We start from the raw sequence: 72,089 nt of genomic DNA on the forward strand, positions 1-72,089 counted from the left end.
ACGATTATGCAATATTCTTATCTAATAAACAGTCCTTATTCAAATTTTGCCATTTTGTCCCAATAATATTCTTTATAGAAAAATTTATTTTTCTTGTCTTGGACCCAATTCAAGTTCATGTGTCATATTTAGTAGCCATGTCTCTGCTCCTTTAGTCTGGAAGCGTCTGTCAGTCTTACATCTTTCACGACCTTGACTTCTGTGAGTAGTGCAGGCCAGTTATTTTGTAGAATGCCCCTCAATTTGCATTTGTCTTCCTCATGAATAGATTCAGATTATGCCTTTTTGGCAGCAATAGCAACAGTGACACTGTGTCCTTCTCAGTGCGTTCTATCAGGAGGCGCCTGATGTCCCTTTGTCCATTCCTGATGCTATTAACTTTGATCACTTGTTTTAGGTGATGTCTGCCAGGTTTCTCCACTTATTTTTTTCATTTGTAATCAGTAAGAAACTTCTGGGAAGATATTGAGTTCATGTAAATATCTTTTTTTTCGTCAAACTTTGACCCATTAGTTTTAGCATCTCTTGATGATGTTTGCTTGAGTCAATTGTTACTATGATAGTCGGCAAATGAGTTTCTATTTCTATCAATCCTTCCTTGCTTATTAGTTAACATTCTACTGCAGAGCATTTTCTTGTCTTTATTTATTTATTAATATGGATTTATGGGTTCTTATTTTATTCAGTAGGTTATAATCTGTTACTATCATTATTTGTTATGATGTTCATATTGTCCCAGATTTGGCCAGTGATCCCCTTCACGATGGCTTTTGTGTTATTTTGACAAGTTCCCACATTTTTAACTACTTTCTGGCACAAGAAAAGTTGTTCTAGGCTTATTTTCTCTTCTTCCTACCCACGCCTTAGAGTCAGCCATTTCTCTAAACTGCTTCTCTTCTAAGTCCTTTTCGTGGAGAAATTATTTCTGAAGATCTGCATGCAATGTGTGCTCATTGCTATTGGGATGTCATTGTTTCTAGATCCTCTTAATGGACAGAGCTAGGAAATGTATGTGTATACATACACATATGTACATCTAAATTTATTTCTACTTTTATCTATATATAATAAAAAACATGAGTTCACTAGTGCCTTCAATTCCAGTCCAATGCTACAAAGTTTATTTAGCCTTTCTCCTTTCCATATTTGTCAGTCTCGCTTGAAAAACCTTAATCACATTATCTATGATATATCTATTTATTTGTCCAGTGCTAAAATATACAGAAAATAGGTCCAGAATTGCTCATCTATGTTACAGTGAAATACCTGCTAACTGGAATTCAGTTTAGTATTTTGTTTTGATTTTAGTCTGAGGGTGTATAGTCAACATAGTGAGTTAAAAAGTTAACTTGGGGTAACTCTTCAATTTTTTTTTTTTTCTGAGACAGAGTTTTGCTCTTTCACTGGGGCTAGAGAGCAGTGGCATCATCATAGCTCACAGCAACCTCAAACTCCTGGGCTCAGGCAATCCTCTTGCCTCAGCCTCCCAAGTAACTGGCACTGCAGGCCTGTGCCACCCCACTCTGCTAATTTTTCTATTTTTAGTAGAGATGGGGGTCCCACTTTTGCTCAGGCTGCTCTCGAACTCCTGAGAGCAAGTGATCTTCCTGCCTGGGTATATCATAGTACTAGGATTACAGGTGTAAGCTGCAATACCTGGCTTCAATCATTATATTGTATTTTATTTTTTTGATACAGAGTCTTGCTCCATTGCCCCAGCTAGAGTAATGTGGTGTGATCATTGCTCACTGCAGCCTCAAACTTCTGGGCTCAAGCGATCCTCCTGCCTCAGCCTCCTGAGTAGCTGGGACTACAGGTGTGCGCCACCATGCCCAGCTAAAATTTTCTGTCTTTAGGTCTCATTCTTGCTCAGGCTGGTCTCAAACTCCTGGCCTCAAGCGATCCTCCTGCCTTGACCTCCCAGAGTGCTAGGATTACAGGCATGAGCCACCGAGCCCAGCCTCCTTTTTATTGATGAGTAGCATTCCACTGTATGAATGTTCCTCTATTTTTTAAATCTATTCACCAGTTGATGGACATTTGAGTTGTTTTCCATTTTGATGATTATAAATAAAGCTCTAAACATTTATATACAGGTCTTTGTGTGGACATATGTTTTTATTTCTCTTAGATTTTCTGAGATAGTCTTGATTTCAGATATTCATTTACTTTGACAAACATTTATTGAATTGCTTGTATCTGGTGCTGGGGGATATAAAGAGAGTTCTCTGGTCTTTGAGGAACTTACATGCAATCCAGTAGGAGATAGACAGACAGTTTCTGTACCAAAAGGTAAGCACTGACTATGGTGTGTGTAGGTGAGAAAGCCCACCAAGGATGGGCATCCAACCTGAGGTGTGAGTACACACGGATGGGTGTGTTTCAGAAAAGGTTTGTTAGAGAAAACGATACCTGTTTTGAACCAATCACTTTTTCCTTTCTTTTTTGGGGGAAGCACTTTCTTTATTATAGTCACTTTCATTTATTGATCATTGACATATATTTTTGAATTTTTTGGGGGGGGGGGTTTGAAACAAGAAAAGTGTATTGTCTTACAGTTTTTGAGACTAGTCCTCCAAAATCTCTGGAGCCAGGATAAGTTCCCTCTGAAACTTGTAGAGCAATTTTTCCTTTCCTTTTCCTGGCTACTGGTTGTTTGCTGATAATCTTTGGTTTTTCTTTTTTTGATTCAGGATATTACAGGGGTAAAAACATTTTGGTTACATGTAATGGATTTGCCTCACCCAAGCCAGGGCTACAAGCGTGTCCTTCCCCCACACAGTGCGCTCTGCATCTATTAGCTGTGGGTTTACCCCCCGCACCTGACTGGCACCCAGTGAGTATTACTACCATGTGAGCACCTTAGTGTTGATCAGTTAGTACCAATTTGATGGCAAATACACGTGGTGCAATGTTTATCCATCTTTCGAAGGATGGGCTCAAACTCTATCCAGGATAATACAAGAGGTGCTAGATCACCATTGTTTTTTTGGCTGAGTAGAACTCCACGGTATACCTATACCACATTTTATTAATCCACTCATGTATTGATGGGCACTTGGGCTGTTTCCACATATTTGCAATTGTGAATTGTGCTGCTATAAACATTCTAGTGCAGATGTCTTTTTTACAGAATGTCTTTTTTTCCTTTGGGTAGATGCCCAGTAATGGGATTGCTGGATCAAATGGTATTTCTAATTTTAGTTCTTTGCGGTATCTCCAAATTACTTTCCACAGCGGTTGTACTAGTTTGCAGTCCCACCAGCAGTGTAAGAGTGTTCCAATCACTCCACATCCATGCCAGCATTTGTTGTTTTGGGACTTTTTAATAAATGCCATTCTCACTGTACTTTTGATTTGCATTTCCGTAATGATTAGAGATGTTGAGCACTTTTTATATGTTTGCTGGCCATTAGTCTGTCTTCTTTTGAAATGTTTCTGTTCATGTCCTTTGCCCATTTATTGATGGGGTTGTTTGTTTTTTTTCTTGTTGATTTTCTTAAGTTCTATGTAGATTATTGTTATTAGCTCTTTAATGGATGTGTAGAAAGCAAATATTTTCTCCCATTCTGTAGGTTGTCTATTTGCTCTAATGATAGTTTCCTTGGCTGTGCAGAAGCTTTTTAATTTGATCAGTTCCCATTTGTTTATTTTTATGGCTGCTGTGATTGCTTTGGGGATTTTCCTCATAAACTCTTTGCCTAGGCCAGTGTCTAAACGAATCTTCCCAACATTTTCTTCCAGAATTCTTAAGGTTTCATGCCTTAGGTTTAAGTCTGTTATCCATTGTGAGTTGATTTTTGTGAGAGGTGGGGATCCAGTTTTAGTCTTCTGCATGTGGATATCCAGTTATACATGAATAATGGTCAAGCCAAAAATCAAATCAAAGACACAACACCTTTCACAATAGCATCAAAGAAAATTAAATATTTAGGAATATATTTAATGAAGGAGGAGAGAGACATATATAGGGAAAACTATGAAACTCTGACAAAAGAAATTGTATAAGATGTAAACAGATGGAAATCCCTACGATGCTCATGGATTGGTAGAATCAATATTGTTAAAATGTCCATACTACCTAAAGTGTTCTATAGAATTAATGCAATCCCCATCAAAATACCACCATCATTCTTTACAGATTAAAAAAATGATAATTCTATGCTTCAGAGCACCAGAGAAGACATCATATAGCCAAAGCAATCTTAAGCAAAAAGAACAAATTGGGAGGCATCAGTCTGCCAGACTTCAAACTTTACTACAAGGCTGTAGTTATCAAAACAGCATGGTACCGGCACAAGAACAGAGACATAGACCTTTGGAATAGGACAGAGATCCCAGATATAAAACCATCCTCAAATTGTCATCTAATCTTTGACAAAGCAGAGAAAAATATACATTGGGGAAAAGAATCTCTATTCAATAAGTAATATCAAACCTTGCTGCTAATTCATGCATAGGTTGAGATGGATTCACTTCCACTATAGCTTTCAGTCCATCATTATTCACCTTGGTCTTAGGTCACCCTCGTGGCTCACTTAAACTCACCAGAAGGTAACTTCTCAAAATATAGATGTACTGTGTGTTCATTAGCCACATCTTTCCCAAACACTTCATTGATATTTTGAGCTGTCTGTGCTGCATTGGTTCCACAATGGAACTCATTTATAACACGAATTTTTGACTTACCCATGGTTTCACAAAAATTGCTCTAAAAATAAATTTGAAAGATAATCACAAGCCAAGACATGCATTTGAAAGAATGAGGATGTATCTTCACAATAAAATAAAATAAGAAGTGTGAAAGTGAAATGTCAGAGATATCAATTGTCAACCTTAGTACTTAAGGAAATCGGACATTCCATGCTTAATAACTTTAATATAAAAAAGACTTTATTCTATTGCTTACTCATCTTCCATACTACAATACATAATTTGAATTAAAAATACACATTAGGTTTAGATACCAGAAAAGAGTATAGAAGATTTAATAGAGAACTGAAATGATGATGAGTTATATTTGTCCATAAACTATTGCTTTATTATCATATTTGAAAATTTCTTTTTGTATATAAATGACAATTAAAAGATTCTCAGAAGAAAAATCACTAGGCTGAATGGATTAAAAGCTATTCGCTGAGGTGCTTTCCCCATTGGCTTCATTGGATTTTCTGTCAATAAAACAGAACAGGTAAGAGCTCACTTTCATTTCAAGGTGAAGAAATAATTGAATCAACACTAAAATATATTTTGATTGATACATACGGCCAGGTTTAACAAGTTGTGGAGTCCCTAAAACAGAAAAAAAAAAAGGTTACTACTATAAAGTGGAAAGCATTCATTTGCTTTTCTCGCTTTTAGAATAAGATAAGCAACTTAGGAAAAACTGACTTAAGAAAATGGAAGCTTCCTACTCAATCCCATAGAACTTAAAAGTCTTTATGATGCTCCCTCCCAAAATTGTCCTGTCAACAAATATTTCTAGAACACCTCTTGTGTGGAAAGCACAAAAGTCACAAACAGACAAAACTAGGAAGGAGCTAACTTTATTTCTGGCACTCCATCATGCCCAATTCAAGTCCCTGAAAAAATGGAATTTCATGTCAAGTATTGTGTACCCAGAACCCTCTGTTAACAATCTCTTTCATTTCTGTGACCGTCCTTGCTCCAAATACTGCTCCATGTCTTTCCCATGTCAAATTCTTCTCCCCAGTTTACCATGCTGTTAGGATCCTGCACTTCTTTAGGAATCCATTTGCTTTTTAAATTCATTTATGTATTTTTTGAGTTTCAACTACATAATTGAGTATGATTCTAGGCTGTGGATATAATGGTTATCAGGAAAAAATAAAGTTCCTTTCATTATAGGAAAGTCAGGGGAGAAGAATCTATTATCAATTTTTAAATTGAATAAATAAATAAAATGAATAAAAATAATAATTTCAGAGAATAAATGCTATGAAAATATAAACCAGGCTAAATGATAGAAAATAATGAGGAACTTAATTATAATGATAGCTAATATGTATGGAGAATTTACTTTGTTTTAGGCTCAAATAACTTTGCATAATTTATTCTACTTAATCCTTTTATTCACCTCTTCAGTTAAGCCATCTGACTCCCAGACTCATATTTAACCATTATGCTATATCTCCTGTCTCTCAAACAATAGAAATCAGCCAAGCTAAAACTTGTTTTCTTATAAAGACTGATTAACAAAAAAGAGAAAAAGCACAAATCAAAAGCCATAGAACAAAAATGGAATATAACTACAGAGAGAGCACAAATAAAAATATCAGAATTTTTTTAAATGTGCATAAAACAGAAAATTTGCTCTTTCTCCAAAACCTGAATATTCCATAACCATTAAAGAAATTAAGTCAGTAATTAAAATTTATAAACATATAATACATGAGTTATAAAATGAAATGGTTTTATAGAAAATGCCTCCCAAACATTCAAAAATGAAATAATCAGAATTTTATACAAACTATAACCAAAATATTAAAAGAAGTAATATTCACAACTGCCAAGTTTTTTTATGAAGTTACTACAATCTTGATGTCAAAATCATATAAACAGAAATGAAGAAGGAAAATTATAGGTCAGTCATAATTCTAAAATTAAACACAAAAATTGTAAATAAAATGTTCACAAGAATCTATTCATCTACAAAATAAACCTCATGACCAAATTGGATTTATCACAGGAATGAAGGAATAATTTCATATTGGATTACTGGACCATCATTTAACTCTTGGTGCCTTTTGAAATTTTACAGCATAGCTGTGTTGCATCAGAAATCCTTTGATATAGTTTAGAACATTAAGACATTAAAGGAAAAAATTTAGGATCATTTCAAGAGATGCAGGAGAAATACTGTAAAAATTTAACATTCACTCACAGAAACAACTTTTAGCAAAATAAGGAAAAGAGAAAACTGTCATAACCTGGCAATGAGGACCCATTAAAACAATCTAAAATAAATATACACAATGGTGAAACATTGTCTTTAAAGTCAGGAACAATTGAAGGGTGTCCACTATTACAGCTTATGTTCAGCATTGCACTGCAGAATGAACTATTAATATTAGTAAGATAAATAATGTATATAAAGATTAGAAGTAAGAACAAAACTTAGATTTTTTTAACAGAAAACATGGTTGTCAATATAGAAAATCCAAGAGAATCAATACACTAACTATCAGAAATAACAAGAGACTTTGGTAAGATTTCTGAATAATAAACTACTATAAAAAGAATTTATATTTCTATAAACCAGTAAAATCAGTTAGAAAATATAATTTTAAAATATTTATAATAGTAACAAATATATGTCCAATTTGATATGCAAGATCTTTACTGAAAAAAATTTCAAAACGTTACTCAAAGATGTCTAAAAAGACCTAAACAAAGCATTTATTTTAACAGAAATAGTCATTGTTGTAAAGATGTTAATTCTTCCCAAATTTAGGTACAAATTCAATGTTCAGTCATGCACCACATAACAATATTTCAGCCAATGACAGACCACATATACAATAGTGGTGCCATGAAATCATAATGAAGATGAAAAATTCCTGTTGCCTAGTGACATTGCATCACACCACAAAGCATCAGTCACGTGCTTGTGGTGATGCTGGAATAAACAGCCTACTGCACTGCCAGCCATACAAAAGTAAAGCAGGTATGGGTATAGTACATATGGTACATAATACTCGATAATGATAATAAACAACTCTGTTACTGGTGTATGTATTTATGTTTACTGTGCTATACTTTTATCATTATTTTAGAACATGCTCCTTCTACTTATAAAAAAGAGTTAACTCTAAAACAGCCTCAGGCGGGTCCTTCGGAGGACCAGAAGAAGGCACTGTCACCATAGGAGGTCACAGCTCCATGCGTGCCATTGCCCCTGAAGACCTTCCAGAGGGCCAAGACACGGAGTGGAAGACAGTGATACCGATCATCCTGCCCCTGTGGAGGCCTAGGTAACTGAATGTGTTTTTGTCTTAGTTTTTAATGAAAACGTTTAAAAAGAGGAAATAATTGAAAATAGAAAAAAGCTTATAGATGAGGATATAAAGAAACAAAATACTTTTTTACAGCTATACATTGTGTTTGTGTTTTAAGCTAAGTGTTACTACAAAGAGTCAAAAGTTTTTAAAAATTAAAAAGTTTATAAAGATGTTACAGTAAGCTAAGGTTAATTTATTATTGAAGAAAGAAATTTTTAGAAATAAATTAGTGATGCCCAAGCGTGCAGTGTTTATGAAGTCTACAGCAGGGTACAGCTGTGTCCTGGGCCTTCACATTCACTCCCCTCTCACTCACTGACTCCCCAGAGCAACTTCTAATCCTGCAAGCTCAATTCATGGCACATGTCCTAAACAGGTACAGCATTTCTTGTCTTTTATACTGTATTTTCACTGTACCTTTCCTATGTTTACGTATGTTTAGATACACAAATACTTACAATTGTGTTCCAATTACCTAAGGTATTCAGTACAGTAACATGCTGTACTGGGCTGTAGCCTAGGAACAATAGGCCACAGCATACAGCCCAGGTGTGCAGTAGTCTGTACCATGTAGGTTTGTGCAGGTACACTCTATGATGTTCACACCACCACAAAATTGCCTAAGGATACATTTCTCAGAGCATATCCCTGTCCTTAAGCAATGCATGACTGTAATTCCAACCAAAATTTTAACTAGGGCTTCTGTGGAATTAACAAACTTATTCTAAAATTAATTTGTAAGAATGAAGGACCAAGAATAGTCAAATAATTTTAGAATAATTTGGAAAAAGAACATGTTGGTGAAACGCCTCCAAATGGGTATCAAACTTATTGTAGCCTTTGCAGTCTCTCTGGTGCTGTTTTGGAGGCTGTGGACAATGGCTGCTTATGTGTCCTGGATGGAGCAACTTGTGACAGTAAAGGTCTCTCATCAAGAACAACCAGAAAATCCGAATAAAATACAACAAAATATGGTTTAAGAGCATCAGAGATTTGCTAAGGCAACAAAAGCTAGAGGCACCGAGATTGCAGAGCAGATGTGCTCATGTTATGAAAGTGGCTTTTTCCTGGGACCCCCCTGCTGGTCCTGGACTCAGATCTGAGGCTGAAAATCTGGACTTTGCCCAGGTAGAGGCAAATTCTGGAGAAACAGGGAAACCAGTAGAGTTTTTGGTGGCCTTGCAAGGTACAGAGACAACACTGAAGAATGAAGGGGTCAAGATCCAGGTAGAGGAGGCAGGTGGAGAAGTGAGCCTGAGAGTTTCCCATTTTATACTCAAGTTATTAGTATTTGCTTAATTTTGAAACTATGAGGGGCAGGCTGCTTAAAACCTAGGCTCAAAGGCTCTGGAAAGCAAGACAGTTTTCAGCAATTTCAGAGTACTAAAGCAATAAGGATTGGAGTTCAGAACCCACCAGCAAAAGGCCCCAGTGAACATACCAGGCTCTCGCTGGAAACCGTGCACGTCTGCACCTGTGGAGCAGGGGCAGTGAAGGCAGACTAAGCTGACAGTTCTACCCAGCCTCAGCTGCATTGTGTCTGGATAGAGGTGAACAACCCTGACTCTAACCGTTCAGCAGAGGAAAAGGTAGAAACTTCTACATTTTTGTTTTATGTGTGTTGTTAAGTGTTCACTAAACACTAAGGCATACCAAGTGTTTCCATGATCTACTGCTGTAAAGCAAACTTCTCCAAAATGTAATGGCTTAAAACCCAAAGAAGTAGACCTACCATTTGATCCAGCAATCCCTTTATTGGGCATCTACCCAAAAGAACAAAAGACATTCTATAACAAAGACATCTGCACCCGAATGTTTATAGCAGCACGATTCACAATTGCAAAGATGTGGAAACAACCCAAGTGCCCATCAATACATGAGTGGATTAATAAAATGCGGTATATGTATACCATGGAGTATTACTCAGCTATAAGAAATAACGGTGATATAGAATCTCTTATGTTCTCCTGGATAGAGCTGGAACCCATTCTACTAAGTGAAGTATCCCAAGAATGGAAAAATAAGCACCACATGTACTCACCATCAAATTGGTTTCATTGATCATCACCTAAGAGCACATTTAGGAATAACATTAATCGGGTGTCGGGCAGATGGGGGGTGGGAGGGCATGGGTTTCTACATACATAATGAGTGTGATGTGCACCGTCTAGGGGATGGACATGCTTGAAGCTCTGACTCAGAGGGGGGAGGGTGGGCAAGGCCAATATACATAACCTAAACTTCTGTACCCCAATAATATGCTGAAATAAAAAAAACCCCAAACAACATATTAGTATTTCTTACAATTACAGGGATTCCTGGCTGTGCTAGGTAATTCCTCTGCTATATGCAGTGTCACAGGTTCAATGTCATGGCTGCATTTACCTGGAGCTCAATGGAGTTGAGCAGCAAAGTCCCCTCCTTCTCCTTAGCCGTTCTCAAAGTGGCCTTTTCAGCAGGAGAACATGGATTCTTTGTATGTTGGGCAGCTTTTAACAGAGCAAAAGCTACAGCTGTCAGGTCTTCTCAAGGGTAGACCCAGAACTGATACAATATCAAGTCCTTATTCACGGTGGGGGTGGGGCGGGGAACAGTCTTCCCTTCTTGATGGGCGGACTGGCATGTACTGGCAAGGAAGGGTTGGGAGAAACTGTTGGTGGCCATTTGAAGACAATTCACCACACTAAGAAACAGACTATTACCAAAACCAAGAGAAAACAAAAGAAAACAAACTGGAAACTAGAAACGGACCTACAGGTGATCCAGATGTTGAAGTCTTTAGAAGGAGGTTGGAGTATTTGAGGATGGTGACACCAGAGCTCAGGGTGTCCAAGAGAGGATAACAAAAGATATGGTGAGAGAGAGAGACAGCACGAGCCAGGTCATGTTTGACTTGTCAGCCACATGGGATAGAATCTGATTTTTCCTTAATTGGAATAAGAAGCAATTGAGGGATGTAAGAAAAAGAGTGATTTGATCAGACTTTCTTTCTGTAAAACAATTTGGAATACAATACAAGAAGAGAAGTGGGAGAGACTGCACTAGTTCAGACAAGAAGTGTCGGTGGCCTGGATACTGGCAGGAAAGAGAAGTGCAAACAAGGAATGTGTCATTGTTACCTTCACATCCCTTTAACTAGGAAGCATTAGTTTGCCAACAGGAGGTAAACGGTAAATTTATTTTTAAAACTGCTTTGAATTAAATCTGAAATTAGAGAGACCATACTACTAATACATTTTTAATTAAAGTATAATTTGAATAGAGAAAAATCCATGTCTCATAAATGGAAAGATTGATGAATTATTACAAAGTGAGCATACCTAGGTGGCCACAGAATCAGTCAGAAAGTCCTTTCAGTGTCCTCTTCCATTCACTAACTCCTTCCTCTGCAAAGGCACCCACTGTCCTGACTCCACACATGGATTATCTGTGCCTGATTTGGAACGGACTCATTTACTGTGCGTTCCTTAGGTCTGTCTTCTTTCATGGCCCCACACTTTTGTTTCTTTACAATTTCCAAATTGTCTACTCTCTGTGCCCTTTTCACTTCGGGCTCCGCCAAAGGTTTAGATATTTACCCATAAAAAGTATCTTTGTTTTGAGACCCAAGAAGCTGATGATGGAAGAGAACCTGTTAGTTTTAAGTCACAGTTAATTTGGACATTGATTAATGTATTACATGTGAATGAGGCACTATTCTTATCATAACTAGTAAAAGGCAGTGAGTGAAAAAATACAGATAAGAAACATGTCAAGCAATAGTGATTTTGGTGGCTGCAAACGGGATCACAGTTGTACTTCATTCCTTTCTGCTCTTTTGTTTGAGAAGGAAAATAATCAGTGACAAAAACAAGGGATCATCTACGTTCCACTGCAATAATTTATGACAAATGTTTTATATAGCAGCAATCAAATCTTATCCATAAATTATAAACCTGAGAAGATAAATTTGAAAATATAATGAATTTATGGAAACTTTACTGTCCAAATAAAATGTTATGATTATTTTTTTTCCTTTTTGCTTACTGCAGAGCTTCATTACACATTTCTCCTTTTCTGAGCACAGAGAGCAAGATGCTCCTCTTGTGTAAGGGGGCATATTTGCAAAATTTCCTCTGTAAAAGAAAGAAACATTTGTTAGCCAAATGGCTATTCATTTAACTTTTCTAAGTTTGTGCATTCATTTATGCAAGTTGTTTTTGTTGAGTCCAGAGCCGAGAGGGAGACACATGAAGCCTCAGGTGTAGCAAGATGCCATTTATTTTGAACATCTGGGTGCAGATGGGTGGAGGCCAAAAAAAGCGTCCCACAAGGGAGGGGAAACCCTTGAGTTTTACAGAGGGTTTTCTGGGGGGAGTGACTAACACCTGCAGAGACAGGGGAGGGGGTAGCCTCGGTCCTTATGGGGGGGCGAGGAATGCCGGCATCACTGCAGCTGTCTGTGGTCGAAGTCAGCTTTATGACCTTGGACTCTCCACACTCCCACGGCTTTTGTTTCACAGGCTTTATGCTCACTATCTAAGTATTATGTCCTACGCATACTTTTTGTGTTCTCATCCCAAGCCAACTTAACAGCTTTGGTCCTTCACTAAGTCATAAATGTTGAAAAGGAAAAGAACAACTTTTGTCCCAATTTTATGCTCATTTCTCTTATAAAAAGAAACTATCAAAACTGCTCTATACAGGAAGTCCCTAAACCATGTGACAGTTATGTTCTTAAATAGTCCATAGAAGACAAATTAGATGTGAGTTCAATGTAATTATTCATGTGATATCCACAATGTTTTTGTCATAGACACTATAATTATTTCATTTTGTAAATGGCATAAATGAAATTTAAACTGCAAATGAAAACATGCGCTTTATAGTTTAGTTTAAAAATACAAAGAATAGGGTGCAGTGGCTCATGCCTATAATCCCAGCACTTTGGGAGGCCAAGGTGGGAGCATTGCTAAGGCCAAGAGTTCAAGACCAGCCTGGGCAACATAGTGAGACCTCGTCTCTACAAAAATAGAAAAAAGTACAAAGAACAGTCTTTATCTAGTTCTATTTGATGATGTACCAAAAGGCCTACTTTTCAGTAATATAAGCCAATACATATTAGCAAGCTTCATTTTTTAATCTCTGTATCTGTGGAAAACTTAAAAAAGTGTTATCTGCCTTGAGTAAACAAAGAAAAACATAATAACATGGGTAGTATTCCATTGAAGAATGTGCCGCAATTTATTTATCCATTTATCCATTGATGAATATTTGGGTTGTTCAAGTTTTTGGCTGCTACAAATGAAGTTGCTATGAACATTTCAAACATTCGTGTGTAAGGCCTCATGTGGACACAGATCTAAGAGTGTGTGAGAATTCCAGGTCCTCCACACTGGAATGGCCATTCTCTAGCCATTCTGATAGTTGTGTAGTGGTACTTACTGTGGCTGTAACTTGTATTCTTACTGACTAATGATGTCGAGCATTTTTCGTGCGCTTATTTGCCACTCACATGTCTTTGTCAATCTTTTGGCCATTGTTAAGTTGTGTTTTGAGTTTTCTTAATATTGAGTTGTAAGAGTTCTTTCTCAATTCTCAGAAGCCCTTTATTTTGTTTTGCAGACTTTCTTTCACTCTGTTGCTTGTCTTTTCATCCTCTTAACGTGTCCTTGACTCGCAATTATTGTTCATTTTAATGGCATCCAGTTTATCAATTTGTTCTTTTATGTATCATGGCTTTGGTGTAGTAGTTAAAAAATCTTGGCTATCTAAAGGTGACAAAGGTTTTTGTTAATGTTTTCCTGTAAAAATTTTATACTTTTAGGTTTTACATTTAGGTCTATGATCCATTTTGAGTTAATTTTTTATGTTGTATAGATCCAAGTTACTTTTATCCACGTATGGATAACTAATTGTTCTAGCGCCATTTGCTGAAAATGTTATCTTTTCCCACCACATTGCCTCTGTGCATTTGTGAAAAATCAGTGGAACATGTGTGGTCAACCATATGTGGGTTTATTTCTGGACTCTGTATTCTGTTCCACTGGTATATTTGCCTAAATTTTTGCCAATACTACAATGTTGTGATTACACTATAGTTTTAATAATTATTGAAAACAATATTAGCCTTTCAAACTTGTTTTTAGACTCTTCTAAATCTTTGCATTTCTATATGAATTTTCTGATCAGCTTGCTAATTTCTACAATAAAAGTCTGCTGAGATATTTATTGCGACTGTATTTAATTCACAGATCAATTCATCAAAAAAATGACATCTTAATACTCAGTCATAACAATATTGAGTCATGAACAATGTATATCTCTCTAGTTATTTGTGTCTGTTAATGTGGTCAATATTATGTAGTTTTCAGTGTACAGATCTTTCTCCTCTGCTGCCAGATTTATCCCTAGATAATTTGTATTTTTGATGCTGTTATAAAGATATTGTTATTTTAATTCAATTTCTGATTGTTAAAGTGACTGACAATGAGAGTCACACTCAACTGAGGTTTATTAAGCCAAGATTTTAAGGACAACCCTGGAAAAAGCACAACCCACAATGTATCTGTTGTGGACTTGTTATTGAAAGGAATTTTTAATCAGGAGAATGGGAGAAATTGCCCCATATCCATCTCTCCAACTAATGGAGATCATGGACTTTTTAAGGAGGGGCCATGTGCCTTGGGGCAGGTTGTGGGGGATGGTGAGTCTTGGAGGCAGAAAATCTGCCCAGGGGACTTCAGAATCTCAACTCCTTTACCTTGCAGAAAATCCACCACTTCTGGGTAACAACTGAAAAGGTCAAGTATTTAGTTGAGGGAGAAGATTATAAAAATAGATACGGGCCATTGAGATTTGTTCACGGAGCCGGTTACAGGCTCTCCATGGAAGAGGTTGAAAACTTCACATTTAAAGGGGAAAGGGAGTGTACAGGACAAAGCGAGGGGTGAAGGAGGTGAGCAGAGAGGTAGTTGATGGTGAAGTTCTTGTGAAGTTCATTTGGTGCTCAGTAAATCTACGTAGGATAAGATGAACATTCAAAAATCAGGGTAGAGGAAATAGTCAATGTTGTGATCTTCTCAGGGTGGGTAGAAGAGTGATCATATCTCTTCCTTGGTTTGCAACTGTGCAGATAAACTTGTAATTGACATTTCAGAGTTTATTTAGGCTACAGTCCTAAGATTATAATTGACATACACTCATTTTATAGGGGCTGTATATCTTGAAGGATTTTTATGGCACCCTTAGGTCCATTTCTCCAACTCAGGGAATTTACCAACCTCTACCTTAGTTCCCTCTCCATGTGCCATGGCCTGAAAACCCTCTCAAGGTAGCAAGCTGGACCAATTATAGGGCTATTTTTTTTTTTTTTTTCATTTTCTGTTTCTCAGAGATCACAGGCCTTCTTTTATGATAGCCAGTGTCTTAAAATCTGTTGTTTTATATATTTTGTCTGTTTTCTTTTTGCCGTTGTTGTTTCAGGTGGTAGGGTATATCACTCCCCATTACTTGGCCAGGAGTGAATGTAATAATATCCTCTTATGATTTCAGACCCATAAGAAATCTGTTATGTAAATCTGTCAGATTTACCTCTAGATAATTTAATTTATATCTTTGATGCTGTTATAAGTGGTATTGGGAAGTTCATTTGGTGCCCAGCAAATCTACATAATTTGTTCGGACCCCCATACCTGACTTATTCAAGGTAACATGGGGCTTTAACTGTTTTTCTCATCAAATTTTGACCTTAATCCCCCATTATTTGTTTTTCTCTTTCCCTTTTAAATTCAGTGACTAGTCTCCTTAAGAGAAAAGAGGGTAACAAATGTCAGCAGTTCTGCAATTCCTCTGGAATTTATAGAAATTGTACTCTGCCCCAGGAGACAATGGAAGAAAATAGAGATACACATTTCTATCTCTGCATAGTAATGTTTGGCATATCTCAGCTCCTTTTTGCTAGTTCTGTATATTTATTCTTTGTGTTTGTTTTTATCTTTCGTACAATTTTATTTTTAAATTTTTATTTGTTGAAGAGTTGGTTACGAATTGTTTTTATTTTCTTTCTTATACAGATCCACTGGGATTAGAGTTCCAGAAGTGCATTTTTGGTGACTTACATTAGGCTTATGCTATATTTCCAGTTATCAGAAAGGCAAATAAAAATTTTGTTATTCTTTTCTTGGGATAATGCACTTTTACCATCATTCTCCATCACTTTCTCATTCCACTTGTTATATTAGAGACGCATTTGTTGTAACAGAGAAAATGGCCTGAAAAACAGTAAAAATGTTTTCTGTCTCTTCAAAACCCCTCACCCTTTTTGAGAACTAAAACGTACATCCTTGCCTCAGGCCACCGGTCAGGAGGGGAAGGAGAGTGTCCTTTGTTCTTTGTGGCACAGGAGATGGCTCCAGGGAATTGCCTGGGCAGAGGTCATAAGATTGTCTTAGCTGAAGATGGGATGAGTCCGGGTGGAGGTCATGAGGTTGTTTTAGCCAAAGAAGGGATTATGGGAATAATCAGAACCTTCAAAAGCTCTGTACTCCTGCTCAGGGGGAGGACATTGGTACTTTGAGATGGGATTTTGCCAACCTCCTCATTTGCTGGCAAATTAACAAATCTCTCTTTCCTTCTCTTCAAACCACTTGTCCTCATTCTTCAGATGTGGCCTCAAGGACAAATGCCAAGCTTTCAGTAACACTGCCAACCTTTTTATATTCCAGTATTTAGAAATTACTGTGCCAATGTATTTTATATTATCTCTTTTTTACATAACAATATATCTTTCACTCTCAAGTTTAAATATCTTAAGACAGTTATAGGTATTCTTTACACAAGGCACTATTTTATTATCATCTTCTATTTTCACCTATTTCATTGTATTAGCATTGTAGAAGGAGAATTTACTTAACAAAAATATACCTGTCTCTAGTTTAAGATCCTTTTTTTTTTTTGAAACAATTGTTAATATTAATGTCTGTTTAAAATATTCTTTAAGAGCAAAATGACTTACGCAGGTCCATAGTTGCATACAAATATTGCAGTTGAAGGTCCCCCAAGGTTAGGACAAATTGCAACTGCACAACCAACTTTAGAGGATTTGGCCCAAACTACCTATAAGAAAAGCAATTTTAAAATAAAATACATAAAACAATTCTATGTAAACAATGCATTGTGGGAATACATATAATCTTTGTCATGCTATCAAAAAATAATGTACAAAAATATTTATTGGCTATTTTTTATAATTTTCAATATTTAATTTAAAATGATTATTTTGTTAAGGCTGCCTTTGTGAGGGCTACTTAACTAGTTTTTCCTCATTGATAATTCTCATAATTCAAAAGAAGAACATAAAATATAGCCAAAATCATAATATAATATATAGCCAAAATTACAATTTGTTCTGGATGATTTGTGAAATATGTTTTAATTTTCTCCATGAGCATATCATGCAAACAGCATTAACATCCAACTATAAATGAACACAACAACTCAGTTTTATTTGCTTTTCTCAGTAAAATTTTACACATTTTATAATTACATTTTTAGTTTTGTTGTCTTAACCGTATTCTCACTTTTGTCAAGTCACAAGAGACAAGTAGGGATTAAAAATATATTGAGTTAATTGAAAAAATATTCCTCCCATAAAGATGGTGAATCTTTATTTTTATCTAGTTGCAAAGAATAGCAAAGTTATTCAAAAGGAAGAAGATACCTATGGAAAACTGGCCATGGGAGAGAGATAAAAAGGGGAAGAACATTACTAATCCTTTGTGACAATGATAGAATGAAATTTTTCTTAATTTTCCAAGTGAATAAAAAGGCAAATACTGGTTTATTCCATCTGAAAAACAATCCAGGGGTATTTAATACAGAATAGATTTTGATGACAAAAATACATTTTTGAAACTTGTTTATTTTTACAGCTCTGTTAGCAAAATGTAATAACCTATTTCATAAACTGATGTGTTAATCACTTTTTACCATGGTCTTAATTTAGCCAGAGTTAATAGTTTTGTAAAAATATATTTCAATAGCTCTTTGATTGACTGAGATGCAGCAAAGTGCAGTAAAAAGCACACTGGACTGAAAATTAAGAGATGAGCTTTGCTTCCAATCATGTGTGTGGCTTTGGAGAGGGACACATCAATTCTGAGCTAGTTTATCATTTAATAAAATGAGATTAAGCTGGATCATTAAAAGATTCCTTTCCTTTTGAATATTTAAAAATATTAATAAACAATACAACTGCCAAGTATATATATTTTCAAGAAATCATATTTAACCACCCTATGAAATTCTATTTGCTTAATGTAACTAAATTGAGATCCTTCTTTGCCATTGAGACTGGTGAAAATAAATATTGACTATATATAGGCTTAAAATGTACTGCTTTCATTAAAGGAACTAGATGTAACATTAATATGAACATTGGATGTAACTCTAAAGCAAATAGCAGATAGTAAATGCAAGAAAATTTTATCTTATTTTGTTTAGAACATTGAGCAAGATATAACTGTTGAACTTGTAGGAAGAATGCAAGCATTTGTAATTATTTAAGCTTCTGTGTACTTTAGCCAATGAAGAGTAAGCTCCCATTTCTGATATAGCAATGTTAAGGGACAAGGGGCACTTGGGAACAGGTTCCTTTATCCTTACAACAAAAGAGAAGACAAAGGGTATATAAAGGTTCTGACTCAGCCTTGATGCCATATTAGTGATACTGTATTCTGCTTGTTATCAGGGCACCTGACACTTGATTCATTCTCTATTGCTATTCTCAACAATAGCCAAGCCACATTCTCTACCCACAATCTCTGTCCTGATGTCCTGGAGGGTGTTCATACTTAAAGCATCCTGTTGTATTTTCTTTCTCTCTCTCTCTATTTTTTTGTTTTGTTTTGTTTTTTTTGAGACAGAGTCTCACTCTGTCACCCAGGCTAGAGTGCCATGGTATCAGCCTAGCTCACAGCAACCTCAAAACTCTTGGGCTCAAGCGATCCTCCTGCCTCAGCCTCCCAAGTAGCTGGGAGTATAGGCATGTGCCACCACACCTGGCTAACTTTTTATATAGAGATTTTTAGTTGTTCAGCTACTTTCTTTCTATTTTAGTAGAGATGGGGTCTCTCTCTTGGTCAGGCTGGTCTCGAACTCCTGACCTCAAATGATCCTCCCACCTCGGCCTCCCAGAGTGCCAGGATTACAGGCGTGAGCGCCCAGCCAGCATCCTGTTGTAGAACAAAGAGTGAACAGAAGGGAACATGGAAGCTGCTACTCTTTGTTCACTGTACCTCTGATAAAAGTGATTCATTTTAAGACACTATATTTTAATTCAACTCATACAAATGGGTAAGTTTGGAGAAGTGAGCTCTTTCTGTTGCTTAAACAGGCCTTCCTAGGAGCTCAGTGCCATGTGTAGGATTAAATCTTGGCTAAAAAGGGAATTCTACTTTTCACTAAAAAGAAGTAGCAGGGACACATTTTACGTCTCTCTGAAACAAGGAATTGGGAAAAATTATAGGAAATAATGGTTTTCAGGGTACTGGACATTAGGCAACAAAAGATCATGTCCCTGAGAGATAAGGAAAAAAGATGTAAGCTGTGTAATTGTTCCAGCTTATTGCTCTCAGAGAGTTTCCAGATTATGGCTCAGGGAGTGGAAAACTAGAAGCTTGATGGACTCAAGGTAGTCAAGAGGGTTTGAACTGAGAGTCTGGGGGGACCAAGAAGGCAGAATTTAGAAGGCACAGTGCTGAAGAGGTGAGAATTGTGTGCGGCACAGCTGTGGAGGTCTGCAGAGGGTTCTCGTCTATTCAGAAGAGAACTAATCAGAACACGTATGTGAAGAAACTACTCTAGGACTGGAAAAGAACCACCTGTAAGAACTAGAGCAAACAATACTGAGGCTTACACAAAGCCAGGAGCAGGAACTGGAAAATGTCCCAATTCTCATGGTATTGGGTAGAGCATGCAGAAGAATCTTGCCTCAGTAAAGAGTGATAATTAGCTCTAGACCAAACACTGCTTTCATTCCACCTATTTTAAAGGGAGGAACCAAAAGGATCAAATTTCAGGTAACTTAGCTATGCCCCCAGAAGACAAATCAAGAATATTTATAGGTATACATAAATCCAGCACCCAACAAGGCAACATTTACAATGTTGGGAATATAATAAAACTTACTCAACATGATAGGAAGCAGAAAAATTTGATTAATAATGAAGAGAAAAATCAATCCATTGAAATAAACACAAGCTAACACAGACGCTAAAATTAGCAGGAAAAACATTAAAATCATTATTATAACTGTATTCCATATGCTTAAAAAGCTAGATGAAAGATTAAACACACGAGATATATACATTGAAGATACTTAACACAAATTAAACTTCTAGTGATGTAAACTTTAAAGGTAAACTAAATAGGACTAACAGTAAACATTACAGAAGAAAAGTTTAGTGAACTTAAAGATATGGCAATAAAACTATCTGAAATTAAATAGAGAAAAATTTCAAGAAAAAAAGAGACAGAGGTATCAGCAGTGGTTCAACTTTAAGTGGCATTCTGCATGGGTAACTGGACTCTGGGATGAAAGACAAGAGAGTAAGACAAAGAAATATTTCAAGAAACAATGGCCAACATTTTTCTAAATTTGATTTAACTATGGACTCACAGCTCCAAGAAACTCAGTGAACTGCAGCACAATATGAAAAAAAATTGTAGTAAATTACTGTTAAATTGCTCAAGACCTATGATAAAGGACAAAATTTAAAGGCAGCCAAAGAAAAAAGACATTACATACAAATGAATAACTAAGAGGGTTACAGTAGTTTCTTGTCGGAAGCAATGCAAGTAAGATGATAATGGAGTAAGCTTTCTATAGTTCAGAGAAAACAAACTCACTATGCAAAATCCTATTCTCAATAAAAATATCTTCCAATGAAGGTGAATTTTCTAGAAACTCAAAAGAAACTCAGAAGAAAATACTAAAAAAATTTTTCCTTCAGTTTAAATGTGCACAAATAAGACCTAACTAATGAGATGTCAAGTACTTACCTGTGTATAGTGGCCACAAACTTTGGAACATGATAGAGTATCAAAATCATAAAATTCAGTTTCGTTATACCAAGAAGTGATGGCAGCTTTTGGTGTAAATATCCTCATTCCACCTAACCAAATATTTTCTCCAACATATTCAAAAGCTGCATAGCATTCATATGATTTATCCAAACAGCTGTTATGTTCAAATTTGCACTTGTTTGCCCATGCTTTAGCCATCTTTGCTAAACCTGCATCCCAACTCTGAAAGATAAAAATAATTTAAATTTAATTGTGCATATTTGTTTGTATTAAAATTATTCCAGTAATGATAACCAATTAAATTTTGTTTAAATATATCATTTTAATAAAATAGTTTCTCCTTGGTATTTTTCACGTTCACAGTTAGTCATTTCCTTTTAGTTCTGCTTCAAAAACACTTAATACTCACTCTGTGACAGTTCATTATTATATTTCCAGTAACTAGCAGATGGCTTGTCACATTGGATATGCTCAAGAAATAAATCTTAATGCAGTTAAAATAAGTCAGAATTCAAAGTCCAGTAAATCAGAGGACCATGCAAATCAATCATAAGTAAAGGATGAATATTCACTGATAATTGAAAAGAAAAACCAGTAGGAATAGAAAGAATTTATTTAATTTGATCAAGAGTATCTACAAAAAAATACAACTCTCTATATAAAAATTAAACAGTAAAAGTATTCCCTCAAGGCTGGCAATGAAACAAGATGTCTGTTCTCATTATTTCTATTTAATAATGTATAAGAGGTTAGATGTATAATAAAATATAAGAGCTATTAATATACCTGACAAAATATATAAAATATATAAAGATTGAAATTATTCATTATCAACAGATGGCATAAGTGGATACATTAAAAATTCAAATGAATACATAAGCAAAACTATTAGAAATGAGTTAAATTATCAGAGTTCCCAGATGTAAGGAAAATATACTAAAGTAAATTGCATTTCCGTATATACCTTAAAAATGAATAGCATCAAAAATATCAAATATGTATAAACAAATCTAGTAAATGATATAAAAGAGGGCAACATTGAAAACTATACAACATCACTGAAAGAAATTTTAAAAGACCTAAACAAATGGAGAAGTATAAAATGTTCATGGATCAGAAGATAAAACATTGCAAAGAATGTTATCTTGATACTTATTTCTAACAAGAATCCAAGTAGCTGTTTTGGTGAAAATTGGCTATAAAATTTACATAGAAATGCACAGGACAAAGTATAATTAAGATACTTTTCTAAAAGTGGAAAACTGGAAACTTTCTCTACCAGATATTGAGATTTATCATAAAGCTACATTAAGATATTGTGATATTCACTGCTTCTATTCAACATAGTGCTGGAAATCCTGGCCAGGGCAATCAGACAAGAGAAAGAAATCTAGGGCATCCAAATGGAGGCAGAAGAGGTCAAGCTATCACTCTTTGCTAATGATATGATCTTATATCTAGAAAACCCCAAAGATTCTGCCATGAGACTACTGGAATTGACAAATAAATTAAGCAAAGTCTCAGGTTACAAAATCAATGTACAGAAATCAGTAGCATGCGTATACACCAACAACAGTCAAACTGAGAACCAAATAAAAGACTCAATACCCTTCATAATAGCAACAAACAAAGTAACATACCTAGGAATATATTAAACAAAGGAGTTAAAGGCCTCTGCAGGGAGAACTATAAAACACTGAGGAAGGAAATAGCTGAGAACGTAAACAGGTGGAAAACCATACCATACTCACGGGTCAGCAGAATCAACATTGTACAGATTCAATGCAATCCCTATTAAATTACCAACACCATTTTTCACAGATCTAGAAAAAATAATTCTATGCTTCATATGGAAACAAAGAAGACCCTGTATAAAAAAAGCAATCTTAAGCAAAAAGAACAAATTGGGAGGCATCAATTTACCAGACTTCAAGCTATACTACAAGGCTGTAGTAACTAAAACAGCCTGGTCCTGGCACAAGAACAGAAACATAGACCAATGGAACAGAACTGAGAACCCACATACAAAATCATCGTTATATACCCATCTAATCTTTGACAAAGCAGACAAAAACATACACTGGGGAAAATAATTCTTATTTAATAAATGGTGCTGGGAAAACTGGATAGCCACATGTAGAACACTGAAACAGGATCCAGACCTCTCACCTCTCACAAAAATCAACTCATGACAGATAACAGACTTAAATCTAAGGTGTGAAACTATAAGAATTTTAGAAGAAAATGTTGGAAAAACTCTTATAGACATTGGCCTAGGCAAAGAATTTATGAACAAGACCCCAAAGGCAATCACAGCAACAATAAAAATAAATAAATGGGACCTGATCAAATTTAAAAGCTTCTGCACAGCCAAGGAAACTGTCACAAGAGCAAACACACAACCTACAGAATGGGAGAAAATATTCACATGTTACACATCTGATAAAGGGCTGATAACTAGAATCTATGTAGAACTCAGGAAAATCAGCAAGAAAAACTCAAACAACCCTATCAAAAAGTGCGCTAAGGACATGAACACAAACTTTTCAAAAGAAGATAGCCAACAAACATATGAAAAAATGCTCAACATCTCTAATCATCAGGGAAATGCAAATCAAAACTGCAATGAGATATCACTTGTCCCCAGTGAGAATGGACTTTATCAAAAAGTCCCAAAACAATAAATGTTGGTGTGGATGTGGAGAGATAGGAACACTCATACACTCCTGGTGGGACTGCAAGTTAGTACAACCTCTGTGGCAAGCAATGTGGAGATTCTGCAAAGAGATACAAGTAGAAGTACCATTTGATTCAGTAATCCCATTACTGGCCATCTACCCAAAAGAACAAAAGACATTCTATAAAAATGACATCTGCACTAGAATGTTTATAGCAGCACAATTCACAATTGCAAAGATGTGGAAACAACCCAAGTGCCCATCAATATATGAGTCAATTAATAAAATGTGCTCTACGTATACCATGGAGTTCTATTCAGCCACAAAATACAATGGTGATCTAGCACCTCTTGTATTATCCTGGATAGAGCTGGAACACATTCTACTAAGTGAAGTATTCCAAGAATGGAGAAACAAGCACCACATGTACTCACCATCAAATTGGTCTTAACCGATCAACACCTAAGTGTACATATAGTAATAACATTCATTGGGTGTCGGGCATGTCGGGGAGTGGGGAGGAGGGAATGGGTATATACGCACCTAATGGGTGCGGTGTGCACTGTCTCGGGGTGGACACACTTGGAGCTCTGACTCAGGTAGGGCAAGGGCAATATATGTGATCTAAACATTTGTATGCCCGTACTATGCTGAAATAAAAAAATAAAAAAAGATATTGTGATATTAACACAAACATGGGCAAATACCCAATGGAACAGAATAGAGTCCAAAAACGATTTATGACAAAAGTGACAGTCTCAATGTAGTTGTTATTGTCAAGATTATTTTTAAAAATCTTTTTATTTTGAACTAATTAAAACTTCACAAGAAGTTATAAAAATAGTGCAGGAAGGTCTTGTGCAAACTTCTCCCAGTTTCCTCCATGGTAAAGTCTTCTATAACTACAGCGTAATATCAAAATCAAAAAATTGACACAGTACAATCCACAGACATTTTTAAAGATTTCAACGGTTTTACACACATTCATTTGTGTGTGTGTGCAGTTATTATGCAATTTTTTCACATGTATAAATTAATCACCACACGATCAAGATTAGAGCTGTTCCATCATCACAGTGATCTTTCATGCTAACCCTTTAAAGTCACATTCACTCACACTACCTGCTGTATCCCTAACCCTGGCAATCACTAAAGTGGTCTCCATTTCTATAATGTTGTTATTCAAGAATGTTATATAAATAGAATCTTACAGTATGCAACTATTTTAAGATTTGGCTTTTATTTGCTCAACATAAAGCTTGAGATCTATCCACATTGTTTCATGGATTGATAGTTTATTCCTTTTTATTGCTGAGTAGTATTCCATGGTATGGATGTACCACATTTGTTAAACTTTCAGCTATTGATGGAAATTTGGAGGTTTACAAATTTGGAGCATTACAAATAAAGCTACTGTGAACACTTATGAACAGTTTTTTTGTGAAACACTGAGTGTTTCTTTTTCTAGGAAAACAAGGAAAAGGAAAAATCACCCAGGATTGCAACTGCTGAGTCATAGGGTAAGTGTATGTTTAGTTTTTTTAAAGAAACTGCCAAGCCATTTTCTGGAGTGGCTGTACAATTTTGATTCCCACCACAAAAGTATGACAAATCCATTTTCTTTATATCTTCACCAGTATTTGGTATTGTCACTATTTTTATTTTAGTTTTTCTAATTGATATGTAGTGATATCTCATTGTGGTTTTAATTTGCATTTCCCTAACAGCTAATTTTGTGGAACGTATGTTCATATGTTTATTTTCCATCTTTATATCCATGTCATAAAATGTCAGTTAGCCTTTTCTTCATTTTTTTATTATATGAATTTTTTGTTTGTTTTTACTATTGAGTTTTGAGAATTCTTTATATATCCTAGACAGGAGCTCTTTCTCAGATATACGGTTTGCATATATTTTCTTCTAGTCTGTAGCTTGTCTTCTCATATTCTTAACAGAATATTTTAAAGGAGCAGAGGTTTTTAATTTTGATGAGGTTCAATTTATTGACTTTTCTCTTATATAGCTCCTAGTTTTAGTGTCATTTCTAATCAAGTAATCTGTCATGTTAAGAAGCCTAGCTCTGTCTCCTGAGGATTTTCTGTTCTTTTACTTACAAAAGTTATATAGTTGTATACTTTGAATTTTAATCCATGATTCATTTTGTGTTAATTTTTGCATACAGTATAAATCTTAGGTCACAGGTTATTTTTCCTTTCGTATGATGCCAGATGGTATAGCAACACCATTTCTCGAATAGAATATCCTTTCTACACTGATTTACTTTTGCATCTTTGTCAAATATAAGTTGTACAATTTTTGTTCGTCTAGTTTTGGGTTCTTTATCCTGTTTCATTGATCTTTGTGTGTCTGCCAATATCACATTGTCTTCTTTTTTCTTCTTCTTTTTAAAATTTTTTTAATAGAGATGATGTATTGCCCAGGCTGGACTTGAAAATTTAGGCTCAAGCCATACTCCTGCCTCAGTCTCCCATGTAACCAGGACTAATGCCACCACACTTGGCTTCACACCATCTTGATTACTGTAGCTATGTAGTAGTTCTTAAATTTGGATACAGTGATTTCTCAAACTTTATTCTTTTTTTCCAAAATTTGATTAGCTATTCTCATTCCTTTGTATTTCCTTATAAATTTTAGAACAAACTTCTCTACATCTACAGAAAATATTACTGGAATTTTGGTAAAAATTGCATTGAACCCTTAGGTAAGCTTGTGGAGAAATAATCTTTACTTAGTTAAGTCTTCTAATCCATTAACACAGTACATCTTTTTTTTTTTTTTTAACAGTTAACTTTTTTTTTTTTTTATTTCATCTTGTTATGGGGGATACAGAATTGCAGGTTACATACGTTGCCCCCTGTACCACCTTTCCCCCCAAGTCAGAGCTCCAGGCGTGTCTGTTCCCCAGGTAGTGCGCGTTGCACCCATCATGTAGGTATATATCCCTCCCCTCCCCACCCCCCCTTCCCGAGTCAGCACCTTCAAGCATTACCATTTAACACAGTACATCTTTTCATTTATTTAAACATTTGATTCCTTTTATTAGCTTTTTATAATTCTCAGAATACAAATTCTGTACATATTTTGTTAAATTTCTACCTGAGAATTTCTTTTTTGAATGATTTGAAATGATACTGTGATTTTAATTTTTCATTTTAAGGTTTCCTTCCATAAGTTCATTACAAGTATACAGAAATATGTGTGGTTTCTGTATGTTGATCTTGTATCCTGTGAATTTGCTGAATTCAATGGTTCTATAAGGTTTTTGCATATATTCCTCGGAGTTTTCTACGTGTACCATCATGTGCAATGGGAACTGCTTTATTTCTTCCTTTCCCGCCTGCACACTTCTTACTGCTTTCTCTTTTTTCCTTGTTGTGTTGGCTGAGACTCACAGTACCATGTGGAATAAGGTGGCAAGAGTATGCATCCTAGCCTTCTTCCCTTTCTTAAAGAGAAAGGATGCGTCATACACCATTAACTATGATTTTACTGTAGGTTTTTTGTGGATGTTCTTTATCAAGTTGACAAAGTGTCTCCATTAAGAGATTTTATTGACCAGGTATCAAATTTTGTCAAATGTTTTTTCTCTATCAATTTCTGTTCTTATCTTCATGATACAATCATGCAGATTTTTCTTCTTTAGCTTGCTAATATAGTTGATTTCATTAATTGATTTTCTAATGTTGTAGTTGTACCAACCTCACATCCTGGATAAACCCCACTTGATCATGGCATATCAACTTTTTAAGATATTGTTAGACTTGATTTGCTAAATATTCTCTGGAGCATTTTTGCATCTACCTTCATGATAGATATTAGTCTGTAGTTGTCCATTCTTTCACTCTATTTATCTGGGTTTGGTATCGGTAATACTGGCCTCATAAAATGTGTTAGGCAATATTCCTTCCTCTTCTATTTTTTGGAAAAGATTATGTACATTTATCAATTATTCTTTGAATATTTGCTAGAAGTATACAGTGAAGCCAGCTGGGCCTAGAGATTGCTATGAATTAAATTTCTTTAATAGTTACAGGACTACTCAAATTATCTATTCATATTTTGTATGCTTTACTAGTATGTACTTTTCTAGGAATTACTCCATTTCAACTAACTTGGCTAATCTGTGTGTGTGCATAGTTATTCATAGTATCTCTCTATTATTATTTAAATGTCTGGAGGGTCTGTAATAATATTTCCATTTTTTTCCTGATATTGGTAATTTATGCCTTCATTTTATTTTTCTTTGTCAGTCTAGCTAGAAGTTGTTCATTTCCTTGATCTTTTCAAACAATGGGCTTTTTTTTCCTCTAATTTTATTATCTTTTCTGTTCTTTTACATTATTTTATTTTTTAATAAGAGAAAAGCCATACAAATTTATTTCAATGTGTGTACACTGGAAGCCTCAGAAAGGAAGATTCAGCTGCTCAATGAGGTACAGAGGTTTTTAAAGAATGGGGGCTTTTGTTCCTTTATTTCAGAATACTGTGGGGGTATAAACATTTTAGTTACATGCATTACTTTTGTACAGCTTGAGTCAAAGTTGTAAGAGTAACCATCCTGCAGACAGTGTGCATTGTACCTATTAGATGTGAATGTACCCATCCCTTCCTCTCCTCTCCCACCTGCTTGATTTCCATTGAATTTTACTACCATATGTACACATGAGTGTTGATCATTTAGTTCCAACTTAAAAGAAAGTCCACGTGGGGGTTATTTTTCCATTCTTGTGATAATTCACTCAGGAGGATGGTCTCCATTTCCATCCAGGTTGTTACAAAAGGTATTAGTTCACCATTTTTTTATGGCTGAGTGACTAATTTTATTCTGTCAGTTTTTCTGTTTGCAACCTCACTGATTTATCTTCATTATTATGATCTTCATTATTATCTTCATTATTTTCTTCCTTCTGCATGTTTATTTGTTTTTTGTTTATTGGTTGTTTAGGTGGAACTTAGATTATCCATTCAAGATATTTTCTCTTTTCTAATGTAACCATTTAGTGCTATGCATTTCTCTTTCCTCACTTCCTTAGTTGCATGATACAGGTTTTGATATATTGTATCACACCTACATTTTTTAAAATTTTTTTTGAGACTTCCTCTTTGATTAAGGGATTATTCAGAAGTGTGTTTAATTTGTAAGTATTAGAAGAGTTTCTTGTTATCTTTTTCTATAGATTGCTAGTTTGATTCCACTGTGTTTTAAGAACACACTCTATATATTCATTTCTCCTAAATGTGTTGAGTTTTCATTCTGTGGTACAGGATATTGTCAATCTTGGTGAAAGCACAATAGGTGCTTGAAAAAATGTATATTTTGTAGCTGGTGGATGGAGTGTTCTTTAAATGTTAATTAGATCCTAGGTGGTTCATGGTATTGATCAGTTATTGTATAACCTTGCTGATTTCCTGTGTGGTTTTTAAGAGAAGAGTATTGAAATCATCAACTATAATTGAGGAGTTCTCTATTTCTTCTTTCAGTTATATCAATTTTTTGTCATATATTTTGAAGGTATCGTTGTTGTTTCAGGCATGCAATTTTTTTTATTACAATGTCTCTACTATAGTTTGACCTTTTTTCTTGTTATGTACTGACATTATCTGTCTCTAGTAATTTTCTTTGCTCTGAAGTCTCCTTTATTTGATATTGATAAAGCCACTCTTGTTTTCTTTGATTAATGCTTGCATGATACATCTTTATCCATCTTTTTGCTTTTTACTATATTATTATATTTGAAGTGAGTTTCCTGATTGTAGTAGATTATTGACTTGTGTTTTATTTAATCCATTCTGCCAATCCCTGTGTTTCAACTGATGTATTTAAACCATTTGCATTTAATGTACTTATCATATATTAGGGCATAAGTCTCTCATTTTATTGTTTTGTTTTTGCTCCCTCTATTTTTTCATTTCTTTTTTTATTTCAGCATATTATGGGGGTACAAATGTTTACAAATATTTCCCTTGCCCCACCTGAGTCAGAGCTGCAAGTGTGTCCATCCCCCAGACAGTGCACATGGGACCCTTTAGGTGTGTATACACCCATCCCCTACTCTCCCCTCCCATCTGCCTGACACCCAATGAATGTTATTACTATATGTACACTTAGGTGACCGGTTAAAACCAATTTGATGGTGAGTACTTGTGGTGCTTGTTTCTGCATTCTTGGAATACTTCACTTAGTAGAATGCATTCCAGCTCTATCCAGGATAATACAAGAGGTGCTAGATCACCATTGTATTTTGTGGCTGAGTAGAACTCCATGGTATACATATACCACATTTTATTAATTGACTCATGTATTGATGGGCACTTGGGCTGTTTCCACATCTTTGCAATTGTGAATTGTGCTGCTATAAACATTCTAGTGCAGATGTCATTTTTATAGAATGTCTTTTGTTCTTTTGTGTAGATTCCCAATAATGGGATTGCTGGATCAAATGGTAGTTCTACTTGTAGCTCTTTGAGATATCTCCACATTACTTTTCACAGAGGTTGCACTAGTTTGCAGTCCCACCAGAAGTGTATGAGTGCTCCTATCTCTCTGCATCCATACCAACATTTATTTTTTTGGGACTTTTTGATAAAGGCCATTCTCATTGGGGATAAGTGATATCTCATTGTGGTTTTGATTTGCATTTCCCTGATGATTAGAGATGTTGAGCATTTTTTCATATGTTTGTTGGCTATTAGTCTATCTTTTTTGAAAAGTTTCTGTTCATGCCCTTTGCACAATTTTTGATAGGGTTGTTTGATTTTTTTTTTTTCTTGCTGGTTTTCTTGAGTTCTGCATAGATTCCAGTTATCAGCCCTTTATCGGATGTGTAACGTGAATATTTTCCCCCATTCTGTGGGTTGTCTGTTTGCTCTTGTGATAGTTTCCTTGGCTGTGCAGAAGCTTTTTAATTTGATCAGGTTCCATTTATTTATTTTTATTGTTGCTGTGATTGCCTTTGTGGTCTTCTCCATAAATTCTTTGCCTAGGCCAATGTCTGTAAGACCATACCATGCCCATGATTCGAAAGAATCAACATTGTTAAAATGTCTATGCTACTCAAAGTGATCTACAGATTCAATGCAATCTCTATCAAAATACCAACATCATTTTTCATAGATCTAGAAAAAATAATTCTATGCTTCATATGGAAACAGAGAAGACCCTGTATAAAAAAAGCAATCTTAAGCAAAAATAACAAAGTGGGAGGCATCAATTTACCAGACTTCAAGCTATACTACAAGGCTATAGTAACTAAAACAGCATGGTAGTGGCACAAGAACAGAGACATAGACCAATGGAACAGAACTGAGAACCCAAATATAAAACCATCCTCATATAGCCATCTAATCTTTGACAAAGCAGACAAAAACATACACTGTGGAAAAGAATCCTTATTCAATAAATGGTGCTGGGAAAACTGGATGACCACATGTAGAAGACTGAAACAGGCTCCTCACCTCTCACCTCTCACAAAAATCAACTCATGGTGGATAACAGACTTAAACCTAAGGTGTGAAACTGTAAGAATTTTAGAAGAAAATGTTGGAAAAACTCTTATAGCTCCCTCTATTTTTTAATTCCTGTTTTTATTATTCCTGCCTTATTGTGAATGTTATTTAGAATTCTGTTCTGATTTGCCTATAGTGTTTTCAGTATATGCCTTTATATAAACGTATTAGTGGCTGCTATGGATATTATGCAATATATTTGATTAATTATAAGCTACTGGTGTCAGCATTTTACCAATTTGAGTGAAATATAGAAACTTTACTTCCATTTAGATCCCTTTACCACCCACTCCACCAATTACATAATTGTCTTAAGTATTTCTTCTACATATATTAAGGACCACATCAGATGATGCTATAATTTTTGTTTCAATTGCCAAACATAATTTATGAAAACATAAGAAAAACCCAGCTTACTACATTTACATATATTTTTACTCTTTGCCTTCTTCTTTATTCATTCCTGATGTTCCAGATGTCCTTGTTTTATTATTATTTTACTGTTGGAAGAAGTTTTCATAGCTATTCTTTTAGAGTAGGTCTGCTCATGGCAAATTATCTTAGCTCTTCTGAATCTGAGAATATTTTGATTTTATCTTCATTCTTGGAATATGTTTTCTCTGGGTAGAATTCTTAGTTGACTACTTTTTGAAATTGAAATTGAAATTGAAAATGTTGTGTTACTTTCTTTTGGCCTCCATCAATTTGGATGAGAATTATTTTTATCATTGAAATTGTTATTCCCCCATACAGTTGTTTCTCTCTAGCTGTTTTTAAGGGTTTTTTTTTTTTTTTTGTCTTAAGTTTTGTGAAGTTTGATTATGATGTATCTTGGCATGGATTTATTTGGTTTCATCATCATATTTGGGCTTCACTCAGATTCATTGTTTATATCTTTATCCAGATTTTAGAAGTTCACAGCCACCATTGCTTAGAATACTTTTTGTGCCCTTCCCCTTGCTTCTCTACTCCTTCTGAAACTCCAATGACACAAATTCTAGGTATTTTACTATTGTCCTTTACATCCATGAAGTTCTGTTCATTATATTTTTTTGATACATTTTTTCTCTGTTGTTCAGATTTGGTCATTTCTATTCTTCTATTTTCATGTTTACTGATACTTTCCTTTGTCATTCTTCTATTCATTTTTTATTCATTCTGCTATTGATTCCATCCAGTGAGTTATTAATTTTGTTTTTTTTTTCAGTTGTAAAATTCGCATAGGAATCTCCTTTATAGCTTCTATTTCCTTGCTGAGACTTTATATATTTTCATTTGTTTTGAGCATTTTTGCAATTGCTCTTTATTTTTATGATGACTATTATACCTTAAACTTTTTATCAGATAACTCTAACATCTGTGTCACCTAAGTGTTTGCATCTTTTGATTGCCTTTTTCCCATTTCTGTTGTGATTTTCCTGGTTCTTGGTATGATGAGTTTGGCTCAAGAATTTTGGCATGGCAGAAAGCTTAAGTAGCTAAAAATTAAAAAAAAAAAAATCACAGCCTTGAACATACACCAAGATTTCAGAGGGGCTAGTAGGATGGTAGACTAGGAAGCTACGATATCTGACTTGGGTTCTACCAACCTTCACCAAGATCTCTGTGCCATAGGACTGGCACTAGAGAAGTGGCATGTCCAAACCTGTAGGGAGAGTGTCAATGGTATCACAGTGGTAAATAGCCACTTTTTAGTCCATGTGAGGACTAAAAAATTAGATTGAAGTTGATTTAATGAAAATAAATAAATGCCATCTTATTTCCATTTTGACATTGTAGATTTAAATTTATTCTGTTAACTAATTTAATTTGTTTATTTCCTCAATTCTTTTTTGACATTTTTGTGGAATAATAGCCATGTCAGACTGGGAAGGGTAGGAGAGTAGGAGAGGGGGAAGAAACTACTTAATGAGCACAATGTACATTTTTTGGGTGATGGTTACATTAAAGGCCAAGACTTCACCACTATGCAGTATATCCATGTGACAAAACTGCACTTATACTCCTTAAATTTATACAAATAAAAAATAAATACTCATTTTCCTTTGAACTACAAGAATAGTTGTATTCAAAAAATTTGTTTACATTTCTCTGATGATTAGGGATGTTGAGCATTTTTTCATATGTCTGTTAGCCATTCTTATATCCTCTTTCGAGAAGTTTCTATTCATGTCATTTGCCCACTTTTTGATAGGGTTGCTTGATTTTTTCTTGCTGATTTTCCTGAGTTCTAAATAGATTCTTGTTATCAGTCCTTTATCTGATGTGTAGTATGCAAAAATTTTTTCCCATTCTATAGGTGGTCTGTTTATTCTCGTGACTGTTTCTTTGGCTGTGCAGAAGCTTTTTAATTTAATCAGGTCCCATTCATTTATTTTTGTTGCTGCTGTGATGGCCCTAGGGGTCTTCTTCATAAATTCTTTGCCTAGGCCAATGTCTGTAAGAGTCTTTCCTACATTTTCTTCTAGAATTCTGATTGTATCACGCCTAAGGTTTAAGTCTGTTATCCACTGTGATTTGATATTTGTGAGAGGTGAAAGCTGTGGGTCCTGTTTCAGTCTTCTACAAGTGGCTAACCAATTCTCCCAGCACCATTTATTGAATAGGGATTCTTGTCCCCAGAGTATATTCTTTCCCGCTTTGTCAAAAATTAGGTGACTATATGAGGATGGTTCTATATTTGGATTTTCTGTTGTGTTCCACTGGTCTGTGTCCCTGAACTTGTGCCAATACCAGGCTGTTTTAAGAACCACAGCCTTGTAGTATAGTTTGAGGTCTGGCAAATTAATACCTCCCATTTTGTTTTTGTTGCTTAAAATTGCTTTTGCTATACGGGGTCTTCTTTGATTCCATACAAAGTGTATAATTATTTTCTCTATATCTGTAAAGAATGATGTTGGCAATTTAATAGGGATTGCATTGAATCTGTAGATCACTTTGGGTAGTATAGACATTTTAACAATGTTGATTCTTTCGATCCACGAGCATGGTATATTTTTCCATCTATTTGCAAGTTCTGCTATTTCTTTCCTCAGTGTTTCATAGTTTTCCTTATAGAGGTCCTTTACCTCTTTAGAAAATAAAATATTTTCTTTGTTGTTATTTTGAAGGGTATTGAGTCTTTAATTTGGTTTTCTGATTGACTGTTATTGGCATATATAAATGCCTCTGATTTGTGTATATTAATTTGGTAGCCTGAGACTTTGCTATATTCGTTAATCAATTCCAGGAGTCTCATGGTTGAATCCTGGGGGTTTTCCAGATATAACATCATATCATCAGCAAAAAGTGAGAGTTTGATCTCTTCCTTCCCTATTTGGACTCCCTTGATTCTGCTCTCTTGCCTGATAGCTCTCGCAAGGACTTCCAATACTATGTTGAAAAGTAATGGAGACAGTGGGCAGCCCTGTCTGGTTCCAGTTCTAAGTGGGAGTGCTTTCAGTTTTTCCCCATTCAGAATGATGCTGGCTGTGGGTTTGTCATATATGGCTTGTATCATTTTTAGGTAGGTTCCATCAATGCCTATCAAAACCACAATGAGATATCACTTAACCCCAATGAGAATGGCCTTTATCAAAAAAACCCAAAACAACACATGTTGGTGTGGGTGTGGAGAGACAGAAACACTAATACACTGCTGGTGGGACTGCAAACTAGTGCAACCCCTGTGGAAAGCATTATGGAGGTATCTTAAACAGATTCAAGTAGACCTGCCATTTGACCCAGCAATCCCATTACTGGGCATATACCCAAAGGAAAAAAGGTCATTCTGTAACAAAGACACATGTACCCGAATGTTTATAGCAGCACAATTCACAATCGCAAAGATGTGGAAACAACCCAAATGCCCATCAATACATGATTGGATTAGTAAGCGGTGGTATGTGTATACCATGGAATATTACTCAGCTATAAGGAATAATGAAGATACGACATCTCTATGGTTCTCCTGGAGAGAGTTGGAACCCATTATATTAAGTGAAGTATTCCAAGAATGGAAAAACAAGCCTCACATGTACTCACCAGAAAATTGGTTTCCCTGAACATCACCTAAATACACATCTAGGAACGACACAAATCGGATATCAGACTGAGATGGGGGGGGAGGGGATGGGGGTATGCCTACACAATGAGTGCATTGCACACCATTTGGGGAATGGTAACACTTGAAGGTGCTGACTTGGGAAGGGGGGGTGGGGGGGAGGGACATATACCTACATGATGGGTGCAACGCGCACTACCTGGGGAACAGACACGCCTGGAGCTCTGACTTGGGGGAAAGGCGGTACATGGGCAACGTATGTAACCTGCAATTCTGTATCCCCCATAACAATAAGATGAAATAAAAAAAATTATGTAAAAAAAAAAAATTTGTTTACATGAGCAAAGAGAGCCTTCAGCAGCTCCCAGAGGATTATTCATAATTGACTCTTCTAAAAAAAATTCACTGAATGATGAGTTTCCTTGTACCAAAATTGAATATACTTGAAACAGGTAAAAAAAACCATGAAGACAGAAACTTTATTTTATTCACAGTTACCATGAGGCAGATACATTTCCAGAACTAAACTAACAGGAAGTCAACAATAGCAAATAAATATTTTCAAGTCAGTACTTTTCACCTAATATATTCTTAACTATAATTTTTATGCAATTCATTCTTTCCTCCAAGATATCTCAATTTAGGTATAGAATCCAGAAAACTTTACCTTCCCTTAAGCCTAGAAGAGTCCTGGTCTTTTGCTTGAATCATTGGGAGATTTCCCTACTTTATTTTTTTTATTATTTTTTTCTTTGATTATTGTTTCTCTTGATCTTTTCATTTTTGTGTTTTATTATTTTCCTTTCCTGCAACAAAGGAAAATAATAAAACACAAAAAGTGAAAAAAAGTAGCTTAAATCCAATATATATTTTAAAAGAAAAAATGTTAATGTTAATTAAAACATAGTTCCGACATAGAAGAACTTGTGTCAAGTCATCCCTTATCCAAAGTATGAATCAAGAGAAAATTATTCTATCATTTGAATTAAGACCTAGTCATAATATATAAATAGTAAACTCTATTACCTGGAAAGAGCAGAAATTAGTATCTGAGGAGTAAGGAATTATATGCATTCCAAATATGTATTTCAAGTCAGTTTGAATGCACAATATGTACAAATTATAATTATCTAAATATGTATATTCCTAAAGGCATCTGTTTACATTGTAGAATTCTCAAGTACATCATAATTAAAGTCTTTTTCCCCAATTTAACAATGTAATTGCAAATCTTTCTAGGGAAAATATTTTGAAGACCCCTTAGAGCTGGCAATACTTTCACCTAAAACTTAATTGCTATTAAGTCTCTGGTCCTAGGAAACAAAATTATTTAGCAATATTCTGCTTTAACTCATAAATAGACAAATTTGATATAATGATAGCCATAACTTTGAAAAACTAAATCACCTGCCCTATGTTTACATAAACTCTAGGACACTATAGAATCTCTTTTAATCACAAGCCCTAATATTATTATTATATCTATATATTATAACTGAAGATATTCTACACTAGGAGGAAGAACATCCACTAAGAATTTTTCAATATATAAATCAAAACAAAGATAATTATAATAGTTTCATCTGATGGAGAGTTCCCACACTATTTTTTAAGAGTATGCTCATATAATCATGAGGTTTCTGCTTATGCTTTGGCAAGAAACATTATATTATGCATAGAGTTGAGGGCAGAAGGGTGTTGGGATGTGTTAGTGTGCTGCTGAAGAAATTAGACTACACATGGGTGGTACAAAAAGTATGATGTTGAGCAGTAAAAACAGTATAGTAATCAATATTCAAAAATTCCTGAGAGAACTATAAAAATAATATAAAATAAAAGTGATATTTTAATAAAGTGCTTTATTGAGGTATATATAAAGAATTGCACACATTTAATATGTACAAGTTGATGAGTTCGGAAGTAAGCAAACGCCTGTAATACCATCACCACAATCACAGATTTTGAAGTGTATAATAGCATATTGTTAACTGCAGGCATTATGTTGTACAGGAGACATCTAGAACCTATTTCTCTATGTCTGTAACTTTATACCCTTTGAATAACAACTCCCCAATTCTCTCTGTCTCCTTGGCAAACATTGTTCTATTCTCTCCGTCTGTGAGTTTGAACACATCAGATACCTCATGTGTGAACCCGATAGTGTTTGTCTTTCTGTGACTGGCATGTTTCACTTAGCATTATATCCTCCAGATTCATCCATGTTATTCCAAATGGCAAAATTTCTATCTTTTTAAAGGCTAAATAATATTCCATTGTATTTATGTACCACATTTTCCTTATCCATTCATCTTTAATGGGCAACTAGTTTGTTTCCAAATCTTGGTTTTTGTGAAGAAAGATGCAGTGAACATGAGGGTGTAGATGTCTCTTTGAGGTCCTGATGTCAGTTATTTTGGTTATATACCCAGAAATGGACTTGATGAACATCTATGGTAGGTCTAGTTTTAGCTTTTTGAGGAATCTCCATACTGTTTCCCGTAGCTGCTATAATACTTTACGTTCCCACCATCAGTGTTACAAGGGTTCTAATTTCTCCCCAGCCTTGCCAGCACTTGCAGTCTTAAAATTTATTTGCATTATTATGAGTCATCTCCAACAAAACAAACAAGAAGAACAACAATCTGAATATAAAAGTTATATCAATTCAACAAAAAATGGGTAATAAATGAGAAGTGAAAGAATATTAAAGCTTTTAATTTAAAATAGCAAGACATTCCTTAGATACTGTTTTATTCTTCATATTGGTAAAGAAATTATCCAATCAGTGACTTTGGAAGCCCTTGTTATATTCTCTGTTTGTCAGCTGGGGTTGGGGGCTCCCTTTTCTCCCAACAAGAGAGGTTGAATCCTAACTCACTCTCTCTACAACATTTTGTGAGTTAAGAAATTAAGCTTTGTCTTGTTAAACCACTGAGATTTCAGGGTTTATTTCATTCCACAGCCTAGCCTAGCCTCTTATAAAATTTATTCCTGAATGTAGAGTACAGTCATAATAAAAATCTAAACTCCTAACATCCTGAGACCTAGGTAGGAAGGATTCTTGCTCTAGTCTCAGACTTTATGGGATACCACATATTACACACACACACACACACACACACACACACACTTTATTATAAAACAAAACATTATCCCCATTTTAAACCTTAGCACTGGTATAGCTTGACCTATAACACTAAATGTCTGTATCTTTGCCACTCTTTTTAAAACAAAAGTGTCTATGTTTAAATGATATAATACATCGGTTTGTGAATATTACCACTGATGATATTGGAGATAGACATTGCTTTAGAGTCCAAGGAGGATTTGAAATTTGGAAGCTCTTAGGTAAGAGAAAATATTAACTTGTTAAATCTTTTATTTTTGTATGAAAGCAGTAGATTCTTCCATAATATAATATTATTTACCAGTATTATTGAAAGTCCATTTCCTTACTTTTATTCATGTTCCCATTTGGGTGGGTGAGGGTATATTTTGCAATGCTAACAATTTCAATTTTTGTTAAGTAGGGATAAATGTAGATCTGTATATTACCTAAGTGACAATTCTTTTTGGCCACTAGATGGACAAGAACACTAGAATGGTGAATAATTCTATATCTATAAAATCATATAAGACAATTAAATTTTCTAAAAAATTAAAAATATTTAAAATACTAAAAATGTATAATTATTTTCTCTATATCTGTGAAAAATGATGTTGGTAATTTAATAGGGATTGCATTGAATCTGTAGATCACTTTGGGTAGTATAGACATTTTAACAATGTTGATTCTTCCGATCCACGAGCATGGTATGGTTTTCCACCTATTTACAAGTTCTGCTATTTCCTTCCTCAGTGTTTCATAGTTTTCCCTATAGAGGTCCTTTACCTCTTTAGTTAAATATATTCCTAGATATTTTATTTTCTTTGTTGCTATTTTGAAGGGTATTGAGTCTTTAATTTGGTTCTCCGATTGACTGTTATTGGCATATATGAATGCCTCTGATTTGTGTATATTGATTTTGTAACCTGAGACTTTGCTGTATTCGTTAATCAATTCGAAGAGTCTCGGTTGAATCCTTGGGGTTTTCCAGATATAACGTCATATCATCAGCAAAGAGTGTGAGTTTGATCTCTTCTTTCCCTATTTGGACTCCCTTGATTCTGCTCTCTTGCCTGATAGTTCTCGCAAGGACTTCCAATACTATGTTGAAAAGTAATGGGGACAGTGGGCAGCCTTGGCTGGTTCCAGTTCTAAGTGGGAATGCTTTCACTTTTTTCCCATTCAGTATGATGTTGGCTGTGGGTTTGTCATATATGGCTTGTATCATTTTTAGGTAGGTTCCATCTATGCCTGTTTTGTTAAGCGTTCTTATCATAAAAGGGTGTTGAATTTTGAAAAATGCTTTTTCTGCATCTATTGAGAGGATCATATGGTTTTTATTTTTGCTTCTATTTATGTGGTGAGTTACATTTATAGATTTACGTATGTTGAACCACCCCTGCATCTCTGGGATGAAGCCCACTTGGTCATGATGGATTATTTTTTTGATGAGCACTTGGATTCGATTTGCTAAAATTTTACTGAGAATTTTTGCACTTTGTATGCAATCAGAGAAGACCCCCGTATAGCAAAAGCAATTTTAAGCAATAAAAACAAAATGGGAGGTATTAATTTGCCAGACTTCAAACTATAGTACAAGGCTGTGGTTCTTTTTTTTTTTTTTTTTTTTTGAGACAGAGTCTCACTCTGTTGCCCAGGCTAGAGTGAGTGCCGTGGCGTCAGCCTAGCTCACAGCAACCTCAAACTCCTGAGCTCAAGGGATCCTCCTGTCTCAGCCTCCCGAGTAGCTGGGACTACAGGCATGCACCACCATGCCCGGCTAATTTTTTTTTTCTACATATATTTTTAGCTGTCCATATAATTTCTTTCTATTTTTAGTAGAGATGGGGTCTCGCTCTTGCTCAGGCTGGTCTCGAACTCCTGAGCTCAAACAATCCGCCCACCTCGGCCTCCCAGAGTGCTAGGATTACAGGCGTGAGCCACCACGCCCGGCCAAGGCTGTGGTTCTTAAAACTGACACAGACCAGTGGAACAGAACAGAAAATCCAAATATAAAACCATCCTTATATAGACATCTAATCTTTGACAAAGCAGACAAAAACATACTCTGGGGACAAGAATCCCTATTCAATAAATGGTGCTGGGAAAACTGGATAGCCACATGTAGAAGACTGAAAAAGGACCCACAGCTTTCACCTCTCACAAAAATCAAATCACAGTGGATAACAGACTTAAACCTTAGATGTGAAATGATTAGAATTCTAGAAGAAAATGTAAGAAAGACTCTTACAGACATTGGCCTAGGCAAAGAATTTATGAAGAAGACCCCTAAGGCAACCACAGCAACAACAAAAATAAATGAATGGGACATGATTAAATTAAAAAGCTTCTGCACAGCCAAAGAAACAGTCACGAGAATAAACAGACCACCTACAGAATGGGAAAAAATTTTTGCATACTACACATCAGATAAAGGACTGACAAGAAGAATCTATTTAGAATTCAGGAAAATCAGCAAGAAAAAATCAAACAACCCTATCAAAAAGTGGGCAAACGACATGAATAGAAATTTTTCAAAAGAAGATACAAGAATGGCTAACAAACATATGAAAAAATGTTCAACATCCCTAATCATCAGAGAAATGCAAATCAAAACCACAATGAGATATCACTTAACCCCAGTGAGAATGGCCTTTATCAAAAAGTCCCAAAACAACACATGTTGGTGTGGATGCGGAGAGACAGGAACACTCATACACTGCTGGTGGGACTGCAAACTAGTGCAACCCCTGTGGAAAGCATTATGGAGATACCTTAAACAGATTCAAATAGACCTACCATTTGATCCAGCAATCCCATTATTGGGCATCTACCCAAAAGAACATAAGTCATTCTATGACAAAGACACCTGTACCCGAATGTTTATAGCATCACAATTCACAATTGCAAAGATGTGGAAACAACCCAAATGCCCATCAATCCATGATTGGATTAGTAAATTATGGTATATGTGTACCATGGAGTATTACTCAGCTCTAAGAAATAACAGTGATACGACATCTCTTTGGTTCTCCTGGAGAGAGTTGGAACCCATTATATTAAGTGAAGTATCCCAAGAATGGAAAAACAAGCAACACATGTACTCACCAGAAAATTGATTTCCCTGATCATCACCTAAATTCACATCTGGGAATGATATCAATTGGATATCAGACTGAAGTGGGGGGTGGGGGGAGGCGATGGGTGTATGCCTACATGATGGGTGCAACGCGCACTGTCTGGGGAATGGACACGCCTGGAGCTCTGACTTGAGGGGATAGGCAGTACATGGGCGACGTATGTAACCTGAACTTTTGTACCCCCCATAATAAGCTGAAATAAAAAAGAAATAAAATAAAATAAAATACTAAAAATGATATTAATTAATTATAATTTTGCCCTTTAATTTTAATAGATAGTTTTGGTTATTTCAGAAAAAATGAAAATTTAGTATTTGATAACATCAATGAAAATGAACAAAAATATTATAATCAAACCCAAACCTAAAGGGGTCAGATGAAATCCCTAAAACCTCATATTCTTTACTAAATAAAGATTTAATTACTGAGCAAACAATGAAACTGTATGTCAGATTCCATTTTATTTTTCCTCTAGCCCAAAAATGCTGGTAGCAAGATTGCAGAGATGGGGTCTCAAACTCCTGGCCTAAATGATCCTCCAGCCTCAAGCAATCCTCCCACCCCAGCCTCCCAAAGTGCTAAGATTATAGGCGTGAGCCACAGCTCCCAGCCTCCCCTTTTATTTCTGGTAATACTCCTTCTCTTAAAATCTACTTTGTCAGATATAAATATAGCTACTTTACCTTAATTATACATAAAGTTTGCATAATATATTTTTCCATTCCTTTACTTTGATTCTGTCTGTGACCTGTTTGTGTATAAAAACAATTAATCCAATTATGTAATCTCTACTTTTCATTGAAGTGTTTAGTCATTTGTGTTTAATATAATTCTAAACCAGTTAAGTTTTAGTCTGCCATTTTCTATTTATCCCCATGTTCTTTGTTCCTTTATTCCTTTTTCCTGATTTTTTCTTAAAAATTAATCAAGAACTTTATAGTATTCTATTTATTGGATTTTTAGGTCTACCTCTGTATTTTTTAGTGGTTACTCTAGATATTAAAATGTTCATACTTAACTTCTCCTGGTCCACCTGGAACTATTATAACTCCTAACAAACAATGTAAGAAACTTTCAACAGAATAATTCTATTTCTGCCCCCCACCCCCACTTCATTCTTTCTGCTTTGGTTGTAATGTATTTTGCTTCTACTTCATTATAAACCCCACAATACATTGCATTACATTTTCTTTAAGTAGTCAGTGCTATTAAAGAAATATGAAGATTATTATATTTAACCTCACATTTACTTTTAAATCATACAGTATGCAATAAAATTCTTTCAAAATACATCACCAATATCGTTACTAATATTAGCAATTCTGAATTCAGTTTAAGACTTATTTCTAATTCTTTCATGCCCTGGACTCCCCACCCCAACTTGTTGAAAAGATTAAGGTAAACATTATATATTAAAATATTTTAATACTTCTTCATTTAAGAGGTAAGTTCATTTTTGTTTTATTTTTAGAGCCTATATGAAACTACCTTTTCCCTCAAAATATCATTTTCCAATACAGTAAAATAGTGCTGTTCTAAACTTATTTTAGTGCCTGAGTTGTAATTTTATAATTACTTCCATTTTATTTTCTGTTGGATAGAAAGGAAGACAGCTGGAATAGATACGAGTTACAATGTATCTACATTTGCATAGTACATAAAATAGACTAATACTATCAACATTTATGTTCATAATGATATATTTAGGAGCAAGAAAAAGTTATAATGCAAGGGAAATTTCCAGTAATACAATTCACAGTCAAGAATTTGTTAAAAATTTTGAAAATCCTATGGATTATTTTAATAACCCAAGGCTCTTTATGCTTATTCTTACTAGAATACTTTCTTTTGCCTTATTGTCTATATGATGGAAGTCTACGAAAGACACAAGCAGTTCAATGATTTTGGAATTAAATTTCACATAGTTATTATGTTTCATGAAAATGACCATCTGATATTGTTCAAGTGCTGATTTCATTATTCACATGTTTGTAGAGGATTTTTTTTTTTTTTCAAATAAACAGTACACATGAAGTGTTGTTTTAACTGGGTTCATATTATATAAAAATAGGTAAGAAAACGAAAGAATCTCTACCGCTGTGCTATTTCTTTTATATCTATAATAGTATCTTGGTTGTGCGGGATGGGAAGTGCCTAGCCAAAAAGTGGGGGGAAAAATCAGCAAACCAAAAAAGCCTGTGCAAAGTGCGTATACACCTTACTGATGAAAACCAAGCAACTTCCCAACACCCTCTCCCTCCCTCTCCCTCCTCACGCCCCTCCCGCAACTAAGTCCTTGTGTTCCTTTCTCCTCCACTCCTGTCATTACCTTGGAGGAGACAGCCCATCCAAAGCGTGATTTATTTTTTTTAACTGCACGCAGAGAGTCCAGACTGAATTAGTACAAATAAGACCATTCACTATTTCTCCCGGATTCCTTAGGAGGAAGCCGCGATCTAAGAGCCCAGCCCGGGTTCCTTCTCACCATGTATTTCATGTCGCCTGCAGGCGGCCTGACCTTGCCGCGCCATTCGTTGTGGGCCCTGACACACCCGTCTATGAAGTCTGGGTCTGTGATGGACGGGGCAGTGGAAGATTCACTGGCTACGAGACACAGGCCTAAGGTCCACAAGCAGCTCAGTTTCCTCTTCAGCGCCATGGAAGAACGCGGAGGATACCCCGACTGCAGGGACCGGTAACGGCTCGGGCGCTCCGATTCCTCCGGCCCCTGGGACCCCGCTGGCCGCTGGCTCCATCCTCCTGCACAGGCTCGAGCCGGCGCGGGAATGTCCAGCGGGCCGGACCCGTGGGCGGTGTCACCATGCGGGCGCGACGCGCAGCAGCGTTCGCTGCCACCAAGCCGGGGCTACAGGAGAAAACCCGGGCCGCTCTCTGGTGCCGGAGTTTGAACCAAGTGCTTTGCGCGGATCCGACCCGCAGCCACCGCAGGGGGCGTCCGGGCGGGAATCCGGATTGTGACAGGCAGGCGGCGCAGCCCTGGGGAAAGAACAGGTGTGGGGCGCTGCCAGGGGCCAGGCCTGGGCCAAGCTCTCCACGCTGGTTTCACAGGCAGCTTCCGCGCGTGTCGCTCGTATTACGCCTTTCCCCCTAGCCTGGGAATAAAATAAGGATAGGCTATTTGTATACTCGGTGACACAGCGTGATCCTAAATCATGATCTTGTCAAACATTTAATAATTTGCTTGTGTTTGCTCATCTGAAGAGACGGACTGCCTAGACAGATAAAAATAGATGCATGGAAAAGTGTAGCCCAGCCCTTCCTCTTGACAAAATCTTCCCTTGTTGACAGTTTGGAATAGACTTGCCCTTTGGTGACTACTACACTCCAGAGGGCTGCTTTAATTGCTAGGCTAAAGACTAGGACGGACAGAGTACATTGGATTGCTTATTTTACCCATATTGCAGTATAAATGAACTTCATTTGGTGTGATGTTTTAAATCCTTTGTATCAGTTGTCGATCATAAACCAGTATCTTTCCTATGACATTACATGACATTTTTCTGTGTTTCAAATAAATATCTTTATTCAATGATTTAAGGTTGTCAACAATGTCATTTAATTCAAATGAACACATATTTACATATACTGAATGTTCTGCCATAGTCAATTAACCTTCACACTAAAAAGAAAATAAAACAAAAAACCCATTTTGATGAAACTGATATCATTTTTTAGTAAGAAGGGAAAAATTGGATTATAAAATGCAAGGACCCTAATGGAAATTCCACTGGGCAATAGACTATCTCTGGTCTCCTACCAGCTAATGGAGAATTGCTATGTACGCTACTTTAGTATCACATTCATGGTCTAAACTGAGCTGCTGATATCCCACACCCCAGTACACATAGATATAGACATACATGTGTATATATATATGTGTGCGTGTGTGTATAGGTATACAGATAGAGTATAGGTATGTCTACACACATATACATGTATATATACATATGTCTATATAGATATATACATGTATATAGCTATATATACATTTCTCTATATACACTTACATATACACATATATCCATATGTGTACATATGTATATAGATATATAAAAAGAAATATATTCTATATAGAGAGAGATCAGTAGAGATTTTAAGGAATTGGCTCACATGATTGAGGATTGGCAAGCCTGAAATCCATAAGGGAAGCCAGCAGTCTAGAGATTCAGGCAAGAATTGATGTTGCAGTCTCGAATCCAAAGATGGAAACTCAGGCAGAGTTTGTTACACTCTGGAGGCAGAATTCCGTTTTCTTTGGGAAACTTCAATCTTTGCCTGCAACTGATTGGGTGAGGCCCATCCACGTTCAGGAGGGTAATCTGCTAGACTCAAAGTATATTGATTTAACATTGATTATATCTAAAAACTATCTTCATGCAACAGCTAAACTGGCTTTTAACCAATCAACTGGTCCCCATAATATAGCTAAGGTGACACATAAAATTAACCATCATACCCTCTTAATCCCCCAAACATTTCATGTGTATGTCTTATTACTTTATTCTTCTTTTCCCCTCACACACTGCATTCAATCTTTGAGTTATAAGTCCTGTTGGCGCTACTTAAAATACATCCTGAATCCAAACACTTCTTTCCATTCTATGGACAGCCAACAACCTGGTCTAAACCTTCCAATGACTTCCCATCACACTTAATATAAAATCTGAAGTCGTACTCACGGCCTACAAGGCACTACATCATCTGATGGTGGCAGCTCTCTGGCCTCTTTCCTACGTTCTCTCCTGGCTCACTCCACTTCAGCCACATCCACCAGCTTGACAAGGATACAAGGATGTTCTCTCTTCAGCCTCTTTGCACTTGCTTTTCCTTCTGCCGGCAACACTCTTTGGAAAGCTCCCCACAGTGAAATCTTTCCTAATCACTCCAAATTCCCTACGTGGTGCTGTCTATCCATTTAAACTGTTATATTTTTCTTCATTGCATTCATTGTCACCTGAATGTATGTTATTTATTTCTTTAACATCTGTCTCCTCTATTAGATTGTAACTTCACCAGTGACTTTGTTTTCTTCACTGCTGTACCTCTAGCATCTTGAACAGGTCCTGAACCTTTAGGCCCTCAATAAAAATGTGTTGAATTAATAAAAGAAGAAATAAGTACTCTTTAACTTTCTAATAATATTGTACATAATTGTAAGCTTCTTGAGAGCAGAAATTATGTCTTGTTTTACACATATACATATATATAAAATAAATATTTTTGACTCAATAATTTAAAAGGCATTACTGGCTAGGCCAACATATTTTACTTTTCCTACCATTGGGTGTGTTGGCAGACAGTAGGTGCTCTGTGGATGTTTGTTGAATACATGAATCACTGAATGAACGAGTAAACGGAAATTTGAAATAGAAGTTTAGCTTCAAATGCAAACTATTTTGGATATGCAAAATAATAACGGTTAACATACAGCTAACTTAGTTTCATTTTGTATATAAATTAACTGGCTACAGCAAGAACAGAAATTTCACAGACTAATGAATTTGAAAATTGACAAAAAAGTACAATATGTATGGCCAGAATCCAAGATTATTGCTCTTATAACAGATGTTTTAACAAAATGTCCAAATTGTGTAATAAAACAATTTAAGTATACAGGCTTAAGCACCAAGGATGGCCAAGGGTGTGTCCTAATATTATTTTCTTGAATATCTATTTGTGGAATGGCCAAGGTTAGTTGAGCACCAGAATTTTTTAAAGGTCTTTGATAACTTTTTAAGAATCATTTTTTGTTTCATTTTTATGCCTTTTTTCAGTTTATTTTTGCTTTGCTTTCTATGTGGGGTAATGGATGGATGAATTTCATGGAGTACGGGAGAGAAATAGAGTGATTACTTTATAATCATTGACTTCACCATTTTTATTTTTTTATGCTTTAAAAATGTATTTTTATTCCCTAACTGGCTCCAGTCTGCACATTTAGACATGTGCATTTTGAGGGGTGCTAATTTTGAGAAGATACTGCAGATTAGAAAAACAACATTATTATGTGAGAACAGAACTGGATTGAGCTTCATAAAATCTGCCTTCTAATTTGGGTGACTCTTGCCTGTGTAATTTAGGAAAGTTAGTGCATATTAGAGTGGACTAGAACCTTAGAAATATCTCAAACCAGCCCTTTCCCTTTATGGATGAGGAGTTGATGCCCAAAGACATTGTGCACAGAGAAAATACAAAAAATTTTGGCAAAGTAAAGAATAAAATGGAGGTTTCCTGATTTCCAGGCCTGTTCCCTTTTCATTATAAATTGTAATTATATATGTATACACACACACACACACACATACACCCATATATATATATGTGTGTGTGTGTGTGTGTGTGTGTGTGTTTGCAATATATGCAATTATATATGCAATCCTCTACATGTATATCTATGCACACATATTGAAGGTACTATCTTGCTGGGAGTTAGTTACACTCCCAGCAAAACAGGTCCCAGGCAGAATTGTTGCAAGAGATTTGGAAATAATAGAGACAGAGACAAAGTATAGTGTAAAGTGATGGGGGAGTCAGGGGTCCTCCAGGATTCCCGTGAGCTGTGAGGCCCTGAGTGAAGTCCTGCATTAGTATTTATTGGTGCAGCAATTAGCTGCCACTGGTTATAGATTTATGTGTACAGGTTATTCATTTAAGTTTCAAGGCTCCCCAAAAGTGTCTAGAGATCCCTTAATTAATTCTGTCTACGTGAGCAAATGGTTACAAAATTTTTCTAAGATAAACTTGTAAGCCCTAAGTTAAGAATAGACCTAGCTGAGTATATAAGTTAAAGATAAAACTGTCAATTAGCAAAAAAGCTAAACAGAAATATAGGGGCTGTATTTTTTTTTTTATCTAGTTTTTCATTAACTGAGACATGTAGTCAGGAGTGAAGCAGGAACTGTCCTTGAGGCTAATTGGTTTCAGCTGCAGGTGACTGCTGGGCTGGCATTCTTTGATCAGTCCTTAACCTGTTGACCCCATGCTGAGATCTGTCTCATACAAGCATCAGGCGCTGGCCTGCAGGTCTCGAGACAGACGTCGCCTTGCACACACCTCTGACCAGTGAGATGCCCCCCTGTTGCTAGGCAGCTTCTGGTCTGTGAACTAACATGCTCACAGATTCCTTCAAGGCAAAGCCCTGCAAAAGTCCTGAAACCTTACATGCCTCTGAGTCCTATATTCCAACAATATCTATGTCTAATATCTAGATATCTCTCTATATAATATACTTCAGTCTTTTTAAAAATATGTTCAAGCATCTTGAGAGCGGTTATTACAGCATATGCTTAAAATTTTTTCCCCTCAAAGTGTCAGTATGGGCACTGGGCATAGAATAGGCTCTCTGTGGAATACACCCAACAGAATTCAATTAGGCCAAGATTGCACAGCAGCCGCAGTGGATCCCGGTGGGGCTCTGGGCCCCTCCCAGTGAGGGCACAGCTTGGTGAGAGTCTGCTCCAGGTCCCCATTGGGCTTTTTGGGCGCCAGTTCCCTCCAAGACCATAGGGGCTGAGGCTGAGATTCCCCGGCTTTGGGCTTTCCGGGTGAGCAGGTCAATGAGTGCACGGGGTCTTGGGCAAGGTGGGCCGGTAGCAGGAGGAAGGGAGGTGCATACTGGGTGGTAGTAAATGGCAAGAAAGGAGCAAGGCTGATGACCCCATTTTCCCTGGAATTGAGAGAGGGCAGGTAGAGCTCCTGTCTGGAGGCACCTGTTGCTGGGCAACCTGCAGACACTGCCTGGACTGTACCGACCCTTCCAGGGAACTGTCCCTTCCAGCCTGGCCCATCTGAAGCCATCTGAAGATGGTTCTTGGTGGAATCGCCCTAGTTTATACATTTTCCAGCAGCCCTCCTACTCTGGGCCTGTTCATTACGGAGTTTGTCAGGTCAAGTCATGTTAGCTGTTCCTTGTGTCCCTGGTCTGTCGAGGAATCCCAGATAGGGGAATCCCTTTGGGTACACTGTGGGTCCTCTGAAGTCTAATTTAATTTCAGGGGAGTGATGTGGGGGCAAGGAGGATTACTCTGCCTTGTTTGAAATTAGTAAAGACAGGTTGGATTCAGATGCCTGTGTCTGTCATCACCTGGCATCTAAGATAGACTTGGTCCCTGCCCTCATGGAGCTCAAATACAAAATAATATTCACAAAACTCTTTCCTTCTTGTTTATGTGTTGGATTAGATCAGTTTATTCTTGGCTTTCCATTATGTTTTGGTTTGGTATAAGCAACATAATAGTCACGAACATCACCAACCATGAGTTGAAAATGGAAATAGTCATCCTTTAAAAAGGAGGGAAGTGGGCAATGGGCTCAATTCATTTTAGTAGCACTAAGATATGCACCAGCAATACTTACTACATGTTAGCAATGACATCTCATGACTGCTACCCCTAGCCCCAGCACATCCCAACTGGATATTCAGTGCTTTAGGACAAGGACAGCCCTTGGCATCTCTTCCAAAGATTGGCTCACAGCTATTCATTTGCAATTCTGATTCTGGTGCCACTAAGTTTAGGTTTCTGGCGTTCTTTAGGCCCTGCAGTTAATTCCCCTCTGATTCTTCTATTACCTGTACCAGCAATGGTCAAGTACTGGAAAGGGGTCTAAAAACTGCTCAGGCTCTGCAATAAGTGGCAAACAATTTAGCAAAGTAAAATCCACTTTTCTGGATCTCAGCTTGAAAATCAGAAGGTTGGGCCATTTTTTATCTCTGAAACCCTGTCCAAATCTTAAGATTCTCTACGTAGGGTGTCAGTGGCCTAGCTGATCTAATTGTGTACATCCTGGAGATCTATATTTATTGAGCGCAGGAGATACCAAGCTTCATGGTCTTGACAGTTTATTAGGAAAATGAAAACGGTTAATTACAATAAAGAGTGATGACTGTCATGACTAGGGAAGTACAGGGACTAGGAGGATCTGGACATTGAAGGTTTAAATATTGCTGTTTTTTATTATTTGCAAATGAATTAGAGTGATCTAAAATGACCTCTGGGGATTTGAAATGGCTACAGTCATTGCTAAGATTAAATCACCAAGAGGCTGACGTGTGGGGAGATTTGCTTTGCTGGGTGCTCAGTGTCCCTGTCTCAGCTTGGGCTCGTTACCAGTAATCACAGCAAATCTGACAACCAGCCAAACCCTGGCCTCTAAACAAACAAAAAGGAAAACAAATGAATAGCAGCTCTAAAATGTTGCTTCTTTGTGAAAAATGGCTTTGAAAAGAAAACCGTCCGTAGTGCTATAGGAGTATTTTCCAATCTGATGATTTGTGATATTTTATTTTCAGAATATGTCTAATGTTGGTCTGTAAGTCTTCTTGATTGTACTCTTAGAGTAGAATTCTATGCTTAAGGAAAGGGCTTTTTAAGGGAGGGAGCCCTTGGGATGGGGTGAAGGGAATCATGTAGATTAATTAGTAAGGAACTGGGATATCTTTCAGGTGAGAAGATTTCATTGGGCATGAAATAAAAGTACATTTTAATAATAATGACAGTTACCATTTATTGAATGTTACATTATTCCAGCAGGATGAGAAAAGTGCTAATATTAAATTCATTTTACTCATTAGAAACATAGACTGAGAGAGATTAAGTTCTTACTTAAGGTTTAATTATGGGAAAGTGGCAAAAATCAGGGTTAAAACATAAGTTTATCTAACCCTATCTTTCCTTTATAAAACAGAAATAATTTATTATTAAATAAATCCAATTCTAATTGTAGAAAAAGAAAATATGAATCACTGAACAAAAATTTATCCTTTGTAATATAAGGGTGAAGCATATAATAAAATATGCAAAGTTTTGATGACAGACATATTCATCTGAGTTTTATTCTATACATAATGGAAAGTTGATTATTTTCAACATTCCTTTGCAAGCATTTCTACCAATCACCACATAATTACTAATTGGACTATTCACTCTCTTATTCTTTGTAGTAAAGAATACTATTTGCTAAACATATTTCCTTCAGCATACCCTGGCTAAACCCAAACTCACAAGTTGTGGGAAATGAGTCAAGAAAATAAATGTGTACCTTAGTGTGGTAGAGAAGAGGGATGCTCATTAGTTTCTAATTGCTGGTGAAGAAATTATCATAAACTTATTAGTGTAAGAAAACATAAATTAATTCTTTTCACAGTTCTGGAGATCAGAAGGAATCTTAAGGGCCACCACTCAGCTGTCAGCAGGGCTGGTTCCTTCTGGAGGCTCCAGGAGAGAATGCATCCGTGCCTCTTCTGCCTCTGGAGGCTGCTCCCAGCCTTTCCCTGTGTCTGCAGAGCCATTTGTAGAGTGTTTTTGCTCCTCTCTGACCTTGCATCCATCCTTCTGTCTGTGTGTCACTCTGATCTTCCTGCCTCCCTCTTCTAAGGACCCTGGGGGTTACTTTGAGCCCATCAGATAATCCACGCTAATCTCCCCATCTCAAAGTTCTTAATCACATTTGAAAAGTCCTTTTTTAAATTTTATTTTTATTTATTAATTTTTTTTTTTTTTTTTTTTTTTTTTTTTTTTTTTTTTTTTGAGACAGAGTAGGTTAGAGGGCAGTGGCATCATCATAGCTCACAGCAACCTCAAACTCCTGGACTCAATAGATCCTTCTGCCGCAGCCTCCCAAGCAGCTGGGACTGCAGGTGTGCACCACCATGCCCGGCTAATTTTTCTATTTTAGTAGAGACAAGGGGCTTACTCCTGCTCAGGCTGGTCTCAAACTCAGCTCAAGGGATTCTCCTGCCTCTGAAAAGTCCTTTTTGCTATATAAAGTAACATGTCTACAGAGTCTGGGGATCAAGACGTGGACCTCTTTGGGGGCATGTTATTCATACTAGCACAGGGCATAATGTAACTGTCCTCCAAAAAGTTGATTTTGGTGAAGGAAGTAAAAGTTATTAACCATATGATTTCTTTCCTTGTAGCATTATTATGTAATTTGTATGGTTTCTTTAAAATCAGAGTAAGATATATCATTTTATGTTTATTTTAACTTTTTCAAAGTATACTGCATTATTACTACATGAACGTGAATGGATTTAGAAGTTGAAGGAGTTGTTTCTTCTTCTAAGAGCCAAATGAAGCTGTTCTCTAGAAGCAGCTGCTACAAGGATGTAAGCTGTGCAATTTTCCTCTTGTGGCATCATTAAATAATTTTCTGACCTTTTATTCATGTTTTTACTACTACTTGTACTCAAACATTTAGGATAAATATTTCCTAGATTTGAAGAATGGAGCCATGAAGATTGAAGATATTCATTACTTCAAAATTTGGCACTGCTTGAGTTAGTTTTATTTTTTTTAATTAAGCTTATTATTTTATTATTGTCATTTGAAAAATTATCTATGTCTACAGAAGATATAAAAAAGATGCAGAGTCCCGGCTGAGAGCGCGCTGAGACGCGGAGCGGCCGGTTCCCGCGGGGCCGCGGGGCCTGCAGCTGCGGGTGAGCTGGGACCCCCGGGACGCGACACCCGGAGCCCCGCGACACCCGGAGCCCCGGCTGTGGCTGCCCCCGGCCAGGCCCAGGCCTAGACGCAGCGCGACCGTCTCTGCCAACCCCACCTCGGGGCCTGATGACGGCGGTGGCCTCCCGGTGTGGCGGGCGAGAGAAGGCGGCCGCCCAAACGCCGCGAGGGACTGAGAAGGCCGGGCTGGGGACGCGAGCTCGGGCACCTCGTGGGCCGTGGAGCGGCGCAGACCCTGGCCTTGCTGTGACCGCGCGGTCCCAGCTGGGCGAGCCCTGCTTGGTCCTGACGACGACGGGCAAAGGCCTTAACGGGCCTGGAAGGGGCGCGGAGCCCGGGATGACGCGGGTGGAACGGTTAGCGGCCATCGGGCGGCTGGTCTTCGTTCTGCCACCAGACAGAAGAAAAACACATGCCACATTTGGAAATGCCCACCACCCTTTGGGAAGATCTGCTGGCCGATTATAGAAGGCCTGTGTATATATATGAAAAAGCTGCTCTCAACTTCCGCCCCCCATCTTTCAAAAGAAAACGTTTGCTACATCTAACCCTTCTAGATGTAAAGAGGTTGCCGACGTATGATAGAGTAGAATTAGAAAATAACACATCTTGTAAATGCCCATTTGTTAAAAAAAAAAAATCATAGAAAACAAATGTCTTCTGGAAATGACTTTTGAAGTGGAATTGTTAGACCACCTCTGGAAGCGACGCTTGTCCACGTTTGTTCAGCGGGTTAGAGGACATGTAGGGAAGACCCTGAGAAGGAAGAGAAGATTCTGTGCCAGACTGGTCATATTTAGAGGACATTTTCATATTATAAGCATTGTTTTGTGTGTGCATTTTATTCCTCATTACTGTATATATAGTTCACAAACTAAGTACTTTTTTGAAATATCCAGTCTTTCTAGATGTTCTGAAGTGGCTGATACATGTTAAGAGTAGAAGTAGTAATACCCTTTGTGAACACCTTTTTGTTAAAGTTCATGTGAATTTTTTGGGGGCAATGGCCAACCGCCCCTTGGGTAGCACACATGGTGTTTGCGCGGGGCTGGGGGGGGGGGGGGAGGAGCTCTAGGCCAGGCGCCTACAGTGAGGCACGATTACCCATAGTGCCCGGTCTGCCTATTGTGTCTTACCTGTGTATATCGTGTACGTAAAGGACAAACAGGTCCTAATTTACATCTAGTCTTTCTCGATGTTAAAAGAGGTTGCCAGTGTATGACAAAAGTAGAATTAGTGAACTAATATATTTTGTACATTTTTGTTTTTAAATCCGTAGGGAAGATTGTCTTCTGCAAATTTGAGCATCATAGCCCACTGGGTTGGTGGAGGAGGGAAAGGTTCTAGGCCAGCATGTTCAATTTCGAAGACACTTTCAAATTATAACTGTTACATGTGTGCAGTTTATTCAGAACTGCTGTATATAGAGTAGACAAATTAAATCCTTACCCGAAACTTCTAGTCTACCTGGATGTTTAGAAGTGCCCGATGTATGTTAAATGTAGAGATAGTAAAATATCACTTTGTAAATATCTTTTTGGTAAAATTCACAGGAAATACTGTCATTTGAAAATAGAATTGTTAAACCATCTCTGTGAGCAGTATAGTACCATCTATACTCGTTCAATGGTTTGGAGGAGGTGGGAGGGAAGGAACTGCAAACGGTAATATGCTAGTGTGTTCATACTTGGACATTATCAGATATCAGTTTTCTTATGTTTTGTGCATTTTGTTTTGCTGTGTGTATATAATGTATATAATGGACAAGTGAGTCCTAATTTTGCAATATCTAGTCCCTAGATGTTAAAGAGATTGCTAGTGTATGACAAAGTACTTAGTAAAATTAGCACATTTTGTACACTTTGTGTTGAAATTCATAGGAAAGCTTGTCCTCTGTAAATGACTTTTGGATATGAATTTGGATATGAATTTGTTCAACTGTTTCTAAGCATCACACATGCCTGTACTTGTCCACTGGATATAAGGCAGAGAGAAGGAAATGAGGAGGCAATGGCTCAAGGCCAAAATGGTCATATTTAGATGATACTTCAGATTATAACCATTGCTATGTGTGTGCAATTTTATTTAACAGCTGTGTACATAGTGGACAAGTTCTTATATGAAATATCTAGTCTTTCTAGATATTTAGAAGTGCTTGATGTATTTAAAAGTAGAAGTAGTAAAATAGCACTTTGTAAATAGCTTTTAAAAACTGATGGGAAATACTGTGTTTGGAAGTGGAATTGTTAAACCACCTCTGTGAACAGTATACTCTCTGCACTTGTTCACTAGGTTGAGGGAGGTGGGAGGGAAGAAATTGCAAAAAGCGTTTTGCTTGTGCATACTAGAGAATTTCAGCTTATCCGTTGCCCTGTATGTTATGTGCATTTCATTTAACTTTGCTGTATTGTGTATATTGTATATATAATGGACAAATGAGTCCCAATTTTATAATATCTAGTCGCCAGATATTTAAGAGGTATGACAAAAGTAGAGTTAGTAAGATAACATTTTGTACACTTTGTGTTAAAATTCATAGAAAGGCTGTCTTCTGAAAAGGACTTCTAGAAGTGAAATGATAGCATCACATCTGAGTGGCACATGTGCCTGTATCCATTGGGTTGTTGGTGAAAAGGGGTTGGCCAGTGAGGCCTGGCAGGAGTGGGCTTGGCTCTGAGCAGCCAGATGGCCTTTCCGCTCAAACAGAAACTCCACCAACCACCGGGAGCCCAGGCTCCTGTCTCTCCTGTGTGTTGTGGCCGAGAGAAGGGAGCACAGTGGCTTGGGGAGAGGAGGGAGAGTTGGGGAGAGAGAAAGCAAGCAGCCAAGCACGTTCTCAACAGCTCTTCAGCCGGCCCGTGTGGCTCGTGACGGCCCTCTCACGGCCTCTCTTGTGGTAAGTCCTGTAACCTCAGCGAACCCCGGTGTCCTCACTGGTTCAGTGTGACACGAATACCTACACTGGCAGGTTGTTGTGAGGATTAGAGATACTGCATCTTAGGCACTCAGCAGAGTCCTCAACAAATGATAGATATTGCTGTCGCTGCTTATGGTGTTAACTTACACCAACGGCACAACCTTGCCCTCTCCACCCTCACCAAGTTTTTTGTCCATGTGGTACGTTGTGAAGCCCGGTCCCCCCATCTAGACTCATGGGAAAGGGATCATTGTGCTATTCTTGCATTACTGTTCTCTGGCCACCCCATCTAAAGTCACAGCCCAGTTACCTCCTAGCACATCACCATGTCCTAATGATTTCTGTTGCACTCATCACCATTTTGTTTTTTGGTGGCCTATTTATTTATTTGATTACTTATTTCCCATCCGTCTCCACTCGAACGCCAGCTTCATCATGGAAAGCTGCAAACATTCTGTCTTCTCTCCCACCTTCTCTCCCACACGTACACCATGGCCCAGCACACGGCAGGGTTGCAGTCAGCGTTCTGGGGGTGAGTGGCTTGTATTTAATGAGTGGTAAGGAGCCACTTTCTGGGTTATTGTTGAGTCATTTTTCTAACCTTTAGTTTCTTCTGAGATAAAGTGGGAACAACGGAGCCCAAAGACAGGCACAGCGTGAGCTCGGGCATCTCCAGCCAGGCCTCAGGAGACTCCTTAAGGGATAAGATTTTGGCAAATTCACCATGGTATGGCCTTCAGGCTTCAAGATGAAATCTTCTTAGGATCTGAGAATTAGCTGGACTGAGGGGGTGATACGTACCTACCAGTCTCACAAGAGACTGTATGTAAGCCAGGCATGATAACTTACTAATTGTTGCTATGAAAAATAGAATTATTAGGAAAAAAACAATGTTCAAATTGGTTTGATCAGTTTGCTGGAAGCCAAATTATATCGAGAAGGCTGCCAGGGCATTATGGAATGAGAAGTAGGGACGTGAGTTAACTGATGTAAATACTTGCCATTTCTGGCACTTGGCTTGGAGAGTTTTGTGCTCACTTCCACAGTGGAGGGAGATCAGACGGGTTGGGTCCATAGGCTGAGGTGTCCTCGTCCTTGAGGGGCCAATGGGTGATGCCCTCTGACACTCTAAACTTTACCTTTGGGTTCTCACACCTCATCATCATCCCCTTATGACCAATAGAGCCCGCCTTGGACTGTGCTAGCTTTAGCTTTGTCTCCTGAACCCACTTTCCACCCCTCTTGTGGTTTGCTAGGGATTCTCTTCCTGAGTCCAGGTGGCTCTGAGAGAGTTGCCAGTTACATATGTTACCCTGTTCCTTGCCCTCTCCCCTGCCTGCTACTTCTGGGCTGAGCACATGGCCAGGCTGGCCAACCAGAGCAACTAACCCTCCCAGGCCCCTGCGATGGGCTCAGGGACACCCACAGGACCTGAGCAAGGCCACTCTGAGTCTGCATGAGGTTGAAATCGGGATGTCGGGGTGGTAGGCTGTTTGCAAAGCTGGCCGCAGGAACTCCTGTCATCTGAATGCCCCTTTGCAATGTGACTTAAGTGCCTCTCAGCAAGAGCTGAGTCTATTCTCCCCCTTGAATTTGGACTGGCCCCACAACGTGCTTGGACCAACTGAAGAGATGGGGGAGTTCTGAGCCTCAGCCTTGGGAGGCCTTGCAGATTCTGCGGTTCTGTTCTTGCCCTCTTAGAACATCACTGCCTGGCGAGCAAGCCAGGCTGGGGCCTCTTGGACATGAAAACACTTCATGAAGAGAGAGAACATGGGGCAGGGAGGGAGAGACTATCCCAGTGCTTCTAGCCATCCCAGCTGAAGCCCCTGACATGGGACTGAAGCCATTTGAGGCCAGTCACTCCCAGCCGACACCAAAACCACAAATGTCTGGTGGAATCCAGGCGACACCACATGGATCCAAAGAATGGCCCTGTTGTTCTTTGTCTCATCCAAATTGCTGATCCACAGAGTTGTGAGGGAAAAGATGGTTGCTTTTTCCAAGCCACTAAGTTTTGGGGGTATTTTGTTCCTCAGCAATACATGACTAATACATTGGGAAAGAGAAGTTTTTCCCCACTGAGGTGGCCACGGTGAGAAGATGTGGGCCAGGCCATTGGAGGCTGCCATCTTGAGAGACCATCTGAAGCGTGAAACCAAGTGGTGACAAGGACGAGCAGAGGGTAGGAGAGACAGGCTGGAACTCTGCACAACGTTGTTTGAAGCCCTCACTCCAGCCAAGACACGAGCTCTCTAGATATCACCCTTACTAGACTTCCTAGTTAAGCTAATGAAAAACTTCCTTCTTTTATTTTTTAAGCCACTGCGAGTCAAGATTTGTCATGGGCTACTGAAAGAGTCCTAAGTGATAAACACTTAACTTGGCTGGATGTGTTATTATGTGCAATTTGGTTTCAGCCAAATTTTCCTGGTCTGGTGACTTCCAGTATCTTTAAAGTTAGTACTTATATCACTCAACAATCCCTGATTTCTAATTATCTTATTCACAAATTAGTGTATTCATTCAGCAGCACTTCATTTAGCACTCACTGTGTGCAAGGAGCTGTGGTCACTGCTGGAGGCTTAGGGAGTATGACACGTCCAGTGTCCCCATCCTCCACTCCAAGTTATTTAATTAGAATTGTGTTAAGTTCCAAGAAGGAAAGGAAATGGGCATTATGAGAATGTGCACATCCCCGCAGTCTGTTTGTGAAAACCGAAGGGAGCCATAGGTGTGAACATAGTTAACGTAGTTCCAGCACAAACATGTCTGTTTTTCTTTTCATTCATGGTTTGAAACTATAATCCCCTTTCTGAAGTACCTGCTCCCAACATTAAAAATATCTTTCTTTAGATGTCCTTTCTGCATCTAGATCTTACATAGAATGCAATGTTCCCAATTTTCCGAATGAGGTGAGTAGCTGAGAAGTGCCGCATTGTTAAGACTGCTCTAAATCCAAGGGGCACATAGTCTGGAAGGTTCGGGCTGCCACACACTTCTGAAATACTGCCTCTGTCCTTGCCACCCACACTTCCTGCTGAGAACCCAAGTTCTTTTTTTCTTTTTTCTTTTTTTTTTTTTTTTTTGTTGTTGTTGTTGAGACAGAGTCTCACTTTGTTGCCCAGGCTAGAGTGAGTGCCGTGGCGTCAGCTTAGCTCACAGCAACCTCAGACTCCTCGGCTTAAGCGATCCTACTGCCTCAGCCTCCCGAGTAGCTGGGACTACAGGCATGCGCCACTATGCCCGGCTAATTTTTTCTATATAGATTTTTAGGTGTCCATATAATGTCTTTCTATTTTTAGTAGAGACGGGGTCTCGCTCAGGCTGGTCTTGAACTCCTGACCTTGAGCAATCCACCCGCCTCGGCCTCCCAGAGTGCTAGGATTACAGGCGTGAGCCACCGCGCCCGGCCTCAAGTTCTTTTTTTCTTCCTTTGCCTGTATTACTTCCAAGCTGTAGTTCTTGGCTGAGATAAACCTCAGTCCCCAAATGTTGTGATTTAATGAGAGGAAATTTACTGGGCTTAATGTACAAATTTGCCAGGGGACGTGATTTTGATGAGGATAATTACATCCACATCTTAGTGTAAATTACAGCAAATGTCTGAAACTGTGAGCAGCTGCTGGGTCCCTGTCACTCAATGTGCGCTCTGTTCTTTGGGGTTCATAAGCAGCTGGTGACTGTCCAGGGGAGGCACGGTGAGAAGAGGGCTGACAGCCCGGAGTTCCACCGTCTACTCAGGTAATCAGCAGTATCAGAACTGGGTGTTCTCTGCCCAGACCTATGTTCATCCGTAGATGGAAGATGTAGGGCTGGCTTGGTCCCAGGAAGTTTTAGGAAGCGGTGTTGGTGCGACACTCATGGTTTTTCAGAGTCTGGACCCAAACCATCCACCAGCCTCATCCCCGACCCTTACCCTCACAGCCGCCAAGCTTGTCCACACCAAGTTTGCTGTTCTCTGAATATGCCACTTACTCGCACATTCCCGTGTCTTCAGCCCTTCACCTTGAGTTCCTCCTCCCCTCTTCTCAGTTTGACGGAATCCTCATATGAGACGCAGCCCACACGCTGCCACTCAGAAACGCCTGTCCTGACCAGCCCAGGCCACGCTCGCTCCTTTCTCAGGCTCCCATCACACGCTCTTCGCTTGCTCGGTGGATGTGGAGTGGGCACCACCGAGGTGCTGGGAGCGTGCCGTCCTGAGACCACTCCCGTGCAGCGAAGGCTCTCAGAGTCCAGCGGGGGGAATGGGACAGTGGGAAAATTCACAACGACCCTAAAGCAATGATAAATCCATCCACAAAGGTTTTGTGGAAGTCGAAAGGAAAGAACTATCTCAGCCTGGGGTGTCACCAAAGAGTCCCAGCAGCAGGAGTGCCAGAGCATGGTCCTCAGGGATGGAGAGAAGCTGTCCAAATGAAGAGGAAGAGAAGGGCATTCTATACAGAGGGGACACTAGGCTTGTGCTGGTGATTAGTGGTTTGTCGTCACCATTTTCTCAATCTCTTGAAGGTAGATATTTGTTTCAGGTATTTTTGTATTCCTATGACAGGCATGTAGTAGGTGCTCAACAAATGTTTGGGGGAGATGCATGCACGGACCATTAATCCAGAGCGTGTTAATTCCACTGCTGTTTGGAGTCTGGACTCGAAGCAGACTAGACAGGTGACTGTAGTTAACAATGCTGCCTTGTGTACTTGAAATCTGCTAAAAGGGTAGATTATCAGATCATAAAAAGAAAAGGTTAATATGTGGGTATGTCAATTAGCTTGACTGTGGGGATCATTTCATAATGTATAACTTATATCAAAATATCAAGTTGTACACCTTCAATGAATACAATTTTTATTTTTCAATTACAATTTAATTACTTCAATGTAGTTGAAAAAATTGCAAAATCTGGATGATTTTTGTCCTTTTTTTTATAAGTTTTCTATAAGTATGAAGTATTTCAAAATAAAAAGGTAAAAACAATTTAAAAAACAGTGATACATACACACATTTTAGTGGCTTACAACAACACAAATTTATCATCTTCCAGTTCTGGAGGTCAGAAATCCTAAACTCAAGGTGCTGTCTGGGCCGCACTTCTTTTGGAGTCTTTAGGGGTGAATAAGTTTCCTTTCCCTTTCCAGCTTCTAGAGGAAGCCTGCAATCCTAGTCTCATGACCCCTTCCCCGTCTCCAAGGTCAGCAGTATGATATCTTCAAATCTCTCTCTCACCTCCCCACCCCCACCATAAGGATGCTCATGATTACACCGAGTTTGCTCAGAGAATACATTTTAGTTTCCTCAAGTAAATATCCTTAACTTGACCCCATCAGCAACGTCCCATTTGCCACGTAAGTTACATACTCACAGGTTTGGGGGGTTAGGCCCTGGATGTCTCTAGGGAGCCCTTATTCCGCCTACCATACCACCCATTCATGCATCTATTCGTGCAGACAATACTTATTGTACACCTTCTATGCGCTGGGAACTGTGTTGGCTGCATACAGTGGAGAGTCAGACAGAACCCCTGCCCCCTTCATTTTTCTAGATAAGCACCAGCTGATCCTGCCCAGAGCTAGTGAACATCTGCAATGACATGAGTGGAATGTTTCATACACCACACACACATTCAGTCACTTACATAATCACATTTGCACAAGTGTCCTTGTCACTGTAAATGTTTAGGGTAGAATATCCACCTTGTGTCCTTTTTCTAAATGAGTGAGCCTTCATTATAAGGAAACACTCCTAACTCTCAGTGTCATTAAACAATAAGAAGTAGGGAGATTTTTGTCCCACCAAATCTCTGCTTCTTGATAATCTCAGCTCTGCGGCCTCCCTGGAAGCCATGGGTGACTGGGTGACTCCAGTCTGCATTGCAGTCAATCCCTGCTGCCAGAAGCCAAGCCCGGCCAGTCGCTGACTTCGCCACTCCCTCCCTGCTTGCTGGTGCTTGGCGGGGCAGTTGTATCATTTTCTTGCATTGACCAGTGAGCACCTGGGTGGGCTCTATTGTGAGTGACTGTCTTCCAGTGCTTTGTTACTTGCAAACTTTCCCAAACTGTAGGGCCAGCTGAGGTTGAGGATTATAGGTTCACTTGTCACCTCATTGTCAGAGGCTCAGTGTCTTGAGTTCCCTTTATTGTCTGCACTGCAGAGATGGATGCGGGACCATGGGTGATGCTGGTTGGACTGAGCAGGTGGCCTCTGCAAGACTTGCATTGCCACTTGACACTGTGTGTGGGGCCAGCAGTTATCTGGCCTTCTTTTATCTCTCCCTGGGGCAAGGGACTTCCTCCACCCTTCCTACTCACTCCGCCCCCAAAGGGGGAAGGACTAATTTCCTGGCTCAAGTTCTTTGATTGGGTAAAGTATATGGGTTTAAAGTTATGAGTATTGTCAAAGAAAAATTGCTCTGGAAAGATAAACAGGCAAGGAAAACTTTATTTAAAGCTATACCAAGGGTGGGGGGCTTCTCACTAACCTGGCTTAGCAGGATTCTTGCTATAACCGGGGTTGGCAGGCCAAGGCCTAGCGCAGAAGATGTTCAGAGGAGCCCCACCAGAGTGTGGTCAAGGAGGGAGTCCTTGTCACTGTCATTGTTTCCTCTTTGTCCTAGGAACTGGCTTGCCACAGGATCTAGATCCCCTCTGTTCCTGCATCCAGGGTTGGCCTGGCCCCTGTGTTTGGGGGTGTGGGGCGTGGAGGCAGGTGAAAGCCTGCAGGTGTAGGTGGATACATTCAGCTCAGGGGTTCAATGTTAGGAAATATGCCTAAGATGTTTTTTCCAGTGTGGCTTCAGTAGGTGAGAGAGATGACATTTTGATCACTGCCCCAGAGGCTGTTGCTGTTTTTCATTCCCACCAGCCGCCTATGGGAGTTCCCATTCTTCCATATCCTTGCCAGCCTTGGTATTGCAAGGATTTTCTATTTTAGCCACTACAATAGGTTTGTTGGGGTTATCTCATTGTGATTTTAATTTTCACTTCCCAATCGACTAATCACGAATCAACCTTTCTACATGCTTATTCGCCATTTCTGTGTATTCTTGGGTGAAGTGCCTGTTCATAGCTTTTGCTCAGTTTTTGAGTTGTGGGGGTGTTTACATATTTATAATTTAAGAGATGGGGTCTACACTCTTGCCCAAGCGGGAGTGTAGTGGCATGGTCATAATTCACTGCAGCCTAGCAGCCTTTAGCTCTTGGGCTCAAGTGATCTCTCACTTCAGCCTCCTGAGTAGCTGATATTACAGGTGCGAGCCACATGCCCAGCTGAGTTGTTTGTTTTCTTATTGTTGAGTTTTGAATGTTCTTTATGTATTTTGGTTACAGGTTCTTTGTTGGGTATGTGATGTGAACATATCACATATGGTTCTCCCAGCCTGTAGCCTGTCTTTTCATTCTTTTCATAGTATCTTTCAAAGGGCAAGGTTTTAAATTTTGATGACATACAATTTATCAAATTTTCTTTTATGGATAGTGTTTTGGTATTGTATCTAAAAATTCCTTGTCTAAACTAACAAGATTTTCTCCTAAGTTTTTTCAAAAAGTTTTATAATTTTATGTATTATATTTAGATCTATGATCCATTTTGAATTCATTTTTAAGGAGTGAGATATATTTGGAGTTTATTTGCTTGCACCATTTATTTCAGCAACATCGTAGAAAATATTATGCCTTTGCATTTTGTCAAAATTCAATTCATCTTTTTTGCATGAGTCTATTTCTGGGCTTTCTGTTTTGTTCCATTGATCTATGTGTCTAGACATTCACCAATACCACAGTGTCCTGATTACTATGGCATTATAGTATATCTTAAAATTAGGTATTTATAGTATTAGTTCTCTTTGTTTAAAAAATTATTTTGGCTATTCTAGTTCCTTTGCCATTCCATGTATATTTTAGAATCAGCTTGTTGATTTCTACAAAATTTCTTCTGGGATTTTGATTGAGATTGTGTTAAATTTATACATAAATTTAAAGAGATTGACCTTTTAACAATAAAGTCATTCATTCAATGAACACAGTAAACTTCTCCATTTATTGGTATTCTTTGACTTATTTCATCAGTGTTTTGCAGTTTTTAGCAGACAACTAAAGAACATGTATATGTTTTGTTAGCTATTTAATGAAGTATTTCTTATTTTTGAAACAATTGTAAATAGCAAAGTTTTTTATGTTTCAGTTTGGAGTTGTTCATTGATACTGCAGAAAAATACAATGACTGTCTCTGTGTTATCTTGTATACTGTGACCTTGTCAAGTTAACCTTTTGGTTCTAGGAGCTTTTTTGTAGATTCTTTGGGATTTTGTATGTAGACAATAGTGTTGTCTGGGCATAGAGGCAGTTTTATGTTTTCCTTTTCAATCTGTGTATCTTTTATTTATTTTTCTTGTCTTTTTGCATTGGCTTGAACTTCCAGTATGATGATGGATAGAGGTGGTGAGAGAAAATATCCTTATTTTGTTCCTGATCTTAGGGAAAAAGCATTTAGTCTTGTACCACTAAGTATGATGTTAGCTATATATGTTTTAGATGTTCTTTTTCAGGTTAAGAAAGTTTCTTTATATTCCTAGTTTGGTGAGGGTTTTTAACATATGTGGATTTTGTATGTTTCCCCCATATCTAATGATATGATAATATGTTTTTTTTTTCCCTTTAGACAGTTAATATGAGGAATTAGATTGATTGGCTTTGGCATGTTGAATCAGCCTTGCATTTTTACACTTGGTTGTGGTGTATTATCCTTTTTATATTGTTGATTTAATTTGCTAATATTTTGATGAGAAATTTTGTGCCTGTGTTCATGAAGGATATTGGTCTGCAGCTTTATTTTCTTGTATTGTTTTTGTCTAATTTTGTTTTCAGGTTTCATAAAATGAGTTAGGAAGTGTTTCCTCCTTTTGTATTTTCTGGAAGAGATTGTGTAGAATTAGTATGATTTTTTTTCCTTCAGTGTTCGGTAGAATTTTCCAGTGAAACAATTTGGACCTTGAATTTCCTTTGTTGGAAAGTTTTAGCCATGAATTCAGTTTATTTAAATGTATATGGGACTATTTAGGTTATCTATTTTTTTCTTGAGTGACTTTTAGTAGTGTCTTTAAAAAATGTGTCCATTTCATTTAAGTTAATGAATTTATGGGAAGAGTTATTAATAGTATTTTCTTATTACCCTTCTAAGGTGTGTAGGGTCTGTAGAAATATCACCTCTTTCATTACTGTTCTTGGTAATTTGTGTCCTTTCTCTTTCTCCCTCCCTCCCTTCCTCTCCCTTTCTCTCTCTCTTACTCTCTTCCTCTTCCTCACTCCAACTCTTCTTTTTCTCTCCTTCCTCTTTTGGTTAGCCTAGATAGAGGTTTATCAATTTTATTGATCTTTTCAAAGAACAACGTTTGGTTTTATTGATTTTCTTATTGTTTTCTGTATTTTATTTCATTTATTTCTTTTCTTATCTTTATTATTTTCTTTCTTGTGCTTGTTTGCTTTTTGTTTAGTTTGCTCTTCTTTTTCTAGTTTCTTAAGGTCAAAGCTTAGATTGTTTATTTGAGAGCTTTCTAGCATTTGGAGCATGTAACGCTATAAAATTTCCAGTAAGCACTGCTTTCCCTGCATCCACAAAATTTGGTCTATTGTATTTTCATTCAGTTTCAAAGTATTTTATTATTTCCTCTGAGATGTCCTTTTTGGTTCTTGGGTCATTTAGAAGTATGTTTTAAATTTCCAAAATTTGGCAATTTTCCAGATATGTTTCTGTCATTGATTTCTTTTTTTTTCTTTTAATTTCAGAATATTATAGAGGTACAAACATTTTGGTTACCTATGATGCCTTTGCCTTCCCCAAGCCAGGGCTGCAAGCATGCCCTTCCCCCATATAGGACGCACAGAATCCGTTAGTTGTGAGTTTACCCACCCACACCAACCCCCTCCCACATGACTGGCACCCAGTGAATATTACTTCCATGTGAGCATCTTAGTGTTGGTCAATTAGTACCAATTTGATGGCGAGTACACATGGTTCTTGTTTTTCCATTCTTGTGATACCTCACTCCAAAGGATGGGCTCAAGCTCTATCCAGGATGATATAAGAGGTGCTGGATCACCATTGTTTTTTTGTAGTTGAATAGAACTCCATGGTATTCTTATACCACATTTTATTAATCCACTCATGCATTGATGGGCACTTGGGTTGTTTCCACATCTTTGCAATTGTGAATTGTGCTGCCATAAACATTTGAGTGCATATATCTTTATTATAGAATGTCTTTTTTCTCTGGGTAGATGCCCAGTAGTGGGATTGCTGGATCAAATGGTATTTCTATTTTTAGCTCTTTGAGGTATCTCCAAATTACTTTCCACAGGGGTTGAACTAATTTGCAGTCCCACCAGCAGTGTAAAAGTGTTCCTATCTCTCCACATTCACGCCAGCATTTATTGTTTTGGGACTTTTTGATAATGACCATTCTCACTGGAGTTAGGCGATATCTCACTGTGGTTTTCATTTGCATTTCCCTAATGATTAGAGATGTTGAGCACTTTTTTATGTCTGCTGGTCATTATACTGTTTTCTTTGAAAAGTTTTTATTCATGTCCTTTGCCCATTTATTGATGGGGTTGTTTGATTTTTTCTTGTTATTTTTCTTAAATTCTATGTAGATTCTTGTTATCAGCCCTTTATCGGATGTGTAGAAAGCAAATATCTTCTCCCATTCTGTAGGTTGTCTATTCGCTCTAAAAAATGATAATTTCCTTGTCTGTTCAGAAGCTTTTTGATTTGATCAGGTCCTACTTATTTATTTTTATTGCTGCTATGATTGCTTTGGGGGTCTTCTTCATAAATCCTTTGCCTAGGCCGATGTCTATAAGAGTTTTCCCAACTTTTTTTTCTAGAATTCTTAAGGTTTCACATCTTAGGTTTAGGTCTGTTATCCATCATGAGTTGATTTCTGTGAGAGGTGAGAGGTGGGGATCCAGTTTCAATCTTCTGCATGTGGTTATCCAGTTTTCCCAGCACCATTTATTGGAAAGGGATTCTTTTCCCCAGTGTATATTTTTTGTCTGCTTTGCCAACGATTAGATGACAATATGAGGAGTTCAAGTTTTACTACAAGGCTATAGTAACCAAAACAGCATGATACTGGCACAAGAACAGAGGTATAGACCTTTGGAAGAGGACTGAGAACCCAGATATAAAACCATCCTCATATTGTCATCTGTCATTGTTTCTGTATGGTCACAGAAAATACTTTTTATAGTTTCCATCCACTTAAATTTGTTGAGGTATGTTTCAAGCAGCATATGATCTATTTTGTTGAATGTTCCAAATGTGCTTAAAAAGAATATATATTTTCCTGTTGATTCATGAAATGTTCTACAGATGTCAACTAGGGCAAATTATTTGATAGTATTTTTTGGCTCTTCTATATTTTTGCTATTTTTTACTTGTTCTATTGATTACTAAGAAAGGAACATTGAAGTGTCCAAGTATAATTGTGGACTCATCTAGTTTTCCCTTCTGTTCTATCTGCTTTAGCGTCATGTATTTTGAAACTTGCTTTGAGTTATATGCACATTTAGAATTTTTATGTATTTTTGGTGAATCAGCCCATTTATAACTACATAATTTCCTTCTTTTTCATGGGTAATTCCTCTTGGTCTAAAGTCTACTTTTTCTACTATTAATGTAGCCATGCCAGCTTTCTTTTGATTCATGTTTACATGCTATATCTTTTCTCACTCTTTTACTTTTAATCTACCTATATCATTATATTTAATGTGGGCTTCTTGTAAACAGCATATAGATGGGTCTTTAAAAAATTCAAACTGGATTGACAGTTATTTCTTTCAGCATTTTTAAAAATATTGAAATATAGTTTCAGTCTCTTCTGGCCTATATGGTTTCTGATGAAAAATCTGCAGTCACCCAGATCATTTCCACTGTATGTAATGTGTTGATTTTCTCTGGCTCCTTTCAAGATTTTTTTCCTTCGTATTTGACTTTCATCAGTTTAATTGCAATGTGTCTGGGAATAGTTTTATTTGAATTTATCCTCTTTAGAGTTCACTGATTTTCCTGAATCTATAAATTTATGTGTTTCACCAAATTTGGGAAGTTTCAACTATTGTCTCTTTAAATATTCTTTCCTCTACATTTTTTCCCCACAAGGTCACCTCTTCCTGTCACTCTGGACAGGGATAGAAGAGAAATTTCTCTTGGAGCTTTTTCTGTTGATGCCCATTGTGCAGTTTTGGAAATTGGTCTGTCCTGGAGTATAAGCCAGGAGACATGGGAGGGGAAAAATGCAGGAAAGTTCACTGCTGTTGTTAGCTGTTCTTTGAATTTTGATTTCCCTCTTCAATTTGTCTGCTATAATTTATATTTCAGAGTCCTCATACATTTGTATCATCGTTCTGTCCAGGGTTTTGTGTTATAAGCAATGAGAGAAATAAGGCAGAATGTGCTTACTTCATCAAGCCAGAGCCAGAAGCCAGAAGAGTTACTTTTCTTCAGTGAGGCTGAAAAGATGAAATGTCAGTCTCCGTGGCCTGGAGATGAGGGAATAGGCCTATTAATTTGACTAGAGATTCCTTTAGGGTCTGTGAATGGACACAGGGAGCTGTAAAGGGTTAGTGCCTTTCAGTAAAGCACTAGAGCCTGTGTAGCAAAGCTTGCGGGAATGTCTGTCTCTCTGACTCACCACTCATTATCTGTTTATATCTGAAAAACCATTTTGTACATGAACCATTCACTTCAGTGAATATTAGACTATTAAAAGGCTTTGGAATTGAAATAATGCATTTGATTTAATACAAAGTGGAAAAAATAGAAGATAAGAGACAAGATAATTATAATTGTGTTTTATGTATTCTGTGATTGCAACTGGGTAAATAATAGGCCAAAACTTGCCAGAGATATATAAATATTAAAATGATAGTGTTAGGAAGCATGAAGCATATGAGGTTATGGATGTCTTATTATTTCATTTTTCAAAAATTCCCTTAATGTGGCTGCTATGGTTGGAAAGTCCCCTCCAAAATTCATGTTGAAACTCCAATGTGGCAGTATTGAGAGGTGGAGTCTTTAAGAGGTAGTTGAATCATGAGGGCTCTGACCTCATGAATAGATTAATCATTCATAGATTAATGGGTTAAAGAACTCATGAGTTATCATGGGAGAGGGTGGCTTCATAGGAAGAGGAAAAGAGGCCTGAGCTAGCATGTTCAGCCCTGTCACCACGGGATGCCCTGCGACACCTTGGGACTCTGCAGAGAGTCCCCACCAGCAAGAGGGCTCTGACCAGATGTGCCCCTCAACCTTGGACTTCTCAGCCTCCATAATGGTAAGAAATAAATTCCTTTTCTTCACAAATTACCCAGTTTCAGATATTCTGTTATAAGCTACAGAAAATGAACCAAGACAGTAGCTTTTCAAACATAATAATATGTAAGAATAATTCCTGGCCTGTTGCCCGATAGTCATATTTTTCCCTGTTCTATTTGTGTCACTTGTTTGGGAAGGCTTTCCTGATTCCTGTCTCTCACCCTAACTGCTCCTGCTGTATGTTCCTATGTCATTGTTTCCTCCAACCCCAGCACTGATGGCACCTCACTGTCAATGCTTCAATTTTCCATCTTCTTGGCAGATATGGGCTTGTCTGTAGGCAATGGAAGTGTATTTCCTGCTTATTGATATATCTTTAGTACCTGACTAGTGCCTGCTCCATGGTAGGTACCTAGTAAATATTTATGGATTAAATATTAAAGTCTCCAAGGAAATAGAACATCCAAAAGCTAAGATTTCTATTTTATACTTTATTTGGCTCTTTTGTTCTCAGCTACTTTTTGTACCCATGCATCTCTGTCTCTCCATATTGACAAACACTGTCCACATTCTCCAGCCAAACCAAAGCTGGATGTCATGGTGCACCGAGTTGGCAATTTACCAAAGGAGAGGCCCAGTGATGAAAGAATATTCAGCAGGAAAGGAAAATCAGGACTCAAGTTTGGGCCAAGGCTGCCTTTGTCAAGAACGATTAGAGAAAACTCAAGGGATTACGGCTGAAAGGACTCCAGTGGTGTTGCTAGGCCCAGAGTCGTTCCTCTCTGGCCCCACTTGACATACTAAATTCAAACACACCAGTGCTAATTCAAGTGCATTTTCATTGACTTATGGCCACTTTGAATGTATTTCATTTTGGAGGTAAGTATAGGGAATCACCCAAATCATAGGCCATGCATTACAATGGCAGGCTGCTCATTGCTCCAACCAAAACAACACTACCGTGTAAGATTAGAAGAGACCTTAAACCTATCTATTCCAAATGCCTTCCTCCAAAACTGACACTTAGATTTCCTTAGCAACAGTCAGGACGAGTAATCACTCAGCCTTTGCGTGAGCACTTTAAGTGATGGTGCATTCCCCGTCTTTCAAGGAAGCTCATTCCATTTTCAGATAAAGCTCTTGTAGACTTGGCAAATAGGAGGTACATGTGCTGACTGTTGCATTGCCACACTGTGGCAGACATCACCAACTAATCCCAGTGGTTTTTCCCACCAAGACTAGGTTGAGCTTCAGAATCATAATCAATATATATATTTTTTCATTTGGATAGAGTTCGGTTTGCAGTCCCTGCCCCAGTTATTGGAAAGTTATTTCTTCTATCTGCTTCTCCAGGCCTTGCACACATTGGCCTTCTGCATGGCCTCTGTGAGCACACAGGAGTCTAATAGCCTGAGTTGAGCATAGCTTCAGCCCTGGAAGTCCTGAGCCCATTCCTTGGACACAGGCTGGGAAAGGCAAACCTGCAGGCTCGTGGGTTGGTATTGGGCTCTCCTAAGCCTAGATCCACAGGAAGAGCCAAAGATTGGTAACAGGCATTTGTGAGGTGGTAATGAAAAGTCTTGCCATTGGATTCAGAAAGCCAAGGGTCCCCAAGGCCTCAGGATCCAGGCCAAGGGCAGGCCACAGCTGTTCATGGCTGAACCTCTATCTGTGACTTCCAGTCCATTGAGTCCCCTATCAGAACAGATTAGTTTTCTTTGAGAAAGCATTCAAATACTCTTCTCAATTTCACTTTGAAACCATGAAGAAGGCAGGTCACCAGTTGACATAGAGGAATGTTGGGTCCACAGAAACGTAAGGTGATCCTTTCCAGCTTCCAGAAGAGTCTGAGAGATTCAGCTGTGAACAAAGCCAAAATGGTTGTGATATTAGATTAGCACAAGTTTACTGTTAAATACTTAATAATATAAGACTTACATGGCTTCAGTCAGTTGAAGCCTTCCAAAAATGGGGAAGTCTTTGGTTTTCTGATATGATGATATCCTCCATTTAGATGATCTTGTTTTGAAAATAATTGTCCAATGTGGAGGAAGAATCCAGTTCAGTCCTTCCATTCATCTTATAGTCAGTGACAGCTGGGTCAATGTTTTCCTCTGGGGGGTACGCTTTGTTCCTTTTGGCAAATGCCTGGCTGATTTCTGCATAGGTTCTGTTTTTGGTCTCAGGCAGGACAAAATACAAGTAGATAGCATTGGTGATACAAATTGTGGCAAAGACTAGGAAACAGTAGGTGTCAAGACTTTTCTGTGGAAAGGCAAAGACAAAAAAACATCAAATAGACCATCAGTAAACTGGCTGTAAAACCATCTCTGAACAGAATTTTTTATAACTCCCCATTCATGTGTCAGTTCTCCAGGATAAAACAACACGTGTGATGCTGGCTCTACAAGGCAAGTGTACTCTACATGAGGCATTCTTACATGAAGCTTGAATAAGTCAGCTTTGAATCCTGGTGAAGATAAGGAAATGGCAGTCTTTATTATTGTTATTATTATTGCAAATTAGGTACTTAAAATTAATCATCATGAAAGTAAAATGTAATACCTGTTGAGTATTATCTTAAGTATATATTTACCATTAGCCACATTCTCTCCCCACTTCCACTATGCACATGAGACAAGTGTGACACCAAAAGGGAAGACAAATGCCCCAGTGCATAAGAAAAATATGAGCATGGACTGGGCCAAGATAACACCACTGTTTCTATATGCAAAAGATTGAACTCACTAATCGACACTCTGATACAACCTTGCACAAACAAGAGAGACTAGAAAAAAG

At 37.6% G+C, this 72,089-nt stretch overlaps 1 protein-coding gene across 2 annotated transcripts; it reads right to left on the bottom strand.

Annotated features, from left to right (window-relative positions):
* Positions 1-5,082: 5,082 nt before the first annotated feature.
* Positions 5,083-44,238, bottom strand: LOC138399101 (GLIPR1-like protein 1). Of its 2 annotated transcripts, XM_069493605.1 has the most exons (6): positions 44,065-44,238; positions 21,063-21,308; positions 17,017-17,117; positions 12,048-12,136; positions 5,266-5,292; positions 5,083-5,171 (listed from the first exon to the last, which is right to left on the bottom strand). In XM_069493605.1, the coding sequence occupies exons 1-6, from the start codon at positions 44,236-44,238 to the stop codon at positions 5,083-5,085; spliced, it is 726 nt and encodes a 241-aa protein (XP_069349706.1). The 2 variants fall into 2 exon arrangements, with proteins under 2 accessions (XP_069349706.1, XP_069349707.1); XM_069493606.1 differs by lacking the exon at positions 5,266-5,292.
* Between the last annotated feature and the right edge of the window lie 27,851 nt (positions 44,239-72,089).

The sequence above is a fragment of the Eulemur rufifrons genome, chromosome 18 (assembly GCF_041146395.1).
Source record: "Eulemur rufifrons isolate Redbay chromosome 18, OSU_ERuf_1, whole genome shotgun sequence".
Classification (NCBI taxonomy): Eukaryota; Metazoa; Chordata; class Mammalia; order Primates; family Lemuridae; genus Eulemur; species Eulemur rufifrons.

Excerpts from the sequence above, each read along its gene's own strand:
- LOC138399101 (XM_069493605.1), bottom strand. The coding sequence starts at position 44,238 with ATGGCGCTGAAGAGGAAACTGAGCTGCTTGTGGACCTTAGGCCTGTGT. Across the intron at positions 21,309-44,064 it reads CAGGCGACATGAAATACATG|AGTTGGGATGCAGGTTTAGC; the intron begins GTGAGAAGGAAC and ends TTTATCTTTCAG. Across the intron at positions 5,172-5,265 it reads ACAACTTGTTAAACCTGGCC|AAAATCCAATGAAGCCAATG; the intron begins GTATGTATCAAT and ends TTTTATTGACAG.